This window comes from Salmo salar, chromosome ssa05, assembly GCF_905237065.1.
Source record: "Salmo salar chromosome ssa05, Ssal_v3.1, whole genome shotgun sequence".
In the NCBI taxonomy this organism is placed as follows: Eukaryota; Metazoa; Chordata; class Actinopteri; order Salmoniformes; family Salmonidae; genus Salmo; species Salmo salar.
In genome coordinates this window covers 20,322,334-20,385,831 of record NC_059446.1, presented here as the reverse complement: position 1 = coordinate 20,385,831, position 63,498 = coordinate 20,322,334, and the positions used below count along the sequence as shown (strand labels likewise).

General features: G+C 41.2%; 2 protein-coding genes and 1 long non-coding RNA gene across 4 annotated transcripts; all 3 read right to left on the bottom strand.

Moving 5' to 3' along the window:
- Window positions 1-15,165: 15,165 nt before the first annotated feature.
- LOC106604508 (T-cell surface glycoprotein CD8 beta chain) lies at window positions 15,166-20,783 on the bottom strand. Of its 2 annotated transcripts, none has more exons than XM_045717967.1 (5): window positions 19,787-20,783; window positions 18,714-19,061; window positions 16,833-16,961; window positions 16,454-16,512; window positions 15,166-16,209 (listed from the first exon to the last, which is right to left on the bottom strand). In XM_045717967.1, the coding sequence occupies exons 1-5, from the start codon at window positions 19,827-19,829 to the stop codon at window positions 16,078-16,080; spliced, it is 711 nt and encodes a 236-aa protein (XP_045573923.1). In that variant the 5' UTR covers window positions 19,830-20,783; the 3' UTR covers window positions 15,166-16,077. The 2 variants fall into 2 exon arrangements, with proteins under 2 accessions (XP_045573923.1, XP_014054648.1); XM_014199173.2 differs by having other exon boundaries at window positions 16,454-16,515; window positions 19,787-20,779.
- A 9,451-nt stretch (window positions 20,784-30,234) lies between these two features.
- LOC106604501 (ribonuclease-like 3) lies at window positions 30,235-32,125 on the bottom strand. Its single transcript, XM_014199167.2, has 3 exons — window positions 32,101-32,125; window positions 31,936-32,000; window positions 30,235-30,743 (listed from the first exon to the last, which is right to left on the bottom strand). Exon 3 carries the CDS (start codon window positions 30,733-30,735, stop codon window positions 30,292-30,294), a length of 444 nt encoding a protein of 147 aa, XP_014054642.1. The 5' UTR covers window positions 30,736-30,743; window positions 31,936-32,000; window positions 32,101-32,125; the 3' UTR covers window positions 30,235-30,291.
- Window positions 32,126-41,347: 9,222 nt separating this feature from the next.
- Window positions 41,348-60,211, bottom strand: LOC106604509 (uncharacterized). Its single transcript, XR_001328683.2, has 3 exons — window positions 59,936-60,211; window positions 42,108-42,185; window positions 41,348-41,804 (listed from the first exon to the last, which is right to left on the bottom strand). It is a non-coding gene; the product is annotated as an uncharacterized lncRNA (long non-coding RNA).
- Window positions 60,212-63,498: the final 3,287 nt, after the last annotated feature.

Here is a 63,498-nt window from a genome sequence, read left to right as displayed (position 1 = left end):
ATAAAGACAAAACCAAACGAACAGTGAAACATTCATCGGTGGAAATTGTAAGCCGGTGACGTCGACCGCCGAACGCCGCCCGAACAAGGAGAGGGGCCGACTTTGGCGGGAGTCGTGACAGTACCCCCCCGACGCGCGGTTCCAGCAGCGCGCCGACACCGGCCTCGGGGACGACCCGGAGGACGGGGAGCAGGGCGATCCGGACGGAAGCGGTGAAAATCCTGGATTAACGATGGGTCCAGGATGTTCTCCGCCGGTACCCAGCTTCGCTCCTCCGGGCCGTATCCCTCCCACTCCACGAGGTACTGAAGGCCCCTCGCCCGACGTCTGGAGTCCATAATGGCTCGTACTGTATACGCCGGGGCCCCCTCGATGTCCAGAGGGGGCGGAGGAACCTCCCGTACCTCAGACTGCTGGAGCGGACCAGCCACCACCGGCCTGAGGAGAGACACATGAAACGAGGGGTTAATATGATAATCAGGGGGAAGTTGTAACCTATAACAAACCTCGTTCAATCTCCTCAGGACTTTAAATGGCCCCACAAACCGCGGACCCAGATTCCGGCAGGGCAGGTGAAGGGGCAGGTTTCGGGTCGAGAGCCAGACCCGATCCCCCGGTGCATAGACCGGGGCCTCACTGCGGTGGCTGTCGGCACTCGCCTTTTGCCGCCTGATGGCTCGTTGAAGACGTACATGGGCAGCGTTCCATGTCTCCTCCGAGTGCCGAAACCATTCATCCACCGCAGGAGCCTCGATCTGGCTCAGATGCCATGGTGCCAGGACCGACTGATACCCTAGCACACACTGAAAAGGGGTCAGGTTAGTAGAAGAGTGGCGTAGGGAATTTTGGGCCATCTCTGCCCAGGGGATAAATGATGCCCACTCTCCTGGCCGGTCCTGGCAATAGGACCGCAGAAACCTACCCACCTCTTGGTTGACTCTTTCCACCTGCCCGTTACTTTCGGGGTGGAACCCTGAGGTAAGGCTGACCGAGACCCCCAGGCGTTCCATAAACGCCCTCCAGACTCTAGACGTAAATTGGGGACCCTGATCAGACACTATATCCTCAGGCACCCCGTAGTGCAGGAATACATGTGTGAACAGGGCCTCCGCAGTCTGTAGAGCCGTAGGGAGACTGGGCAAAGGAAGAAGACGGCAGGACTTAGAAAACCAATCCACAACGACCAGGATCGTAGTGTTACCCCGTGACGGGGAAAGATCCGTCACGAAATCCACCGATAGGTGTGACCACGGTCGATGCGGAACGGGAAGGGGTTGTAATTTCCCTCTGGGCAGATGTCTAGGTGCCTTGCACTGTGCGCATACCGAACAGGAGGAGACATAAACCCTCACGTCCTTGGCTAACGTGGGCCACCAGTACTTCCCCGTAAGGCAGCGCACCGTCCGACCGATACCAGGATGACCAGAGGAGGGTGATGTGTGGGCCCAACAGATCAAACAATCGCGAACATCAAACGGCACATACACGCGCCCAACGGGACACTGGGAGGGAGTGGGTTCTGCACGTGACGCCCGTTCGATGTCCGCGTCCACCTCCCATACCACCGGTGCCACCAGGCATGAGGCTGGAATTATGGGAGTGGGCTCTGTGGACCGCTCCTCTGTATCATACAGCCGGGACAGTGCGTCTGCCTTGATGTTCTGGGAAACTGGTTTGTAGTAAAGAGTGAAAGAAAAGCATGAGAAAAACATAGCCCACCAAGCCTGGCGAGGGTTCAGTCTCCTCGCTGCCCGAATATACTCCAGATTTCGGTGGTCAGTCCAAATGAGGAAAGGGTGTCTAGCCCCCTCAAGCCAATGTCTCCACGCTTTCAGAGCCCCGACAACAGCTAACAACTCCCTATCCCCCACATCATAGTTTCGCTCCAACGGGCTGAGCTTCTTCGAACAGAAAGCACAGGGGCGGAGTTTTGGTGGCTTACCCAAGCGCTGAGATAGCACAGCCCCTATTCCAGCCTCGGATGCGTCCACCTCAACTATGAACGCTAAGGAGGGATCAGGATGCGCCAGCACTGGAGCCGTGGTAAACAGAGCCTTCAGGTTACCAAAAGCTCTGTCCGCCTCAGCCGACCACCGCAATCGCACCGGTCCCCCCTTCAGTAAGGAGGTAATGGGAGCCGCCACCTGGCCAAAACCCCGGATAAACCTCCGGTAGTAGTTGGCAAACCCTAAAAACCGCCGCACCTCCTTTACTGTGGTTGGAGTCGGCCAATTACGCATGGCTGAAATGCGGTCAGTCTCCATCTCCAACCCTGACGCGGACAAACGGTAGCCAAGGAAGGAGACGGACTGTTGAAAGAACAGACATTTCTCCGCCTTGACGTAAAGGTCATGTACCAACAGTCGATTGAGCACCATTCGTACACGGGACACATGCTCAGCGCGGGTAGTGGAGTATATTAGAATATCATCTATATACACCACTACACCCCGCCCGTGCAGGTCCCTGAAGATCTCATCCACAAATGATTGGAAGACGGATGGAGCATTCATTAACCCATACGGCATGACGAGGTACTCATAGTGCCCAGAAGTAGTGCTAAATGCCGTCTTCCACTCATCCCCTCCCTTGATACGCACCAGGTTGTACGTGCTCCTGAGGTCCAATTTTGTGAAGAAGCGCGCCCTGAGCAATGACTCTGTCATACTGGTGATCAGAGGCAGCGGGTAACTGTATTTAACCTCTCTAGGGTCGGCGGGACGAAATAGTCCCACCTACTCAACAGCCAGTTGAATCCCGTGGCGCGTTATTCAAATACCTTAGAAATGCTATTACTTCAATTTCTCAAACATATGACTATTTTACACCATTTTAAAGACAAGACTCTCGTAACTTCTTGGGGCTATGTGGGACGCTAGCGTGCCACCCGTGGTGCACCCTATCAACAGCAGGTGCATTTCAAGAGCGGCAAATTTGAAACCAAATAAATGTCAAAATTCAAATTTTTCAAACATACAACTATCTTACACCCTTTGAAAGATAAACATCTCCTTAATCTAACCACGTTGTCCGATTTCAAAAAGGTTTTACGGCGAAAGCATAAAGTTAGATTATGTTAGGAGAGTACATTGACAATAGCTGTGTGTAATGTTTTGTCAATTCAAAGACAGGGTCACCAAAACCATAAAACCAGCTAAAATGATGCACTAACCTTTTACAATCTCCATCAGATGACACTCCTAGGACATTATGTTAGACAATGCATGCATTTTTAGTTCTATCAAGTTCATATTTATATCCAAAAACAGCGTTTTACTATGGAATTGATGTTGAGGAAATCGTTTCCCTCCAATAACCGGCAGTCAAGTCAGCACCACAAATTAAATAATTAAAATTAGAAAACATTGGTAAAATATTATATTGTCATTTAAAGAATTATAGATTTACATCTCTTGAACGCAATCAACTTGCCAGATTTAAAAATAACCTTACTGGGAAATCACACTTTGCAATAATCTGAGCACTGCGCCCAGAAAAATATGCTTTGCTATACAGACAAACGGCCATGTTGGAGAGATCTAAAATCGAAAATACTATGTAAATAATCCATTACCTTTGATTCTCTTCATCAGATGTCACTTCCAGGAATCCCAGGTCCATAACGAATGTAGTTTTGTTCAAAAAACTCATCATTTATATCCAAAAAGATCCGTGTTGTTAGCACATGATCTAAGCCAGCCGGACTTCTCGTCATGAACGAGGGGAAAAAATATATTTACGTTCGTTCAAACATGTCAAACGTTGTATAGCATAAATCATTAGTGCCTTTTTTAACCAGAACATGAATAATATTCAAGGTGGACGAATGCATTCTCTTTTATAGCGTATTGGAACGAGGGTACCCAACATGAACTCGCGCGCCAGAGTCTAATCGGCCATCACCGTTCCATGGCTCTTGTTCGGTCAGATCTCACAGTAAAAGACTCAAAACACTTTGTAAAGGCTGGTGACATCTAGTGGAAGCAATAGGAAGTGCCAAAACATTAATCAACCCCTGTGTGTTTCAATGGCATAGGCTTAAAGGTAATTCAACACATCAGGTATCCACTTCCTGTCAGAAAATGTCTCAGGGTTTTGCCTGCCAAATGAGTTCTGTTATACTCACAGACACCATTCAAACAGTTTTAGAAACTTTAGGGTGTTTTCTATCCATATATAATAAGTATATGCATATTCTAGTTACTGGGTAGGATTAGTAACCAGATTAAATCGGGTACGTTTTTTATCCAGCCGTGAAAATACTGCCCCCTAGCCCCAATAGGTTAATCTAACGAGACTGTCCGATTTCAAAAAGGCTTTACAACGAAAGCATAACATTCGATTATGTCAGCAGAGTATCCAGCCAGAAATAATCAGACACCCATTTTTCAAGCTAGCATATAATGTCACATAAACCCAAACCACAGCTAAATGCAGCACTAACCTTTGATGATCTGCATCAGATGACAACCCTAGGACATTATGTTATACAATACATGCATGTTTTGTTCAATCAAGTTCATATTTATATCAAAAACCAGCTTTTTACATTAGCATGTAACGTTCAGAACTAGCATACCCCCCGCAAACTTCCGGTGAATTTACTAAATTACTCACGATAAACGTTCACAAAATACATAACAATTATTTTAGCCTGTTAGGGCTAGGGGGCAGTATTGACACGGCTGGATAAAAAACGTACCCGATTTAATCTGGTTACTACTCCTGCCCAGTAACTAGAATATGCATATAATTATTGGCTTTGGATAGAAAACACCCTAAAGTTTCTAAAACTGTTTGAATGGTGTCTGTGAGTATAACAGAACTCATATGGCAGGCAAAAACCTGAGAAGATTTCATGCAGGAAGTGGCCAGTCTGACAAGGTGTCGTTCTTCTTGTCTCTGTTTATTGAAGATTGAGGATCTTAGCTGTCCCGTGACACTTCCTACGGCTGCCATAGGCTCTCAGAAGGCGGCAAAACGCTGAATTGTGGCTTTGCAGGCTCTGGCTGAAACAAAGTAGCGCGTTTGGGTAGTGGCTGGTTACAGTACTGTGAGACTCAGGCTCGTGCCCGCGTCGACCGAAAGCTTTGTTTTCTTTCCTCTGTTTAGCTAAATGGACATTCCCGGTCGGAATATTATCGCTTTTTTACTAGAAAAATGGCATAAAAATTGATTTTAAACAGCGGTTGACATGCTTCGAAGTACAGTAATGGAATATTTAGATTTTTTTTGTCACGAATTGCACCATGCGCACGACCCTGATTTACCATTTCGGATAGTGTCTGGGACGCACGAACAAAACACCGCTATTCGGATATAACGATGGATTATTTTGGACCAAACCAACATTTGTTATTGAAGTAGCAGTCCTGGGAGTGCATTCTGACGAAGACAACAAAAGGTAATGAAACTTTTGTAATAGTAAATCTGATATTGGTGAGTGCTAAACTTGCCGGGTGTCAAAATAGCTAGCCCGTGATGGCTGGGCTATGTACGTAGAATATTGCAAAATGTGCTTTCACCAAAAAGCTATTTTAAAATCGGACATATCGAGTGCATAGAGGAGTTCTGTATCTATAATGTGTTTAGGTTCAAAGACGAAAGAAAATAAAAACATGGGGTCGACTCGTGCACGCGCCTCAGCCCATTGTCCTCTGATAGAGCACTTGCCAAAAGCGCTAATGTTTTTCAGCCAGTGGCTGGAATTACATCATTCAGCTTTTTCCCGCCTTCTGAGAGCCTATGGGAGCCGTAGGATGTGTCACGTTACAGCAAAGATCCTCAGTCTTCAATAAACAGAGTCAAGAAGCTCAAGGAATGGTCAGAGAGGGCACTTCCTGTACAGAATCTTCTCAGGTTTTTGCCTGCCATATGAGTTCTGTTATACTCACAGACACTATTCAAACAGTTTTAGAAATTTTAGGGTGTTTTCTATCCAAAGCCAATAATTATATGCATATTCTAGTTTCTGAACCTCCATCCTTCTTCACAAAAAAGAAACTCGAGGAGACAGGTGAAATGGAGGGCCGAATGTATCCCTGTCCCAGAGATTCAGCGACATATGTTTCCATCGCCGCCGTCTCCTCCTGTGACAGAGGATACACGTGACTCCTGGGAAGTGCAGCACCCTCCAGGAGATTTATCGCACAATCCCCCGGTCGATGGGGTTGTAATTGAGTCGCCTTCCTTTTACAGAAGGCGATTGCCAAATCGGCATATTCAGGAGGAATGTGCATGGTGGAAACCTGGTTTGGACTTTCCACCGTAGTGGCACCTAAGGAAACACCTAAACACCTCCCTGAACACTGACAGGACCATCCCTTGAGAACCCTCTCTTGCCACGAAATAATAGGATCATGAGAAGCCAACCAGGGAAGACCCAACACAAAGGGAAACGCAGGAGCGTCAATCAGAAAGACACTAATACTCTCTTCATGACTCCCCTGCGTTACCATAGCAATGGGAGCTGTGACCTCCCTAATCAGCCCTGACCCCAACGTACGACTATCTAGGGCATGTACAGGGAAGGGAACATCAACGGGAACAAGAGGAATCCCTAATCTATGGGCTAAGGACCGATCAATAAAGTTCCCAGCTGCGCCTGAATCTACTAGCGCCTTATGCTGGGAATGCGGGGAAAACCCCGGAAATCCTATAGATACCCACATGTGAGCAACAGGGGGGTCTGGGTGAGTCGTGTGCCTACTCACCTGAGATGAACCACCAGTGTTCCGCCTACCACCTCGACTACCTGGAAAACCTCCCCAGCACCGACCAGCAGTGTGCCCTCTGCGGTCACCTCTAGTGCCTGGAATAGTCTCCCCTCCGGTCTCCCTAGTACCAGCCCCTCCCAACTCCATAGGAGTTGGATCTAAGGGACTGGGGGATGGAACCAACGGACCCCGATCCGGACGTCCGCGGGAGGCCAGCAGGTTATCCAGCTGGATCGATAAGTCCACCAGCTGGTCCAGGTGGAGGGTGGTGTCCCTGCAGGCTAGCTCTCTACGAATGTCCTCTCTCAAACCACACCTGTAGTGATCGATAAGGGCCCGCTGATTCCATCCTGCACCAGCCGCCAGAGTTCTAAAGTCCAGTGCAAACTCCTGAGCGCTCCTCATCTCCTGTCTTAAATGTAACAAGCGCTCTCCCGCCGCTCTCCCTTCTGGTGGATGATCAAAAACTGCCCGAAAGCGGCGGGAGAAGTCCTCGTAGTCTTCCAGAGTCGGGCCTTCCTCTTCCCAGATGGCGTTGGCCCACTCCAGGGCTTTACCAGTCAGACAAGAGATGAGGGCGCTCACTCTCTCGCGTCCCGAGGGTGCCGGCTGGACAGCCGCCAGGTAGCGCTCCAGCTGGAGTAGGAACCCCTGGCACCCGGCAGCTGTTCCGTCATACGCTCCTGGGAGCGAGAGCCGAATCCCACCGGATACTGACAACGGATGGGTAGAAATGGGTGTATCGGGAGGTGCGACTGGCGGTGGTGTGGCTGGGTTGAAGGGAAATCTTGATCTCTCCACTCTCTCCATGGTCTGCAGCACGCAATCCATAGCTGTCATGAGACTCTGTATATTACTCGCTTGCTGCTGGACGCGCTCCTCTACAGTAAAAGGAAAGCTGGCTGCTCCTGCTGACTCCATAGTCGTGGTCCGTGATTCTGTAATGGTTTCTATTGAGAAGTAGAGGAGTCAGGCGCAGGACACAGGAATAAGTGTAAACCAAAATGTTTTTACTCAAATTTATCAATAAACTTCTCACAGAAAATAACATGGTTTAAAAAAAAACACCAACAACCACAAAACAGGAAACAATCACGGACAAGACAAACAGGAAAGGCAGAGGGTTAAATAATGAACATAATTAGGGAAATCAAAAACAGGTGTACACAATAAAGACAAAACCAAACGAACAGTGAAACATCGATCGGTGGTAACTAGTAAGCCGGTGACGTCGACCGCCGAACGTCGCCCGAACAAGGAGAGGGGCCGACTTCGGCGGGAGTCGTGACAAAATTAGATTTAACCTGTTGGGGCTAGGGGGCAGCATTTGCACGTCTGGATAAAAAAAATGTACCCGATTTAATCTGGTTACTAATCCTACCCAGTAACTAGAATATGCATATACTTATTATATATGGATAGAAAACACTCTAAAGTTTCCAAAACTGTTTGAATGGTGTCTGTGAGTATAACAGAACTCATTTGGCAGGCAAAACCCTGAGACATTTTCTGACAGGAAGTGGATACCTGATGTGTTGTATTGACTTTAAACCTATCCCATTGAAAAACACAGGGGTTTAGGAATATTTTGGCACTTCCTATTGCTTCCACTAGATGTCACCAGCCTTTACAAAGTGTTTTGAGTCTTCTGGAGGGAGATCTGACCGAACAAGAGCCATGGAACGGTGATGTCCCATTAGACACCTGGCGCGCTAGTTCATGTTGGGTACCCTCGTTCCAATACGTTATAAAAGAGTATGCATTCGTCCACCTTGAATATTATTCATGTTCTGGTTAAAAAAGGCCCTAATGATTTATGCTATACAACGTTTGACATGTTTGAACAAACGGAAATATTTTTTTCCCCTCGTTCATGACGAGAAGTCCGGCTGGCTTACATCATGTGCTAACGAGACGGAGATTTTTGGACATAAATGATGAGCTTTTTTGAACAAAACTACATTCGTTATGGACCTGTGATACCTGGAAGTGACATCTGATGAAGAGAATCAAAGGTAATGGATTATTTACATAGTATTTTCGATTTTAGATCTCCCCAACATGACGTCTAGTCTGTATCGCAACGCCGTATTTTTCTGGGCGCAGTGCTCAGATTATTGCAAAGTGTGATTTTCCAGTAAGGTTATTTTTAAATCTGGCAAGTTGATTGCGTTCAAGAGATGTAAATCTATAATTCTTTAAATGACAATATAATATTTTACCAATGTTTTCTAATTTTAATTATTTAATTTCTGACGCTGACTTGACTGCCGGTTATTGGAGGGAAACGATTTCCTCAACATCAATGCCATAGTAAAACGCTGTTTTTGGATATAAATATGAACTTGATAGAACTAAAAATGCATGCATTGTCTAACATAATGTCCTAGGAGTGTCATCTGATGGAGATTGTAAAAGGTTAGTGCATCATTTTAGCTGGTTTTATGGTTTTGGTGACCCTGTCTTTGACTTGACAAAACATTACACACAACTCTTGTAAATGTACTGTCCTAACATACTCTAAATTTATGCTTTCGCCGTAAAACCTTTTTGAAATCGTAAAACGTGGTTAGATTAAGGCGATGTTTATCTTTCAAATGGTGTAACATAGTTGTATTTTTGAAAAATTTGAATTTTGACATTTATTTGGATTCAAATTTGCCGCTCTTGAAATGCACCTGCTGTTGATGGAGTGCACCACGGGTGGCACGCTAGCGTCCCACCTAGCCCCAAGAGGTTAAAGCTGCACAAATCCCTCTCCACCCCATGGCAAAATGGATAGAATTAAGAAAATAGCAACATGAGTAGAATTTCATCAAAAGTATTATAAAATAGGGGGGCGGCGGGCAACCAAATCTTGAACAGGGCCCCTAAAGTGTTGGAGCCGGCCCCGAGAACACTACAGAGATCGTCCTTGAAGCTGAGAGCAATTGATGGAAGAACATTTTTCTGATCTCTTAGAACCTCATTTGTTTGAACTTGATGCAGATTTTAGATCCCCTGACAAAGGAGCCCCTCACACAGAATATACCAAGTGGGGTGTTTCACTGCGGCGTCACAAAGCATAGCAAATAGCACATAATTTGCTTTGGCTAAGAGCCCTCGTCACTCTTTTTGGAGAAATGCCTACCACACATCTCAGCTGGTTTTGCTGGATTGCATAAATTCAGAGTTCAGGTCAAAAATGATGTAAAATGTAGGCCTAAGCCAATGAAGACATTGCGGCGCCGACAGAGATGGCCGCCTCACTTCGCGTTCTTAGGAAACTATGCAGTATTTCGTTTTTTTATGTATTATTTCTTACATTGTTACCCCAGGAAATCTTAAGTTTTATTACATACAGCTGGGAGGAACTAATGGATATAAGAGCAACGTCAACTTACCAACATTACGACCAGGAATACGACTTTCCAGAAGCGGATCCTCTGTTTGGTCCACCACCCAGGACAATGGATCGGATCCCAGCCGGCGACCCAAAACAACGGCGCCGCAGTAGGGGCAGACGGAGCGGTCTTCTGGTCAGGCTCCGCAGACGGGCGCATCGCGCACCGCTCCCAAGCATACTACTCGCCAATGTCCAGTCTCTTGACAACAAGGTAGACGAAATCTGAGCAAGGGTTGCCTTCCAGAGAGACATCAGTGATTGTAACGTTCTTTGTTTCACGGAAACATGGCTCACTCGGACACGTTATCAGAGCCGGTACAGCCACCTGGTTTCTTCATGGATCACGTTGACAGAAACAAACATCTCTGTGGTAAGAAGAAGGACAGGGGTGTATGCCTTATGATTAACGAGACGCGGTGTGATTATAACAACATACAGGAACTCAAGTCCTTTTGTTCACCTGACCTACAATTCCTTACAATCAAATGCCGACCGCATTATCTACCAATAGAATTCTCTTCGATTATAATCACAGTCATGTATATCACACTCCAGTCTCCTTTTCACCTCATTTACCACCTGATTTACTTAACCTGTTGGGTCTAGGGGGCAGCATTTGCACGTCTGGATAAAAAAAATGTACCCGATTTAATCTGGTTACTAATCCTACCCAGTAACTAGAATATGCATATACTTATTATATATGGATAGAAAACACTCTAAAGTTTCCTAAACTGTTTGAATGGTGTCTGTGAGTATAACAGAACTCATTTGGCAGGCAAAACCCTGAGACATTTTCTGACAGGAAGTGGATACCTGATGTGTTGTATTGACTTTAAACCTATCCCATTGAAAAACACAGGGGTTTAGGAATATTTTGGCACTTCCTATTGCTTCCACTAGATGTCACCATCCTTTACAAAGTGTTTTGAGTCTTCTGGAGGGAGATCTGACCGAACAAGAGCCATGGAACGATGATGGCCCATTAGACACCTTGCGCGCGAGTTCATGTTGGGTACCCTCGTTCCAATACGTTATAAAAGAGTATGCATTCGTCCACCTTGAATATTATTCATGTTCTGGTTAAAAAAGGCCCTAATGATTTATGCTATACAACGTTTGACATGTTTGAACGAACGGAAATATATTTTTTCCCCTCGTTCATGACGAGAAGTCCGGCTGGCTTACATCATGTGCTAACGAGACGGAGATTTTTGGACATAAATGATGAGCTTTTTTGAACAAAACTACATTTGTTATGGACCTGTGATACCTGGAAGTGACATCTGATGAAGAGAATCAAAGGTAATGGATTATTTACATAGTATTTTCGATTTTAGATCTCCCCAACATGACGTCTAGTCTGTATCGCAACGCGTATTTTTCTGGGCGCAGTGCTCAGATTATTGCAAAGTGTGATTTCCCAGTAAGGTTATTTTTAAATCTGGCAAGTTGATTGCGTTCAAGAGATGTAAATCTATAATTCTTTAAATGACAATATAATATTTTACCAATGTTTTCTAATTTTAATTATTTAATTTGTTACGCTGACTTGACTGCCGGTTATTGGAGGGAAACGATTTCCTCAACATCAATGCCGTAGTAAAACGCTGTTTTTGGATATAAATATGAACTTGATAGAACTAAAAATGCATGCATTGTCTAACATAATGTCCTAGGAGTGTCATCTGATGGAGATTGTAAAAGGTTAGTGCATCATTTTAGCTGGTTTTATGGTTTTGGTGACCCTGTCTTTGACTTGACAAAACATTACACACAACTCTTGTAAATGTACTGTCCTAACATACTCTAAATTTATGCTTTCGCCGTAAAACCTTTTTGAAATCGTAAAACGTGGTTAGATTAAGGAGATGTTTATCTTTCAAATGGTGTAAAATAGTTGTATTTTTGAAAAATTTGAATTTTGACATTTATTTGGATTCAAATTTGCCGCTCTTGAAATGCACCTGCTGTTGTTGGAGTGCACCACGGGTGGCACGCTAGCGTCCCACCTAGCCCCAAGAGGTTAACAAAATGCACATCTCAATAGATAGTCCAGCTGTCCTCATGACATGGAACAAGTTGGGGGGTGGGCCTTTCCTCTTTTGTTCTCTATTGCTCCTCTACTGTTCCTCAAGCAAGGGAGGAGGCTGATGACATCAGAGGGCACCATCAGACCAACTCCTTGAATGCCCTACTCCAGCTTGCATTTGTGTCTAAAAAACAATATTTTGCTCAAAATATTGTTTTTTTTTACCCTTAAGTGTGTGTTCATTACTGTATTTATAAATGGGATATTGTAAAAAAAAAAAGAAAAGAAAAGGAAACCAATTATTGGATATTGTAAGAAATAAGAAACGCTAACAAATAGTTGGAGGGCGTCTTTAAGGGACTCAGACTCCTGTCTTTACTCCACCATCCAAGCACATCCTCCTCATAGTCCATGGCTCGTCCAGGGCCGGATTAAGAAAATCGAAGGTCCCGTGGCTTTTTATAAACCCTTTATAATAAAGCCATAATAACATTTGCAATGTGATATAGGCTACAGTTGAGCAGACACGTTTTTGCGATTTCCATACATGGGGAACATTTGGTAACAGGTTCTTTAAAAACAAATTACATGCAATTCTAAATAATTTACATGATAGAAGACATTAGCTGAATCGTTTTAATAGCACACTAATGACCGTAATGAGTGGCTACTCTGACACTGACACACTGAGATCAATCTGGTCTTGAATTCAAACAAACAATAGCCCAGGCCAATGAAGCGACACACAAATTGTATATATATATATATGTAATAGCCTACAGTAGGTTACTAAATACCATTGACAGGGGCACACTGACTCACGCACTCACCTAATGATGAGGATGAAGCCATAGGCTACTACTCAAGGTGATGGCCGATGCGCGCGTCGTGGGCATAGCCTATCTAAAGATGGGCTACTTTGAAAAACAGTGATGTTGTTCACTATAAATTGGGAGTTGTTGAGATTTTTTTCCTTCTATTCTAAAGACAGATTAGTGTTCTCTTTTCAGCAGTAGAATTTTGCTTTCCAAACTGTATATTTTTCCCACAATTGTATATTGAAATTTGCAAAAAGCAAACACAACCACAACCAACCATAGAAATATAATCCATAGAAGGTAGTTCCGAATTCAAGTCAGGACTGGCAGCCAGTGCTAGTGTACCCATCAGTTTCATAGTGAAATTGCCAGTGTAAGAGGTTCCAAAACCCTTCTATGGATTATATGTCTATGGCCACAACACAACATTGCCTCTTGGGTCCCATGTGGGCTTTGGCCCAGCCCCTGACTCACATTATTGACCAGTCAAATGTATTTATTATGCAGTTCATTTTATTTTAATAAACAGTTACCCAATCAATGGGGACAAGTCAGGACACCCCTTGCCAGCCTATCTGTAGGTTCTGTGCTAAACTGCTCCACAAACACATAGTGTGATGCCGCAGCTAGGGACTATGACATGTATACACACTCGTAGCTGCTCATATATATATTTTTTTAAAGGCATGGAACTATATTTAACTATCAATTATGCTATAGTCCTTTCAAATACACTACATGATCAAAACTACACCTGCTAGTCGATGTTAATATGGAGTTGGTCACCACTTTGCTGCTATAACAGCCTCCACTCTTCTGGGAAGGAGTTACACTAGATGTTGGAACATTGCTGCTCGGACTTGCTTCCATTCAGCCATAAGAGCATTGGTGAGGTCGGGCACTGATGTTGGGGGATTAGGCATGGCACGCAGTCGGCATTGCAATTCAACCCAAAGGTGTTCGATGAGCATGAGGTCAGGGCTACTTGCAGGCCAATCAAGTTCTTCAACACTGATCTCGACAAAACGTTTTGTATGGACCTCGCTTTGTGCAAGAGGCATTGTCATGCTGAAACAGCAAAAGGCCTTCCCCAAACTGTTGCCACAAAGTTGGAAAAACAGAATTGCCCAGACTGTCATTGTATGCTGTAACGTTAATATTTCCCTTCAATGGAACTAAGGGGCCTAGCCATAACCAGGAAAACAGCCCCAGACCATTATTCCTCCTCTACCAAAATGTTTCACTTTGAACACTGCATTGGGGCAGTTAGCGTTCTCCTGGCATCCGCCAAACCCAGATTCGTCCGTCGGACTGCCAGATGGTGAAGTGTGATTCATCACTCCAGAGAACGTGTTTCCACAGTTCCAGAATCCAATGGCGGTGAGCTTTACACCCCTCCAGCCTACGCTTGGCATTGCATATGGTGATCTTAGGCTTGTGTGCGGCTGCTTGGCCATTGTGCTGATGTTGCTTCCAGAGGCAGTTTGGAACTCGGTAGTGAGTGTTGCAATCGTGGACAGCCAATTTTTACCTGCTACGCACTTCAGCACTCGACAGTCCCGTTCTGTGGGCTTGTTTGGCCTACCACTTCACGGCTGAGACGTTGTTGCTCTTAGATGTTTCCACTTCACAATAACAGCACTGACAGTTTACCGAGGCAGCACTAACAGGGCAGAAATTTGACGAACTGACTTGTTGGAAAGGTGGCATCCTAAGACGGTGCCACGCAGGCTCTTTAGTAAGGCCATTCTACTGCCAATGTTTAGCTATGGAGATTGCATGGCTGTGTGCTCAATTTTATACACCTGTCAGCAACGTGTGTGGCTGAACTAGCCAAATTCACTCATTTCAATTGGGGTATTACTTCTAATACAGAAATAAATTCACTACTCCACTTGTTCAAACTTGTCATTACTACAAATTTGCACTGATGGATCAACATTGCAAGATTCTTTTCAGTGTTCCCAAAATTCCTCAAGAACCCATCCACGTGTAAAATATAGCCAGGGTTGTGCAGGGGAGTCCTCAGCAAATAAATAAATGTATCTGTACACACAGGAAATGTAATTGACTTAGCGCAGTTTAGCTGTTTTTATGTAAAACCATCCTCCCATCACCTTAGAATAGAACGGGTAATGTCTATGAAATATATCTGTAGTAGTCAGCAAAGTACATTTTGTAAGTAAAAACACTTGAACTTTATTTGAAGCGGCAATTTATTTTTAGATACATTTAGCATATGAAAATGTTGTGTATTATATAGCAATAAGGACCGAGGCGGCCAGAGTACCTTAGTGCTATTATAAATTTGTTACCAACATAAATAGAACATGAAACAAGTTTTTTGCGTCATACCTGTGGTATATTGTCTGATATACACATGACTGAAATGCTGTTTCACCCATCAGCATCCAGGACCCAAACTACACAGTTTATAATGTTGTATAATCACCTTTCGGTTTAAAAAACATGGAAATTAATTAAACACAAAGACTGAGTCTGAAAATAGAAGGAAATTCACAAGAAACAACATATAGACAGGTTCAAACCTTCTCAAACAGCCTAAGACAGAGATGTTCCACCATTTACGTGATTTATACTGTATATTAAGAATTGGGAGGAAAGGCAACACTTTATATTAAGAACTGGGAGTGAATGCAACACTGCTGAACTGGGAAGGAAGGCAACACTGTATATTAAGAACTTGGAGAGAAGTCAACACTAACTCTGACTGCTATGATTCTGAATCTCAATTCTCAATCACTACTGCCATCTCTTGGTAATAGGAGGCATGACATATGGAAGAGGAAATTGTTAATTGATCATATTCAGACCGTAACAGAAAGAACGTAACAAGAGTTTGATGATGATATCAACACTATATGATAATGAGTACATGACCAATTTGTTTGAGAAAACAACATTCAAATCTATTTCAGCATAATCCTAATGAAACAACACTTTTACCACTAGTTATTACCTATTGTAACAAGCAACAGCAATGAGCTTCAGCAAAGACCTATGTCACACATAAATCACACTATTCTGACAGAAACATAATTGTAGAAACAATGGCAAAAAATGTAAGATCTATTTGCTGGATGATTAGCATTGAATTAGTCAATTTCAGTCACATCCAAAGCTTTTCACATCAGAGTAGACACTCTCTCCCCCCATCGCGTCACTCTTGGCCTTGGTTGGAGTTGTGTTTTGAGGGAAAGACAGAGCAGAGTATTGCAGCATGTCCTCACCGTTTCCCTGAGAAGAAAAATATATAATAACACATTACTGAGACAAACAATTAGAACATCTACACATTAAATCTAAGATTTCTCTGAATTATACTTCATCCTGCACATGATTGATTATTGAATAGATCTGATTAATGCTCCATACTTATGCCTTGGTCTTAGCTACTGCCAAAACATAATACTGTCTGTGAATAGTTGTGATGATTGCATGGCCAGTAGTTAATTATAATTCAGATAAAATCATTTCATACCTGATCGCTTTGCTGACTGGAATTGGGAACTTCACTACCGGATTGAAGTGGAATGGTTCCTGCTTCAGTAAGAATACATCAAATTACTAGCTTTGATCAGTTAATTACCATTCCAGATCAAACAAGCAAGTATTTTTCTCAATTAAGGCCGGGTGAAAAAAACATACAGAAAAAAACTACAGAAGTATGCAGTGTAATCATATGCCAAATTACAGGAAACACATTCATATTATGTGATTTAATAAATTTTACCCATGGGATGTCCAAATACTTACAACCATGAACCTGATTATTTAATACCAAACGTAAAAACAAAAACATATATACAAATCAACCAAATGCTTATAAGAAAAAAACATTATAATGACAATTGACTTACCATTACAACAGTCACAGATCTTCTTATTCTTCCTTGTGTACATGAGGTAGATTATCAGAACGATACACATTAACAGTGCTTCCCCGAGGATGAATGTTACTGGAATCAGCACATTCCTTCTGGGGTTTTCTGTTAACAAGGAAGACAAGAAAGCAGTCAGTGTCAAGTCCTGACCAGTAAAAGGGGTTATTTGTTATTGTAGTTTGGTCAGGATGTGGCAGGGGGTGTTTGTTTTGTCTGTTTCAGGGGTTTTGGTTTATGTTCTATGTTGTCTATTTCTATGTTTGAATATCTATTTAGTCTATTTCTATGTTCTTTGGTTAGGCCTTCAATTGGAAGCAGCTGTTCTTCGTTGCTTCTAATTGGAGGCCATATTTAAGTAGGGTTTTTTTTGTCACTGTGTTGGTGGGTATGTTCCATGTTTGTTATTTTTGTTAAGTGTTCACGTTTATCCAAATAAAAAGGAAGATGAGCATGATACCCGCTGCGCCTTGATCCGCTTTTTACGACGTACATGACAGAACCACCCACCATAAGAGGACCAAGCAGCGGAGGAAGGAGCAGCAGGAGGAGTATAAGGAGTCATGGACCTGGGAGGAGATACTAGCTGGAGAAGGACCATGGAGGAAGGCTGGAGAGGACCGGGAACGTTATGCGGGAACACGACTGGCAAGGAAGCCTGAGAGGCAGACCCCACATATTTTTTTGGGGGGGGCACACGGGAAGATTGGCTAGGTCAGGTGATAGACCTGTGCAAACTCCCCGTGCTTATTATGGGGAGCGTTTGGCGGTGAGAGCACCGTTCTATGCGGAAGTGCGCAAGGTCTCGCCCATCCGCACGCACAGTCCGGTGCGAGCGATACCAGCCCCCCGCAGGTGCCGTGCTAGAGTGGGCATCCAGCCAGGGAGAAGTATGCCTGCACAATACATCTGGCCACCAGTGCGTCTCCTGGGCCCAGGCTACCCTGTTCCTGCTCTACGCACGGCAGCCACCTTGCCTCAGCACAGCCCAGTTCGCCCTGTGCCAGTACTCCGCCCGTGCCGGGCTACAGAAAAAATCCAGCTAGGACAGGTTGTGCAGGCTGTGCGCTCCAGTGCGTAGTCAAGGCCCCGTGTATCCAGGTCCTGCTCCTCGCACTAGCCCTGTGGTGCACGTCCCTAGTCTGGCACCTCCAAAGCCAGCCCCACGCACCAGGCCTTTGGTGCACCTACCCAGTCCAGTACATCCTGTTCCTGCTCCTCGCACTAGCCCTGTGGTGCGTGTCACTAGTCTGGCGCCTCCAAAGCCAGTCCCACGCATCAGGCCTTCAGTGCACAGTCTCCGTCTAGAGCTTCCGGTGACAGTGCCCCGTCTAGAGCTTCACGTCCTGACCAGTAAAAGGGGTTATTTGTTATTGTAGTTTGGTCAGGACGTGGCAGGGGGTGTTTGTTTTGTGTGTTTCAGGGTTTTTGGTATATGTTCTATGTTTTCTATTTCTATGTAGGTTTTCTAGTTTTTCTATTTCTGTTAGTTTTGGGAACGACCTCCAATTAGAAGCAGCTGGTTGTCGTTGCTTCTAATTGGAGGCCATATTTAAGTGGGTTTATTTTCTCTTGTGTTTGTGGGTGGTTTTTCGTCGTTCTTTTGTTCAGTGTTCATTTCTTTAATAAATCAAGATGATTCACATCCCCGCTGCAGTTTGGTCCGATCATTACGATGCACATGACTATCAGAAGTTAATCCCATCATCATATGGAATGCATAATCAGAAATACTGAAAATCTAGTGTTCTTCACAATAGTTTCATTATGTACTGTATATCAAGATAGTGAATGACTGTTCAACAGGGCCAAACACGTTAGCTGATATTAAATAAGTATCAGTTACCCTTCATCACCTACCAATATCCAATTTTGTTCCATTGCCAAACAGGATCTCCCCACATGTGGCCACAGCACAGTAGTAAGTCCCAGCATCAGAGAGGCTGAGGTTGTTCTTGGAGAGGCTGTAGACACAGCTCTGCGTAGGAGAGGGAGTCTCAGGGCTCTTCTTACACTCATCACTCCTGTTCCCATGGGTGTAAATGACTCCTGGATGGGATTCCCCTGATCCAGCTCTGGACCAGTACACACTGTGTTCTCCTGTGCAGGTCTCAGAGAGTACTGTACACTGCAGAGTCACAGAGTCTCCTGGATGGACTGGGTCAGACTTTGCCTGTTGCTCCATGGTCTTGGAGTTGGACTGTGAGCCTACCAAATACATTTGTTTTTAATTTATTCCAAATGTAACAGTATTTCAACCCAATTTCTTCCTATCAACAATGTTTTTTGTGAAGTGGGGAAAAAAGCAACAAAGATACTTTTCAAAAGGACAAAAGTAAAACAGCATTAGTTTGAATTATTGTTATTATAGACAGGACTCAATAGTCTTACTATGTGCTTAAGAAAACTTAAAGAACACAAGTTGAAGTCATATAATCAAATGAGTTAACTAGCGGTTCTTAACTTGTGAAAAGAGAAATCATAATTTCTGTGGACAATTTCACAAATTTGACTTTATCTGTGTACATGGCTGCTCAATAGTATATAGCTGAATAAATGAGCTTTTCCTCTGAGATGAGCACATTAAATCATTTTTGCTCATGTATTACATTGATATGCTGAGGAGTTGTAAACCGTTCCTTGTATGTCACATCACTTGAACTTGTATTGTACATTGCAATGACTTCAGTGTAATTTCTAATAACATGTTTAAACCAGAAGATCGATAGCAACTTTTCAGTTAGTTGGACACATTCAAGGATCAAACACTCCCCAAGCTTAATGGTCACTGTATGGAGATGGTCAGTGACAGAATCTGTTAGAGAAATATAAAATACTACACTTGTTGAACTTAACTGAAAATGAGTTAATTATTTATGAGCACACCAATAATGAAAATTATGAATGATAATGAAGCATTGGGTCATACTTACAGACTGTGTTGACCAAAAGGATAAATACACAGGGTTGGATCATCTTTGCAGCTTCAGACTACTAAAAAAACCAATACACAGGGCTGGATCACTTCTGCAGCTAGTAAAGAAACCCCCATTTGAATTTTTTTGCTGTACTAAGGAGAGGTTGGTATTAGCCATTTTGATTGGTTGTCTCAGGTTAGATGGTCTGTGAAAGGCCAACGTCATCCACAAGACATATTGCTATATTGGGCTTAGAAATGTTATGCAAGTTGGTTGATATGAAGCACATTTTTGTCATATGTTTGGACCTTTTATAGGCCCAGTTTATGGCTAGTGAAGAGAACAATCCATGAAAAACGTAAAACATGACAGAGATGGAGCCATGCAGAGCTACCAATGATGCTAGGTACAGAACATTTTAGTCTGTCTTATTTTATGAGCAAACCTCTAAGCCAGCTATTTAATTTAATTATCAACTACAGTGTGTCACATTCTCATAGTCATTGTTGTCACTAACATCTATAGGACAGTCACAAGGCTAACATTTATAGTTGTAGGGTTCACGGCAGGTTCAATATTTTCTATTTAGATTCAGGAGACTTTTTGTCATCTTGTCCGAGATGTTGTTTTTAGAGTATAAATATACAATGTGGTTGTGTGTTCAGAGATGGACAGATATGTGCAGGGCAGGTTTACCAGACCACAGACAGCAGCTAAAAAGTGAGACACTCTAACTTCAATGTTCAGATAAATGTGTGCAAAGTTCACACAACCATTGTTGTTGACATTTTGCAGTTAAAACCTTGTTTTGCTTGTCAAAAGAAACTGAAACTATTTTGCGAACTGGGTAACCTTTGGTATAACAAATATTGGAGAAATAAGATTTTTGATTTAACTGAAGAGCCTGTGTGAAATAAATGTTTTATACAGCAAAATACATGTCTTACAATAGCTGCATTGTCTTTTTGTATTTTTTTATTTCACCTTTATTTAACCAGGTTGTCACGCCCTGACCAGTATAAGGGTTATTTGTTATTGTAGTTTGGTCAGGACGTGGCAGAGGGTATTTGTTTTATGTGGTTCGGGGTGGTGGTTTATTTAGTAGGGCGTTTGATTTATTATTTCAGGGTTTTTGGGTAATGTTCTATGTTTGTATTTCTATGTGGTCTCTGGTCTTTTGTATTTCTATGTCTGGTTTATTGGGGTTGGACTCTCAATTGGAGGCAGGTGTTTTCTCGTTGCCTCTGATTGGGAGTCCTATATATGGGTATGTGTTTGGTTTACTGTTTGTGGGAGATTGTTTCTTGTTTTGCGTGTGTGAGCCTGACAAGACTGTTTTGTTGTTCGTTCGTTCTTCATTTTGTTATTTTCTTGGTTTAAAAATAAATACAAGATGAGCATCCACATTCCTGCTGCGTTTTGGTCCTCCATTCCCGACAACAACTGTTACACAGGTAGGCTAGTTGAGAACAAGTTCTCATTTGCAACTGCGACTTGGCCAAGATAAAGCATAGCAATTCGACACATATAACAACAGAGTTACACATGGAATAAACAAAACATACAGTCAATAATACAATAGAAAAAAAGTCTATATACAGTGAGTGCAAATGAGGTAAGATAAGGGAGTTAAAGGCAATAAATAGGCCATGGTGGCGAAGTAATTACAATATAGCAATTAAACACTGGAATGGTAGATGTGCAGAAGATTAATGTGCAAATAGAGATACTGGGGTGCAAAGGAGCAAGATAAATAAATAAATACAGTATGGGGATGAGGGTAGTGTCACGGCTGTCGAAAGGATTAGACCAAAGTGCAGCGTGGTTGTAGTTCCACATTTTATTAAATCCGTGAAACTTTGTAAAACATAAACAACTGAATGTACAAAACCAGAAACTGTGACGCAGAGAGAAACAAACACTACTCAAAAGATAATCACCCACAAAACCCAGGAAGAAAAACCCCTACTTAAATATAATCTCCAATCAGAGGTAATGAGGACCAGCTGTGTCACGTCCTGACCAGTAAAGGGGTCATTATGTTATTGTAGTTTGGTCAGGACGTGGCAGGGGTGTGTTTGTTTTGTGTGTTTTCGGGTTTTATGTATGTTCTATATTTCCTATTTCTATGTTCCTATCTATGTTGTGTATTTCTTTGTGTTGGCCTGGTATGGCTCTCAATCAGGGACAGCTGTACATCGTTGTCGCTGATTGGGAGCCATACTTAGGCAACCCTTTTTCCACCTGTCTTTTGTGGGAAGTTGTTTTTGCATTGCTTTGTGTTAGCCTGCAAAACTGTCTCGCTGTCGTTCGGTTTCTTGTTTTTGTTTAAGTGTTCAATAAAAGTTAAAAATGAGCACTCAACCCGCTGCGCCTTGGTCCATTCACTACGACGGCCGTTACAAGCTGCCTCCAATTAGAGATCAACCCAAAAAACAACAACATAGTAATAGAAAAACTAGAACTTAAACATAGAAATAGAAAACATAGAAAAACACAAAACACCCCCTGTCACGCCCTGACCTACTCTACCATAGAAAATCACATCTCACCATGGTCAGGACGTGACAGGTAGATAGATGGGCTGCTAACAGATGGGCTATGTACAGGTGCAGGGATCTATGAGCTGCTATGACAGCTGGTGCTTAAAGCTAGTGAGGGAGGTAAGAGTCTCCAGCTTCAGTGATTTTTGTAGTTCGTTCCAGTCATTGGCAGCAGAGAACTGGAAGGAAAGGCGATTAAAGGAGGAATTGGCATTGGGGGTGACCAGTGAGATATACCTGCTGGAGCGCGTGCTATGGGTGGGTGCTGCAATGGTGACCAGTGAGCTGAGATAAAGCGGGGCTTTACCTAGCAGAGACTTGTAGATAACCTGTAGCCAGTTGGTTTGGCGACGAGTATGAAGCGAGGGCCAACCAACGAGAGCGTACAGGTCGCAGTGGTGGGTAGTGTATGGGCTTTGGTGATAAAAAGGATGGCACTGTAATAGACTGCATCCAATTTGTTGAGTAGAGTGTTGGAGGCTATTTTATAGATGGCATTGCCGAAGTCAAGGATCGGTAGGATGGTCAGTTTTACAAGGGTATGTTTGGCAGCGTGAGTGAAGGATGCTTTGTTGCGATATAGGAAGCCGATTCTAGATTTAATTTTGGATTGGAGATGCTTAATGTGAGTCTGGAAGGAGAGTTTACAGTCTAACCAGACACCTAGGTATTTGCAGTTGTCCACGTATTCTAAGTCAGAGCCGTCCAGAGTAGTGATGCTAGATGGGCAGGCAGGTGAGGGCAGTGATCGATTGAATAGCATGCATTTAGTTTTACTTGCATTTAAGACCAGTTGGAGGCCACGGAAGGAAAGTTGTATGGCATTGAAGCTCGTCTGGAGGTTAGTTAACACAGTGTCCAAAGAGGGGCCAGAAGTATACAGAATGGTGTCGTCTGCGTAGAGGTGGATCAGAGAATCACCTGCAGCAAGAGCAACATCATTGATGTATACAGAGAAGAGAGTCGGCCCGAGAATTGAACCCTGTGGCACCCCCATAGAGACTGCCAGAGGTCCGGACAACCGGCCCTCCGATTTGACACACTGAACTCTATCAGAGAAGTAGTTGGTAAACCAGGCGAGGCAATTATTCGAGAAACCAAGGCTGTTGAGTCTGCCAAAAAGAATGTGGTGATTGACAGAGTCGAAAGCCTTGGCCAGGTCAATGAATATGGCTGCACAGTAATGTGTCTTATCGATGGCGGTTATGATGTCGTTTAGGACCTTGAGCGTGGCTGAGGTGCACCCATGACCAGCTCTGAAACCAGATTGCATAGCGGAGAAGGTACGGTGGGATTCGAAATGGTCGGTAATCTGTTTGTTAACTTGGCTTTCGAAGACCTTAGAAAGACAGGGTAGGATAGATATATGTCTGTAGCAGTTTGGGTCTAGAGTGTCACCCCCTTTAAAGAGGGGATGACCACGGAAGCTTTCCAATCTTTGGGAATCTCAGACGATATGAAAGAGAGGTTGAACAGGCTAGTAATAGGGGTTGCAACAATTTCGGCAGATAATTTTAGAAAGAGAGGGTCCAGATTGTCTAGCCCAGCAATTTGTAGGGGTCCAGATTTTGAAGTTCTTTCAGAACTTCAGCTATCTGGATTTGGGTTTAGGAGAAATGGTGGGGGCTTTGGAAAGTTGCTGTGGAGGGTGCCAGGCAGTTGACCGATTAGGGGTAGCCAGGTGGAAAGCATGGCCAGCCGTAGAGAAATGCTTTTTGAAATTCTCAATTATAGTGGATTTGTCGGTGGTAACAGTGTTTCCTAGCCTCAGGGCAGTGGGCAGCTGGGAGGAGGTGCCCTTATTCTCCATGGACTTCACAGTGTCCCAGAACTTTTTTGAGTTTGTACTTCTGGATGCAAATTTCTGTTTGAAAAAGCTAGCCTTAGCTTTCCTAACTGCCTGTGTATATTTGTTCCTGACTTCCCTGAAAAGTTGCATATCACGGGGGCTATTCGATGCTAATGCAGAACGCCACAGTATGTTTTTGTGCTGGTCAAGGGCAGACAGGTCTGGAGTGAACCAAGGACTATATTTATTCCTAGTTCTTCATTTTTTTGAATGGGGCATGCTTGTCTGTTGTGTTCACAGGTAGATTATAAGGTAATTCTACACAGGATCTAATAGAGTCAAGCTGTATCCAAGCCGTGATTGGGAGTCCCATAGGGCAGCCCACAATTGGCCCAACGATGTCTGGGTTTGGCATTGTAAATAAGAATGTGTTCTTAACTGACTTGCCTAGTTAAATAAAGATTAAATAAAAATAAATAAATAAAAAAGCTGGCATTGCTACACATTGTTGGTAATAAATTGGATAAGAGCGTCTGCTAAATGATGTAAATGTATGATGTGAAACATGACTTGTTCCTCATTAGCAGAACATCACTGCCATCATGTGGCTACAGAATGAACAGAATCTAATCTAAGAACAGGGTTGTCACTAGTTACCACAGCCACAAAGTCAAAATTGACTGCACTGTAAAAATGTATAAAAACAAAACTGTGTTTTTTGGTCTTCATTTAAGGTTAGTGTTAGGTATAAGTTTAGCAGTTTGGTTAGGTTAGGGTTAAGGTTAGGTTTAAAATCAGATTTTAAGAAGAGAAGTTGTAGAAATAGGTGGCAGGGTTTATGACTTTCTGGTTGTGGTAACTACTGACGACCCAGAAAAGGGAATCAAGTATAGCAGAAATTATATTTTCCTGCAATCGAAGCAATCACTATAAGGGAAGAAACATGCAGTAAAAAAAATAATCAATGGAACAAGAGTTTGAGGATGAGATCATGGTAGGGCCACCACACAAAGCCTCTATTAACAACACCACAAATCTACCTGGGATGTATACTTTTATACTTTATGGTTGAAGTGGTTGGTTGAATTGTTTGGATGAAAGCAGTGTTGTCTTATGCTTTTGATTTAAGTTTATAAAAATAAGAAATTGCGAAATATCTCATTTGCAAGAGTTTTTTTTGTTGTTGACCAAACTCATATCAAACTATTCAGGGGATTTGGAGGAAAACCTTTTTCAATCAAGCATAAAGCTAATTGTAACATGTGGAAGTTCAGTTTTCAGTAAGGTAGGCCTAACACAGCTGTACATTTGTTTGGAATTCATCCAAGTTTGTTTACAGTCCAGTTCAAGACAACTTGGAACTCACAAAAAATAGCTCTAACCGGGAAATACACTTTGAATGTTCATCCAACTAGGAATTGCAAGTCGGGAATTCAGGCCTATTTCTAGAGCTCTGACCTGAGGATCACTGACGTCATGATTCGACCTTGTTTTTTTATTTCCCATTTGTCTCGAAAGCACCACAAATCCAGAGAATGCCAGGCCTTGATGACAAAGTTTCATGACAACATTTCCCGACAAGAAGGACCCCTACGCCAACTTCCTGTTCAAGCGAGCACAGGACAGCTATGAGTCCAAAAACATCTTGTATGCTGTTGCATAAATGATGTAATATGCCAGGGAGATATGTATACTGTAGCTAAGAAAGTAATGCTAAGTGTATGTTGTGTAGTAAGCTGTTAGTAGCCCATGTTTCTCACCCCAATATGTTGGTCCATTTCCACCTCTTAACTTAGTCTACAGTTCTGACTTGGTGGTGTACATGTAGCCTATAGCCTGCTCATCAAATATTGTAAGAGCTTTCATTTTCTGCTTATATGCCCCCTTTATTTATCCTACAGTTCCGACTTGGTGTACAGGGAGAATATTGTTAGAACGGCCCATGTTCTGAATTATACCGCTGTACATTTCAAAAGTGCTGAACAAATAGTTATATTGACTACGTCCGTCTTAGCTCGCTGATTAATGTCTTAATCAAAATTATGGATTGCCTCTTCTCCGCTCATCGTTCCCTTATGCCATAGTTTGTACATCTCAATTGCCACATATGTTTAAGCAAGTCAGCCATATAACCTATGTTTTTTAAAAAGGCAGTAAATGAGGCTGAATGAATTTTTTTGCTGACAGACAAAACTCTGAGGATAGCCAGATGTAGCAGTGGTAAGGATTCACTCCATGGTGCTGAAAATAAATCTCTGCTGTTGGGACAGCTTTATGTACACCCTAACAGTTTGTGGACACTGTTTGTCACTGTAACATTTATTTCACCTTTCTTTAAATAGGTAAGTCAGTTAAGAACAAATTCTTATTTACAATGACAGACTACACCAGCTAAAACCAGACAACGCTGGGACTCCCAATCAGAGCCAGGTGTGATACAGCCTGGATTTGAACCAGGGTATCTGTAGAGATACTTCTAGCACTAAAGATGCAGTGCCTTAGACTGCTGCGCCACTTGGGAGCTTGATGTATTATTTAGTGTTTTGTTATGTAGTGGCTTTGCTGGAATGCATCTAAAACAAGTTGGGGGAGTTTGCCCCACCAAGATGGACATTCTAAAATTGCCACTGGCTATTTCTATGTTTCCCAATCTTAAATTAATTTTTTTCATCTTTTACTTTCAATTTTGTACACCAGCTTTAAACAGCTGAAAATACAATATTTTTGGTAATTCAAAACATATTTCACAGCGTTTTAGATGGTACAATGATTCTCTACGCCATATTTGCATGTTTTGTTACATAAACTGAAAATAGGTAAACTATTCGAATTTTAGCAAACAGGATATGGCAGAGTGATTTCATCGTAGTGCATCGTTAAGGATATTTTCTATATCCTCCTTTGAACTTTTGTTTACGGATTGATACAGTTAGATAAAATGTTTTTAATAACGGTTGATTTCATAAGGATCCATTGTAATGCTACGTACCATCTGGGGTTTGAAATCTATGGATGATACGTTTCTCTTTCTTAATTTTCCAAGCAAGCATTTTCCATTCACTTTCACCTTGCTCAACATATTGTTGCTTGGATTTCATGCCAGCAATCCCTGCAGATCGGGTGATTATTGTGTTTTATTCAAGCTTCAAAGTGTTCAACAGTTGAAGGGTGTTAGCATTTTTAAGTCGTGGATTTTCTTTTCTAGTATTTCTATTTATTTATGGGTGTTCTTTTTCTTATGTGAAGAGTAAGACATGATACAACCTCTCATATTTGCATTAGTTGGGCATACTTCTTTATCTACATTTATTTCCAAAAACATGTCTATATTTTTGTTGAAATTTAAGGTAAACTCCTTGTCTTCAAGTAACATTGTGCTGAATCACAATGTTTTTGCTATTGGCATAGCAGGTTTGCGCTTTAATTCGAAGGACAATGGACTACGGTCCGTAATTATTCTATGAAGCTATTTACATTCAGAAACACAGTCAATTAACTTTTTAAGGTATAGGGGGCAGTATTTTTGATTTCGGATGAAAATTGTGCCCAGAGTAAACTGCTTAATACTCGGGCCCAGAGTCAAATATTTGCATATTATTAGTAGATTTGGATAGAAAACACTCTGAAGTTTCTAAAACTGTTTGAATGATGTCTGTGAGTATAACAGAACTCATATGGCAGGCAAAAACCTGAGAAAAATCCAACCAGGAAGTGGGAAATCTGATCCTTGTAGTCTTTTCAAGTCATTGCCTATCTAACACACAGTGACTTTGGGTTCATTTTGCACTTCCTAAGGCTTCCACTAGATGTCAACAGTCTTTAGAACCTTGTTTCAGGCTTTTGCAGTGAACAGAGAGCGAACAAGAAGGCCGGGAATTTGGTGACTCTGAAAATTACATGTTCATTGGTGCGCATTGACGTGATGAGGTAGCTGTGTTCCATAACGTTTTTCAAGACATTGGAATCGTCCGGTTGGAATATTATTGAAGTTTTACGTTAGAAAGGCCCTAAAGATTGATGCTATACAACGTTTGACATGTTTCTACGAACGTAAATATAACTTTTTGACTTTTTGTCGTGAAATTTTTGGCACGCTTCCTACATTTGGAGTAGCTTACTGAACGCGTAAACAACAAGGAGGTATTTGGACATAAATTATGGACTTTATCGAACAAAACAACATTTATTGTGGACCTGGGATTCCTAGAAGTGCCTTCTGATGAAGATCATCAAAGGTAAGTGAATATTTATAATGCTATTTATCATTTTAGATGACTCCAAAATGGCGGGTATCTGTGTTGCCTGATGTATTTTTCTGAGTGCCGTACTCAGATTATTGCAAAGTGTGCTTTCCCCGTGAAGCTTTTTGAAATCTGTCACAGCGGTTGCATTAAGGAGATGTTTATCTATAATTCTTTGAATAACAGTTTAATATTTTATCAACGTTTATGATGAGTATTTTTGTAAATTGTTGTGCTGATCCACCGGCAGTTTTGGAGGCAAAATATTTTCTGAACATCACGCGCCAATATAAAATGGGGTTTTTGGATATAAATATGAACTTTATCGAACACAACATACATGTATTGTGTAACATTGAGTCCTAGGAGTGCCATCTGATGAAGATCGTCAAAGGTTAGTGCTTAATTTTAGCTGTATTGGATGTTTTTATCTCCACAGTTAACATACAACCATCTCTTTGGTGTTGTGGTTTAATACTTTAGACATGTTAGGAAGAGGATATATGCTGAGTATACAAAACATTAAGAACACCTGCTCTTTCCATGACATAGACTGAACAAGTGAATCCAGGTGAAAACTATGATCCCTTATTGATGTAATTTGTTAAATCCACTTCATTCAGTGTAGATGAAGGGAGACAGGTTAAAGAATTATTTTTAATGGGATATGGTAGTATATGGTAGTAGGTGCCAGGCGCACCGGTTTATGTCAAAAACTACAAAGCTGCTGGGTTTTTCACACTCAACAGTTTCCCATGTGTATCAAGAATGAGTGGTCCACCACCAAAAGGACATTCAGCCAACTTGACATGCTCTATCAATTGAGTCATACAGCTTTAGTAGTGGCATTTCATCTAATATTTGAACCAGTTATATGCCCAGTTGATAGGCTATAACGTAACAAAATGGGGAAAATGTCCAGGGGTCATTTCTGAAGAATATTATTTATTTAATGTTATTGGTGATTAATTTTAAGGGGGAAAAAAAGCCTGTCTCTCATTTTAAGATCAACCCTGTTACGTGATCTGAACTGTCTTTTAAGATGGTGGAACTATTCCTTTTTAAATATTGCACTATTCCTTTTTAAATATTGCACATCTAATAGTCAAATTAAAGTGTAAAAGCAGGTGAGCTGGTTCTACTCTTTTTGGACATTTTCTGGTGCTTCGATGTCACCAAGTTAAACTTCTCAAAAGCTGTTTGGTTTTCAGTAGAAACTGGAACCATTTTGCATACAGGGTAAGCTCGTGGTAAGCTTGTGGACTTGTCATATCAAACAAACCCTTGTTTATTATGACAGATTTAAGAGAAATAAGCGTTTTGCTTTAAGTTCATTATAACTCAAGAACCAGTGAAATCAACGTTTTATACAGCAAAAGACAGTATTTTACCACCGTTTAGTTGTTAGTTTTCTGTTGTTTTCCAAGGTATGTTTTCAAGCAATTAACAGCTACACATGATCTTACATACTGTAAATTCAATCTTGAATTGCAACACATTTCGGCTGAAGTCAAGTCAATGACTTACTCCTCACTAGCAGAACTTCACTGCCACCACGTGGTTACAGAATTAACTGAATCTAATCTCATGAGGGCCCTATAACTGAAGCCTTGACAGACATCAAAACAATCATGTTGGCCCCCTTCAAAGACTGATATGACTGAAATTCATTCAAACCCTCACTCTGTGTTTTTCCATCTATTTGAAATCTTATAGTTACTTTGAGCACAGTGAGGGCATGATTAGAGGCTAGATAAATATTTTGTAATTTCTTCTGAGATCAATGGACACTAATCACTAATTAAAATAGTATGATTGGTCCAAAATCCCAAGTAATGTGTGCTCGTCATCTAACTACTTGATGTTGAAAAACAATGCAGGAGACAGTTATTCAGGTGGCAAATTAATTATTTATTTTAAAGAGCCACTTCATATCAATCATCTTAATTAGACAACAATAATATCGCCCCCATAGTGCACTGGCCATTCCTGTTCACAAGCAATGACAACTTTCCTGGTGGACGGTGGAGAACCCCTGTATCTACAGTGGGGATAACGATCCCCACCTATGTGTCTACATATGATTACAGGGAAGCTGTTGGTGCTTTGAACCTGATCCCTGCCCCTAGGTGTGCCACCACCAGTACAAATGGCCCTGACCTGATTTGAATTGGCTTTAATGAAGGTGTTTTTCACTTTGCAGGTTTTGCCATCAGACTCGGTCAACTCCAAGTAGCCCATCACACCCTGACACTTTTGCATTGTCATATCCCCCTTGACGTGCTGTCGGAGGAATTGTTGATAACGAGACTCAATGTTGGCCGGTTGACCGTGTACCACCACTGTGGCACACATCAACACCAGGAACAGGGAAGCCCTCAGGAACCCCATGGCCTCAACTAAATGGAGAAACAGGAGGGATGAGTCAGACTATTACTAGTATATTACTATTACTATACAGTATATTACTATATCTTTCAATAAATGAAACAACAGGAGGGGTAAGTTAGACTATTACTACTAGTATATTACTATTACTGTACAATATAATGATGTAACGACCCTGGGTTTATAAGCGCGTATATCAACTCTGCCGCTCGAGCATGCTTTTGTGGCACAGTCGATAGCGCGCTGGACTTCGGGATAGAAGGTCCACGGTTCGAGACCTGCTCCCTGCCTGTTTCATTACATTGGTGTCAGAAGTGATCGGACCTTGCATCCATGACAGTGTGTGTGCTTGGCCAGTGAGAGCGTTCCTATAAGACGTAGAGCCGCAAGCTAGCATGAGGATGCGCTCTTTGAAAAGAGGGAGTAGTGTAACGACCCTGGGTTTATAAGCACAGATATCGACTCCGCCGCTGGAGCATGCTTTTGCAGCACAGTCGATAGCGTGCTAGACTTCGTGCTAGAAGGTCGTGGGTTCAAGACCTGCTCCCTGCATGTTTCATTACAATAATATAACTTTCACTAAATGTAAAAACAGGAGAAGTAAATCAGACTATTACTAGTATATTACTGTTACTATACAGTATATTACTGTATATTTCACTAAATGGAGAAACAGGCGGGGTAAGCTAGACTATTACTAGTATATTACTGTAACTATAAAGTATATTACTATTACAATACAGTATTTTACTATATATTTTACTAAATGGAGAAACAGGAGGGCTAAATCAGACTGTTATTAGCATATTACTACTGCTCTACAGTATATTACTATATCTTTCACTAATTGGAGAAACAGGAGGGGTAAATCAGACTATTACTAGTATATTACTATTAATGACTGTACAATATAATACTGTAATTACCATCTTTCACTAAATGCAGTATGGGGAAGATAACACTGCTGTGTGTCTCAAATAGTCTATTGATTAATATACCAGAAACATGACAGGATATTAACATCTTTATATGTCAAAGCTTGTCAAATGTCTGAAAAAAAGTTAGAAAGTAAGGTGGAGTAAGTAGAGTCATCATACTCCAAATGATATAGAAGTTCACAAAAATAAACGTCATTACATTATTGAAATCATATTATGGTTATGAAAAATGTGCAATATTTTACTTGAGAGAGAAAGCACTTACCTCTGGCAACTGATTTCAATGGCCTTCGATGTGACTGGTTAGTTGTTTTCTGTCCTCTCAGATATCTACAGATACAATACAGCATTAACCAGAGACAACAATCTTCAGATACAGAACTATTCTTTAATGCTCTAGTACTGTAATGCTGAGGCAATTATGTCTTACCTGTTTGAGTGTCTCCGCTGTGAAGTGAGCAACTCTATCCTGATACTCAACTTACATATATAAATATATACACTTTCATGAACTTTGATTTGGTGACCCCTGGCACCTGTGTTGCAACATTGTAGTGGGATAAAAGGGTTTGAATTAGCTAACTATTAACAGTCAAATCTTTTCAAAATAACGGTCAATCAGGAGAGATCTCACATCAAGTGTGATGCCAACCTTAGCAGTCCTATTGCAAGTTATATTAATGTTATGGCAGTAGTTACGGGACCCAGTGTATTTGATTTGGGTTTTTGTGATTGAGATTGTAAGTGTGAGTTGAATTTAAGGCCAAAATTCATTCATTTTCAGGTATTGGCATTCCAGACAGCACTGTGTTGGATGGAGAGAGTTGACTGTTCATTTATAAAGTGACAGTTCTGTGGTGTGACTCATGACCCATTCAGCTGTGATGGCCAACACACCACCTGATTTAAGACTTCTAAATCAAATGTCAACTCCCTCTGTTGGGGCAGCAGGTTGCCTAGTGGTTAAAGCATTGGGCCAGTAACCGAAAGGTTGCTGGATTGAATCCCTGAGCTGACAAGATACAAATCTGTCGTTCTGCCCCTGAACAAGGCAGTTAACCCACTGTTCCCCAGTAGGCTGTCATTGTAAATAAGAATGTGTTCTTAACTGACTTGCATGTTTAAATAATAATAATTAAAGACAAGCTGCTGTACCAATCAAACTCAGTTATGAAAATGCTATTCAGAAATACTGATATCCATAGTTAATTGTTTTCAAGTATTCTCTTCATAAGCCTGCTCTTTGCTTCGAATTTGCCTTAGACAGAGAACTGTAAAACCAAGTAAACCTGGAGATAAACATTAGTTGATGCCAACAGCTGTTGGGAAGTCCAGGATTTCCAAATACATTTTTGGACTTTGGATTTGTGAAGTATAGAACTTGTTTTTTGGATCCTACAAGCTGATTGGTTGATAGCAGGGAGTTATTCACCACAATCCCCTGAGTAATGCCTGTTAACAGAATTATCAATGCCCTGTCCCACAGCCCAGCCAGGGAATTCATAAATCCCCCCCCCTTGGAAAAAAGCAGCTAGACATTATTTCCCCATAGTTCTAACCAAGCATTTTGTTTGCAACACTTGGTGTTTGTCTAAACTTTGCTGCCTGCCTTTCCGACCTATCCAACAATGTTGATTTTGTTTTGTGATCTCTGCAGTGCCATAGAGAATGAACGTTTCCGGACAAGACTGACAGCTTCTCTGAGCCAGACAAATTCATTTATCAGGATCATTATAATGGATATATCCAAAGAAATGGCAATATAAACATTTTTTAAACATATGAAAATCTTTTCAGCTACATGATGTTATTGTGTGTTAGCTAGCAAAGGGGAAGTAGCTAGCCTCCATAGCAGCCTTTTTTTGCTTAGAACGAACGTTCAGTCCACTTGGATGGCAACCATGCCAATAGAATCTGCAGATGTGCCCTTGAGCAAGGCACATAACCCTAATTTGCTCCAGGGGTGTAGTACTACTATGGCTGATTCTGTAAAACAACACATTTCACTGCACCTATCTGGTGTATGTGACAATAAAACATATTGTTTTGTTAAGCATCCCTAGTTCTGTCGATAATGTTGAGAGTTGTTTATTGTTTTTCAAATCCCAGACTGTACCTTTAATCCTTAACTGTTAATTTAGTGCTGGAAAAATATTGGTCTAGTGATACACATCCTAAACATCCCCTGGCAACAGCCCATTCTGTGCTGCCCTTCTCTGTATTTCCCAGCCATATTGACCAGATAGTTAAAAAACTAAAGATGATCCTCCCATTCAGCCATATTGACCTGAGAGTTAGAATACTATAGAGGATGTTCCTATTCAGCCATATTGACCAGAGAGGTAGAATACTAGAGAGGATCCTCCCATTCAGCCATATTGACAAGAGTGTTAGAATACAAGAGAAGATGTTCCTATTCAGCCATATTGACAAGAGAGGTAGAATACTAGAGAGGATCCTCCCATTCAGCCATATTGACAAGAGAGTTAGAATACTAGAGATGATGTACCCATTCAGCCATATTGACCAGAGAGTTAGAATACTAGACAGGATCCTCCCATTCAGCCATACTGACCTGAGAGTTAGAATACTAGAGAGGATCCACCCATTCAGCCATATTGACCAGAGAGTTAGAATCCTAGAGAATTGTCCCATTCAGCCATATTGACCAGAGAGTTAGAACACTAGAGAGTATGTTTCCATTCAGTCATATTCACCAGAGTTAGAATACTAGAGAGGATGTTCGCATTCAGCCATATTGACCAGAGAGAGAATCCTAGAAGATTGTCCCATTCAGCCATATTGAGTGGACCAGTGAGTGTTCAGTTATATTGCTGTGGTCTATAGGGCTTTGTCCCCTGATAGCAATCTTGCTCACTGGTCAACGATTATACAGCTTTATGTAGCAAGAGAAGTTAGGAAGTTATACTGTCATAAATCCAAATGCTGTCAATATTTATCATTATTTGCAAATAAACAATAAAGAACACATCTGTCCATATGCACATCCTCTGAAGACATGTAGTTGTGTATTTTCAAAGCTAAAATTTGTATGATTTATTTTGACCAGGAAGGAGCTTGCCCATACCACTTCTATTATAATTAGTTGAGTCCGCTTGGAAAAATCTAAATGACCAATATATAGACTACAGTTCAAAAACAGTTTGGACTGCAAGTCCATGCTTTGATTACTAATCAATTATCTTGTTAGATATAGAAGGAAAACACTTCTTATTTGTTTCAATTATCTTGTTACTGTACATATAGAAGGAAAACCGTTTTTGTAATTCCAATAATATATTAGAATACTTACACATGGAAATGTAATATAATATTTCCAGATGGAGACATTGGTTTGTAGTTTCAAGTTGTATTAGTTGCATGGGATACGCATGGTATACATCGTCCAATGAAATGCTTATTTGCAGGTTCCTTCTGGACAATGCAACAACAATAAGAAATAATAAAAGATAAGAACATGAACATAAATTAAATGGCTCAGTAAAATAGAATAAACATTTTAGCATAAGTATAATACAGGGGGCAAGTGTTTCAATTGTGCAGTATTTAGCAATCATAATAAGAGTCTGGTAGCAGCAGATGTTATCTATGTGAAGCATGAATGTGTGTGTGTGTGTGTGCATGACTGAGTGCATGTGTAGTAGAAATTTGTGATGCATTTGGAAATTGGTTATGTATATATGTATGTAAAATTGAAAAGTACATTTTCAGCAGGGGGCATGAAGAGATGTAACCTCAATATGTAATAATATCTAGAATGCACATATGTATCTACTATGGAAAGTGCACTGTAAGCTTTATCGCAAATGAGATATTAGTTCAGCTCACATTTACTGGCTAGATGGCAACCAGGAGGAAATGTCAATGTTTGGTTCCAAATGGTTACAGTTAGTCGCACTGATAAAACAAAGAAATGGATGGGTTCATCAGCACTGATGCAATGTTTGGTTTGCGCCAACCCACAGTATTAATGGCTGGTAAATACCCATGAATCACGCAGTTTTTGTCGACAGTGATTTCTAATACATGAAGAGAAGTAACATCAAAGACAGCACAGACTGGGACTACACTTCCATGCCAATCCATTTTGTTTTGCTCTCCACAGAAGATGTGATTACACACCACTCTGATGTGGTTAATGGATATCCAAGGGTCACATCCAATGGGGTTCATTTCATCCCTGTTCAAAGAACAATTTTTCTTTTTCTTTCACACCCCTGAAGGATTTGTATCTTTTCATGTTTGCGGTTTAGAAATTCTTACACACATAAATCTATAAAAAAGACAAAAAGAAAACAAGACCAATATCTCAGTGTATGGCGGTTAAAAAACAAATTGCATGAATATCTTAAAAGGGGTTTCTATCACGGTGAACTCGAGGTCTCATTAAAACCTTCCTCTATGAAAGGTTTTCAGAGACAGCGAAGGAGAGGGAAAAAAGGAACTCTTTTAAAATGGCATCCATCACCAACCTTGCAGGCCTGCAAAAGTCAGTATTATCCCATAGGAGAATCGTCAAGACAGCTCTGTCCGCCCTAATTGCAGAAACCATTAGCGTTCTTGCATTTCCCCCTGATGACAACGCCACCAGTAATAGCTGCATATATGAATTGTACCTTCTTGTGTTATTGTCTTTGTGGATCTTCTGCCTTGCAGTAGACAGGTAGATAGTGAATTGTAGGCAAAATAACAAAGGCGAAGGACAAAGACAGAGATGCAAAAGGATTGGGAGTGAAAGAAGCATAATAAGATACACAATAATAATGTTTTTTATCATTGTGGGTTTAGGCCTTGCACACCGTCCCCAGAGGGAGACTGTCATTTCAAATTTTAGCTCTAGATGGTGAGCTTCAAAGATTGGATCACATCCTGACATGTTTGCCTTAACTGAATCCATATAATAGTTTCGTTAGGGACTGCCAAGAGAGAGCCAGTCATGGCAACCTGATGTAGGGTACAGTATGGGGAATATATTGGGGCCCTATTCCTTGGGGGCAGTATTTGCACGGCCGGATAAAAAACGTACCCGATTTAATCTGGTTACTACTCCTGCCCAGTAACTAGAATATGCATATAATTATTGGCTTTGGATAGAAAACACACAAAAGTTTCTAAAACTGTTTGAATGGTGTCTGTGAGTAAAACAGAACTCATATGGCAGGCAAAAACCTGAGATGATTCTGTACAGGAAGTGCCCTCTCTGACCATTCCTTGGGCTTCTTGGCTCTGTTTATTGAAAACTTAGGATCTTTGCTGCAACGTGACACTTCCTACGGCTCCCATAGGCTCTCAGAACCCGGGAAAAAGCTGAATGATGTAATTCCAGCCCCAAGTTGAAAAACTTTAGCGCCTTTGGTAAGTGGTCTATCAGAGGACCATCAGACTGAGGCTCGTGCACGAGGGGATCCCATGTTTTTATTTTCTCTCTCTTTGAACGTAAACACGCTTTCCCTGTCGGAATATTATCGCTTTTTTACGAAAAAATGGCATAAAAATGGATTTTAACCTCTATGGGCTAGGTGGGACGCTTGCGTCCCACTGTCTCAACAGCCAGTGTAATCCCGTGGCGCATTATTCAAATTCCTCAAAAATGCAAAAACTTCAATTTTTCAAACATATGACTATTTTACACCATTTTAAAGATAAGACTCTCGTTAATCTAACCACACTGTCCGATTTCAAAAAGGCTTTACAACGAAAGCAAAACATTAGATTATGTCAGCAGAGTACCCAGCCAGAAATAATCAGACACTCATTTTTCAAGCTAGCATATAATGTCACAAAAACCCAGAAGACAGCTAAATGCAGCACTAACCTTTGATGATCTTCATCAGATGACACACCTAGGACATTATGTTATACAATACATGCATGTTTTGTTCAATCAAGTTCATATTTATATCAAAAAACAGCTTTTTACATTAGCATGTGACGTTCAGAACTAGCATACCCCCCGCAAACTTCCGGTGAATTTACTAAATTACTCACGATAAACGTTCACAAAAAGCATACCAAATATTTTAAGAATTATAGATACAGAACTCCTCTATGCACTCGATATGTCCGATTTTAAAATAGCTTTTCGGTGAAAGCACATTTTGCAATATTCTCAGTAGATAGCCCGGCATCACAGGGCTAGCTATTTAGACACCCAGCAAGTTTAGCACTCACCAAAGTCAGATTTACTATAAGAAAAATGTTATTACCTTTGGTGTTCTTCGTCAGAATGCATTCCCAGGACTTCTACTTCAATAACAAATGTTGGTTTGGTGCCAAATAATCCATAGTTATATCCAAATAGCGGCGTTTTGTTCGTGCGTTCAAGACACTATCCGAAAGGGTAAATAAGGGTTACGAGCATGGCGCATTTCGTGACCAAAAAAATCTAAATATTCCATTACCGTACTTCGAAGGATGTCAACCGCTGTTTAAAATCCATTTTTATGCCATTTTTCTCGTAAAAAAGCGATAATATTCCGACCGGGAATCTGTATTTAGGTAAACAGATGAAAGAAAATAAAGCATGGGGTCGACTCGGGCACGCACCTAAGCCCATAGTACTCTGATCGGCCACTTGCCAAAAGCGATAATGTGTTTCAGCCAGAGGCTGCCTCGTTATCGTTCAGCTTTTTCCCGGGCTCTGAGAGCCTATGGGAGCCGTAGGAAGTGTCACGTTAGAGCAAAGATCCTCAGTCTTCAATAAAAAGAGCCCAGATGAACAACAACTTGTCAGACAGTCCAGTTCCTGTTCAGAATCTTCTCAGGTTTTTGCCTGCCATATGAGTTCTGTTATACTCACAGACACCATTCAAACAATTTTAGAAACTTTAGGGTGTTTTCTATCCAAAGCCAATAATTATATGCATATTCTAGTTACTGGGCAGGAGTAGTAACCAGATTAAATCGGGTACGTTTTTTATCCGGCCGTGTCAATACTGCCCCCTACCCCCAACAGGTTATGTCTTTACTGAAGACACATTTCTTCAGTAGGTCCTATGATTAAGTGTAGTCTGGCCCAGGGGTGTGAAGGTGAACGGAAAGGCTGGAGCAACGAACCGCCCTTGCTGTCTCTGCCTGGCCGGTTTCCCCTCTTTCCACTGGGATTCTCTGCCTCTACCCCTATTACGAGGGCTGAGTCACTGGCTTACTGGTGTTCTTCCATGCCGTCCCTGGGAGGGGTGCGTCACTCAAGTGGGTTGAGTCACTGACGTGGTCTTCCTGTCTGGGTTGGTGCACCCCCTTGGGCTGTGCCGTGGCGCAGATCTTTGTGGGCTATACTCGGCCTTGTCCCGGGATGGTATGTTGGTGGTTGGAGATATCCCTCCAGTGGTGTGGAGGCTGTGCTTTGGCAAAGTGGGTGGGGTTATATCCTACCTGTTTGGCCCTGTCCGGGGGTTTCATCGGATGGGGCCACAGTGTCTCCTGACCCCTCCTGTCTCAGCCTCCAGTATTTATGCCGCAGTAGTTTATGTGTCGGGGGGCTAGGGTCATTTGGAGTATTTCTCTTGTCTTTTCCGGTGTCCTGTGTGAATTTAAATATGCTCTCTCTAATTCTCTCTTTCTTTTTTTCTCTCTCTCGGAGGACCTGAGCCCTAGGACCATGCCTCAGGACTACCTGGCTTGATGACTCCTTGCTGTCCCCAGTTCACCTGGCCGTGCTGCTGCTCCAGTTCCAACTGTTCTGCCTGCAGCTATGGAACCCTGACCTGTTCACCGGACGTGCTACCTGTCCCAGACCTGTTGTCCCAGACCTGCTGGAACCCTGACCTATTCACCGGACGTCCTACCTGTCCCAGACCTGCTGTTTTCAACTCTCTAGAGACAGCAGGAGCGGTAGAGATACTCTCAAAGATCGGCTATGAAAAAGCAAACTGACACTTACTCTTGTGTTGCTGACTTGTTGCACCCTCGACAACTACTTTGATTATTATTATTTGACAATGCTGGTCATTTATGAACATTTGAACATCTAGGCCTTGTGCTGTTATAATCTCCACCCGACACAGCCAGAAGAGGACTGGCCACCCCTCATAGCCTGGTTCCTCTCTAGGTTTCTTCCTAGGTTTTGGCCTTTCTAGGGAGTTTTTCCTAGCCACCGTGCTTCTACACCTGCATTGCTTGCTGTTTGGAGGTTTAGGCTGGGTTTCTGTACAGCACTTTGAGATATCAGCTGATGTAAGAAGGGCTATATAAATACATTTGATTTGATTATTGTGGCAATAGACCCCACTATAGTATATGCATTGGTTGAAAATCAATGTTAAATTCCACCATTATTACTAAGGCAATATGAAACCAATGTCCATGAAAATTCGCAAATCAACTTTTTATGTCATCCTATCATCAGTAATAATGTCTCAGACGACAACTGATCTGACATCATATTCGTTAAGTATCAACGGATACCTTCAACTGGTTGGATTACCTAAAGATTGTTCTTTTCCCCAAACTTTTGGTGTTACAATACTCTCCCTATGTTAACAAAAGGGCTTTCCAAGAGTTCAATCTGTAGATTAGAGGGGGGGAAGGTATTTATGGGGGTTATAAACCTCACCAACTGGGCAACGTCATGACAGTGACAATTAGACTTGTTTCCTGAGGGAAGCACACCATACCAAAGTGAACCTTGGTGCCCACTTTGGGACTTGTAAAAGGGGGTCTTTATTATGCAAAACTCTTCCGGCTAGCTAAGCTCCAGCTAATGCTAGTTTCCAGAGAAAGTACTGTTCATTTATTCCTTGAGACAGGGATAATAGGTTGAGAATCACTAACCTGTATTGACAGAACACAGCCCATTCCTCTGTAGAGACTCTAGTGACATTATTGCAGTGCACACACTGACATGAATTATTATTGATTGCCCTTTTCATCCTAAATAAGGTGAGTGCAGCAAAACAAACATAATGTTGGTGGTGACCAGTGAGAAGGGGAGTGAAGATGAGGCTTTAATTAGCTAGCATGAGAACTGGCAGCAGAATCGTCTGTAAGTCACCCCTCTGGAGGGGCTTTTGGTGGATAGGGGGTGAGAAAAAGTAGGTATGGGGAGCAAGGGCCTGTGCCAAGTGTAGGATTGGTGTATGCAGACCCTATCTATTCTCCATCACCCCTTGATTCAGAATATATCATTTTCATCATCCTGGCATGTTCCATTAGAGTTAGTGAAGCTAATTGAGTTTGTGAATATTTATGAGCATTGCTCGGGCTCATTAGCTGAGTTGGCAAATCAGCTGTGTACTTGTCATGGATAATTATGACGTCAGTGTCAAACGCACACCATTGAGTATTTGTCTACAAGAAGCTAGTACTATCATATATGATAAAAGACAACAAATATGATAATCTGTTTTTATCATCATCAATAACAACCTTATTATTGTCATGTCACTGTCATTGTGGTTGTTGAGTTGCAGTAATCTTCTGCATATGGAGGAAAACATGCTTCAAAACATTGTTCTTGGTGCTGTGGGAGAGAATTGAACTTCAGGCACGCACACGCACCCGCATCCCCATCGACACACACACACAATCACAGGCGCACATACATGTTCACGCGCACACACACACACACACACACACACACACACACACACACACACACACACACACACACACACACACACACACACACACACACACACACACACACACACACACACACACACACACACACACACACACACACACACACACACACACACACACACACACACACACACACTTAGAGAGGAATCCCTATGCTGCAGGAGACCAGAGCCTTTGGTTATTCTTAAGGGGTTTAAGCTCTTTAAGAGGCCTATCCTTTAAATATGCTACCTATCAGTGAAGGGGATGATCCTTCCTCGAGCATAGAAATGTTCATGAATTTGTCAAATTAACTGCCAATATGGCAACATTCCATTCAAGCAACACAGTCAACCCAAAGCCATACACTGGCTGACATCAGTAGATAGGAATAAAAACATTAAAGAAATATCTGTTTGATTTGACTAAATACAACACTGCATGGCACGAAAGATGGCAAAAATAATGATAATGATTGAAACTCAGCGTGCAGGAACGAGTACTGGAACAAGTTGCTGACGTCTCCATGGCCAGGAAGAACAATCTCATCTTCTATAAGAGATGAGATAAAAATGACCTTGTCAAAAGAATACAATACTCAAAACACTACAAGACAAGACAATCACACAAAACATAAATATATCTGTAGAGAGGCCAGTAAAATAGCTCAGTACAAGTGTTCAAAAGCCAGTAAAGTGACTGGAGAGTGTCATGTGCTGTTGAAGGCCAGATGGCAGTGGGCAAGAATACTTTTTATTAATATTTATTTTAATTAATTTGACTCTCTGTCTGACAAACAAACACAAATAGATCTATAACACACACGGACACAAACTACTAGGTCATCATTCTTACTTTAACTGAGTGCTCCACCTTGGATCCAGTGCTGGCCACCAGCTCTATGAGCCTGCCCCTTCCCTTCACCATCTTACCCTGAGGGACAAAAGCATGTTTCAGTGCCTTATCAGTCTTATTTATTTGGGTCCACAATAAAGTAAATTGTCATAGAGAAGCAAATGTTTTAAAACACACACACACACACACACACACACACACACACACACACACACACACACACACACACACACACACACACACACACACACACACACACACACACACACACACACACACACACACACACAAAGAAGGGTATCTCTTCCTCTTCAAACCGCTAGGTGTCTCTAATCTCTAGCTCTCAGTCCCTCTCTCTCAATGAATTACCATTAACTTGTCAGCTAGCTAACCTGTTTTGTGGGAAAAAGGGATGAAAAATACCATGGCTGGGGATATAGTCAGTGAAACATTTAGGCTAGCATTTGCTATAGCAGCATGTCTTCAATAGTACTGTCACTCCAACACTGGCTATAGCCTACTGTACCTTGAACAAATACAGAGTTGATGCAGGTAGTGAAGACCTGATCATTTATAAAGTCTAGCTAATGCATTGTGATAGCTAGCTAGCTATCTTAATACACCTTGCTTGCTCCTAATTGAAGATTCTCTCTCATCTCTCCATCCATGGTCAGTTGATAGGTGATCGTTGGGACCGTTTGTGAAATAATCCTTGATTAGCAATAATTCAGAGCATGCTGTCAGCTCAAAGTAATGACAACTAACTAACTAGCTAAATCAAACAACAAGCAACATGTCTATTTATCTGAGAAGCCAGCTGTCAGCTTCAACAATGATTGATGACTGACTAGAAAATGGGAAGAGTGCTTGCATGCACCCCTTCTCGCCTATGCACTCGTTCACACCCCCTCAAAGATTAGACAATTAATCTTCACCTGTCCAATGCTTTTACATCTTTGAGGGGAGTGAAGGCGAGTAGCCAGTGTAATGGGATTCAATAAATAGGATGCGGCTCAAAATTACATACTTTAACGAGTGACTGCAAGATGCCTCTCGCTTCCAACAAGTTTAGGATTGGATACTGATTGCTTTGCTATATAAAATCAAAATAATTCTGAACTGCTGAAATTACTGTTAATATATTTTTATACATATTCATGTAATTCTGGCCAGCTAATAGACCTACCCACTGATCAAGCAGCATTGGAAGACAGTGTGAACCTCTTTTGAACGTTACATATTATCTCCATTGTATGGCTATTTTTAGACAAAATGAAAATCCGACCCACTTGTATTCATAGCTACATTGTCGATTGTAAATTGCAACTTTATACTACTACATTACTAACTAGCTGGGTAATTATTCTGTGTCTATACCAGCCTGATTTAATTAATCTGTACCACATTATCTGGAATGGGTCAAGTCAGCTGCAATACTCTCAGGTCAGGAAAGTTTGAGCTAGCGTTTTCCCATTGGGCATGCTAGCTAACGTAAAAACATGAAAATTATCTATTTTACTTAAGTAATCATACAATATTTTTACATTACAATAAAGCAAAGGGATTGAAGTATCCAAAACAACCAAAAGCTACATTTCCACAAAAACAGATTTTCTTAGCATTTTGCCTTTTTCCCAACAATGAGTCGACGTGACATCCGACAGGTTCTCGTAGGCCGCCTCACATTTAAGGTCTGTTGACATATATTTTAGAGGCTATTTATATAGAACATTTGTATAAAACCTGTATAAACTGTATTTGTGATTGTACGACAATATTTTAGGTTGACAGTAATTATTTTGCACAATTTCTGATACAGTGCATTCGAGAATTATTCAGTTCCCCTTGGCTTTTCTCACATTTTGTTACATTATAGCTTTATTCTAAAATTGTTTAAATTGTTTTCCCCCTCAGCAATCTACACACAATACCCCATAAAGACAAAGCAAAAACAAGTTTTTAGAAATGTTAGCAAAATAAATAATAATTACAACTGAAATATCACATTTACACAAGTGTTCAGACCCTTTGCTCATTACTTTATTGGAGCACCTTTGGCAGCAATTACAGCCTCAAGTTTTCTTGGGTATGACGCTACAAGCTTGGCACACCTGTATTTAGAGAATTTCTCCTACTGTTCTCTGCATATCATCTCAAGCTCTGTCAGGTTGGATGGGGAGCGTCGCTGCACAGCTATTTTGAGGTCTCTACGGAGATGTTCGATCAGGTTCAATTCCAGGCTCTAGCTGGGCCACTCAAGGACATTCAGAGACTTGTCCCGAAGCCACTCCTGCGTTGCCTTGGCTGTGTGCTTGTCTTGGCTGTGAACCTTTGCCCTTAGTCTGAAGTCCTGTGAGCTCTGGAGCAGGTTTTCATCAAGGAGCTCTCTGTACTTTGATCTGTTCACCTTTCTCTCGATCCTGACTAGTCTCCCAGTCCCTCCCGCTGAAAAATATCCCCAAAGCATGATGCTGCCACCAACATGCTTCACTGTAAAGGATAGTTCCAGGTTACCTCCAGACGTGACGCTTCGCATTCAGGCCAAATAGTTCAATCTTGGTTTCATCAGACTATAGAATCTTGTTTCTCATGGTCTGAGAGTCCTTTAGGTGCCTTTTAGCAAACTCCAAGCGGACTATCATGTGCCTTTTACTGAGGAGTGGTTTCCATATGGCCATTCTACCATAAAGGCCTGATTGGTGGAGTGCTGCAGAGATGGTTGTCCTTCTGGAAGGTTCTCTCATCTCCACAGAGGAACTCTAGAGCTCTGTCAGAGTGACCATCGGGTTCTTGGTCACCTCCCTGACCAAGGTCCTTCTCCCACGATTGGTCAGTTTGGCCGGGCGCTCAGCTGTAGGAAGAGTCTTGGTGGTTCCAAACTTACATTTAAGAATGATGGAGGCCACTGTGTTCTTGGGAACCTTCAATTCTGCAAAAAAAATGTACTACCCTTGCCCAGATCTGTGCCTCAACACAATCCTGTTTCAGAGCTCTAAGGACAATTCCTTCAACCTCATGGCTTAGTTTTTGCTCTGACATGTACTGTCAACTGTGGGACCTTCTATAGACAGGTGTGTGCCTTTCCAAATCATGTAAAATCAACTGAATTTACCACAGGTGGACTCCAATAAAGTTGTAGAAACATCTGAAGGATGATCAATAGAAACAGGATGCAACTGAGCTCAATTTCGAGTCTCATAGCAAAGGGCCAGAATACTTACAGTACTGGTCAAAAGATTAGACATACCTACTCATTCAAGGGTTTTTGTTTATTTTTACTATTTTCAACATTGTTGAATAATAGCGAAGACATAAAACATATCAAATAACAGATATGGAATCATGTACCACCCTTTGCCTTGATGACAGCTTTGTAAAGGCTTGGCATTCTCTCAACGAGCTTCATGAGGTAGTCACCTGGAATGCATTTCAATTAACAGGTGTTCCTTGTTAACCTTTTCACATGTGAGATCCAAATATCTCTAACGGTCGCCCCAGCGTGAGTTGTTTTATGAACGTGATGTCAGAATGCACTCACTGTTCCAAAATGTGATTATTACGCAACAGGACAGTTAACACTACTAATTATCTGTAGGCTATGTTTGAACTTGTCAATTTCAAATTATTTTCTAACAAGTTGTATTTTCTAACAACAGTTTGAATTAAGGTTTGTTTCTGCCTCCTCATTAATTCACATAGAAGTAGGCAATTTCAGCGTTGAGGACAATTTACAGTTGAAGTCGAAAGTTTACATACACCTTAGCCAACTACATTTAAACTCAGTTATTTACAATTACTGACATTTAATCCTAGTAAAAATTCCCTGTCAGAGGTCAGTTAGGATCACCACTTTATTTTAAGAATGTGAAATGTCAGAATAATAGTAGAGAGTATTATTTATTTCAGCTTTTATTTCTTTCATCACATTCCCAGTGGGTCAGAAGTTAACATACACTCAATTAGTATTTGGTAGCATTGCCTTTAAATTGTTTAACTTGGTTCAAACGTTTCGTGTAGCCGTCCACAAGCTTCCCACAATAAGTTGGGTGAATTTTGGCCCATTCCTCCTGACAGAGCTGGTGTAACTGAGTCAGGTTTGTAGGCCTCCTAGCTAGCACACGCTTTTTCAGTTCTGCCCTCAAATTGTCTCTAGGATTGAAGTCAGGGCTTTGTGATGGCCACTCCAATACCTTGACTTTGTTGTCCTTAAAAAACCTCTTACATCTAGACGTTCCGCTAGCGGAACACCTGCTCCAATATCCAATGATAGGCGTGGCGCGAATTATAAATTCCTCAAAAATACAAAAACTTCAATTTTTCAAACATATGACTATTTCACAGCATTTTAAAGACAAGACTCTCCTTTATCTAACCACACTGTCCGATTTCAAAAAGGCTTTACAGCGAAAGCAAAACATTAGATTATGTCAGCAGAGTACCCAGCCAGAAATAATCAGACACCCATTTTTCAAGCTAGCATATAATGTCACAAAAACCCAGAAGACAGCTAAATGCAGCACTAACCTTTGATGATCTTCATCAGATGACACACCTAGGACATTATGTTATACAATACATGCATGTTTTGTTCAATCAAGTTCATATTTATATCAAAAAACAGCTTTTTACATTAGCATGTGACGTTCAGAACTAGCATACCCCCCGCAAACTTCCGGGGAATTTACTAACAATTTACTAAATTACTCACGATAAACGTTCACAAAAAGCATAACAATTATTTTAAGAATTATAGATACAGAACTCCTCTATGCACTCGATATGTCCGATTTTAAAATAGCTTTTTGGTGAAAGCACATTTTGCAATATTCTAAGTACATAGCCCAGCCATCACGGGCTAGCTATTTAGACACCCGGCAAGTTTAGCCTTCACCAAAATCAGATTTACTATAACAAAAATGTTATTACCTTTGTTGTCTTCGTCAGAATGCACTCCCAGGACTGCTACTTCAATAACAAATGTTGGTTTGGTCCCAAATAATCCATCGTTATATCCGAATAGCGGCGTTTTGTTCGTGCGTTCCAGAAAGTATCCGAAATGGTAAATCAGGGTCGCGCGCATTGCGCAATTCGTGACAAAAAAATTCTAAATATTCCATTACCGTACTTCGAAGCATGTCAACCGCTGTTTAAAATCAATTTTTATGCAATTTATCTCGTAAAAAAGCGATAATATTCTGACCGGGAATCTCCTTATCGGCAAACAGAGTAAAAATCACAAAGACGGGGGCGGCCAGGGCACGCGCCTAAGCCCACAGTCCCTTGATCGGCCACTTGAGAAAGGCGATAATGTGTTTCAGCCTGGGGCTGGGATGACGACATTCAGGTTTTTCCCGGGCTCTGAGCGCCCATGGAAGACGTAGGAAGTGTCACGTTAGAGCAGAGATCCTTTGTAAAAGATAGAGATGGCAAAGAAGTTCAAGAAATGGTCAGACAGGCCACTTCCTGTAAAGGAATCTCTCAGGTTTTGACCTGCCATTTGAGTTCTGTTATACTCACAGACACCATTCAAACAGTTTTAGAAACTTTGGAGTGTTTTCTATCCAAAGCCAATAATTATATGCATATTCTAGTTACTGGGTAGGAGTAGTAACCAGATTAAATCGGGTATGTTTTTTATCCAGCCGTGAAAATACTGCCCCTTAGCCATAACAGGTTAAGCCATTTTGCCACAACTTTGGAGGTATGCTTGGGGTAATTGTCAATTTGGAAGACCCATTTGCGACCAAACTTTAACTTCCTGACTGATGATACCATCTATTTTGTGAAGTGCACCAGTCCCTCCTGCAGCAAAGCACTCCCACAACATGACTGTGCTTCAAGGTTGGGATGGTGTTCTTTGGCTTGCAAGCCTCCCCCTTTTTCCTCCAAATATAATGATGGTCATTATGGCCAAACAGTTATATTTTTGTTTCATCAGACCAGAGGACATTTCTCCAGAAAGTACGATCTTTGTCCCCATGTGCAGTTGCAAACCGTAGTCTGGCTTTTTTGTGGCGATTCTGGAGCAGTGGCTTCTTCCTTGCTGAGCGGCCTTTCAGGTTATGTCGATATAGGACTCTGGAAGTGAACGAAGGCAAGTTGATGATCGTAGACGACACACCACCTTCAACATGCATACTTTAAACAGACAAAACTCATCTTGTCTCCTATTATCTTTGTTTGATGCGAAAAAAACAAGCATGGTGGCGCGCACAAATTACCCACCGTCTGATTACTTTCGATGTCTAGATGTGATTAATTATAAATAGTAATTACTATTAGCTATTTCATATTGTAGTTTCTGTCAGCCGAGAGTTATAAAAATATGACCGCTTGTGTTATGTCAATCTTTCCTCAGTTAGCGCTAGGACAAATCTAGCCTACATTTTCCCGGTTTGGATGATTGTGTTATGCTGTAGCTACTTCTGTGAATGCTTCTGTGAATACTTCTGTAACTGCTCACATTCTGGGCATAACTTTGTTAGGACTGTGTTTGTGTAAAATGTTTCTGAAAAAACAGTGTGGCCAGATCAAATGTTGATTGTTGCATCATTCGAAACTGGATGTTCTAAATGCGCGTTCTAATCACACCAGTTTGATCGTATGCTACAGGGACCACTGTAGAATGATCACACCCATGTGTTGGTACTTGTGAAAGGGTTAAAAGTTAATTTGTGGAATTTCTTTCCTTCTTAGTGTGTTTGAGGCAATCAGTTGTGTTGTGACAAGGTAGGGGTGGTATACAGAAGATAGCCCTATTTGGTAAAAGACCAAGTCCCTATTATGGCAAGAACAGTTCAAATGTGACTTACCACCTGGATTCGGTCTTATGTAGCAACATTTGAATTTCTGTGTTTTACATTGGATAAGAGTAGAGACTCAGCTACAACATGGTATATGATATATATGACACTGCATTTGAGGAAACAATGGGAAAGTAATTCTGCTTTCAAAGTTGATCAACTTGTAAACTCACTTTTGAGAAAACTGTCTTTCAATGTTTTGGTACTACTATTGGAGAGCCGCTCTTTGTCTACACCCATTCAGCACTGTTCACACCCTCTGAAGCCTTAGCCCCACCCATCTCTTTAAGGGTTGATCCGTGCGTTCTGTACTAACTTGCCAGCTACATCCAGACATCTGAGAGAGAGAACAGCTCACTGAACATTACTCGCCCTACCAGAACTGGTTAGGCTGTTATGTTATCCAGAGCGTTGGTGACTGAAACTGTGCTGTCAGATTGTATTTTCATAAATTCAGAGCGTTTCGTGTTCAGAGTGAACACTGGCCAATAAGTAGGGTTGTTCCGAAAGCTCTGACCTCACAACAACAGTCAAGCACCTAAGCTAACTTGCTAACACTGGCTAACTACTTCCAGACAAATGATGAGAGAACACTCCACTCTGACCATTTTACTCCCCCTAGCAGAGCTGGTTAGGCAGTTTTCATGTTATCCAGAGCGTTGGTGACTGTAACAATGCTGCTGGCAACAATTGAATTACACTTTGTTGCCGATGTTTACTCACACCGGACATATTCAACAGGTGTTGAGCGTTCAAATATGCATCAGTTATTCTGCACTCTGGCACATTAAGACAAGGGTATTTTGTTAAGAAATATAGCTAGATAGCTCATCATTACTTTAAGACATGAAGGTCGGTGAATCTGGAAAATTTGAAGAACTTTGAACTTTTCTTCAAGTGCAGTCACAAAAACCAACAAGCGCTACGATGAAACTGGCTCTCATGAGGACCGCCAAAAGAAAGGAAGACTCAGAGGTATCTCTGCTGCAGAGGATAAAATCATTTGAATTACCAACCTCAGAAATTGCAGCTCAAATAAATGATTCACAGAGTTCAAGGTTCCGAGGAGATTGCATGAATCAGGCCTTCATGGTCGAATTTCTGCAAAGAAACCACTACTAAAGGACACCAATAAAAAGAAGAGACTTGCTTGGGCCAAGAAACATGAGCAATGGACAATAGACTGGTGGAAATCTGTCCTTTGGTCTAATGTGTTCAAATTTGCAGTTTTCCAACCGCAGTGTCTTTGTGAGGCGCAGAGTAGGTGAACGGATGATCTCTGCATGTGTAATTCCCACCGTGAAGCAAGGAGTAGGAGGTGTGATGGTGTGGGGGTGCTTTGCTGGTGACACTGTCAGTGATTTGTTTAGAATTCAAGGCACACTTAACCAGCATGGCTACCACAGTATTCTGCAGCGATGCGCCATCCCATCTGGTTTGCGTTTAGTTGGACTATCATTTGTTTTTCAACAGGACAATGACCCATCACACATCCAGGCTGTATAAGGGCTATATGATCAAGAAGGAGAGTGATGGAGTGCTGCATCAGAAGACCTGGCCTCCACAATCACCTGACATCAACCCAATTGAGATGGTTGGAGATGAGATGAACTGCAGAGTGAAGGAAAAGCAGCCAACAAGTGCTCAGCAAATATGGGAACTCCTTCAAGACTGTTGGAAAAGCCTTCCAGGTGAAATTGGTTGAGAGAATGCCAAGAGTGTTCAAAGCTGTCGTCAAGGCAGAAGGTGGCTACTTTTAGGAATCTAAAATTCAAATATTTTTATTTGTTTAACAGTTTTTTGGGTTACTACATGATGTGTTATTGTGTTATTTCATAGTTTTGATTTCTTCACTATTATTCTACAATGTAGAAAATCGTAAAAAATGTAGAAAAATCATTGAATGAGTACGTGTGTCCAAACTTTTGACTGGTACTGTATGTAAATAATGTATTTCTGTTTTTAATAAAACCCCCAAAAACAGTTTTCGCTTTGTCATTATGGGGTATTGTGTATACATTGATGAGGAATTTTTTTGTATTTTGTCCATTTTAGAATAAGGCTGTGACGTAACAAAATGTGGAAAAAATGTAAGGGGTCTCAATATTTTCTAAATGCACTGTATATCACATTTCTTAGTTTTATTTTCCTGCATAAGTAAAATCTGGATTATGCATTTACTGCCATTCATTCTAATTAGTCTGGTTTGGATTTCTCCCTGGCTGCCATTTTTACCCCATTCTGGAACTTCAGGGATTAATGGCAAAGCCCCTCTAGTAATTTAATAGGATCTCTATCGTCATCAAATGTATAGAATTTTATGAAGATTGCGTTACTCCTCAAAGGTACAACATGAATTTTCGCTATATGAATAACAAATCATTTCACTTTTGTAACACAGAAGTTGTTCCTAATGCTTAGGCTGTAGCTAAACCCTCGCTAATCTGAGATGACTAATTTAACAGTAAATGCACAAATAAAATGTGACCAAGTAGTGAAAAAAGAGGATAAAAACCTAATAAGAACACAAATGTAGCAGAGAACATTGCTGCCCCAACTAGCACTACACATCCACACCTGAGCATATGCATGTGGGGCATTAGTTCTGCTTGTCAAATGCTGGAAGAGATTGGGTGAATCCCATATTTACAGAAATGAGCATATTTGCATGTTCTTGATGGCTGCCTTGAAATATCAAAGTGGGATTGAATACTAAGTAGTGGAAAACTACTAGTGGCTGCAGTTTTATCCCCCTTTTTCCATGTCCTGTTGCCCCCTTGACAAATTAAATTGTGCCACTGTGTTGGGTGAGGTTGCTATTGGTATGTCTCATTTAATCAGTGGCTAAAACTGACAGGATGTTGTAATTTCAACAGTATCCTTTGTTACCCTCTCCTAAATCCCTTCCTCCCAACTATTGTCTGGTGAGACAGATGACCAGAGGTTGATAGTTTGATGCAGCAAAAGCTGGACAACAAGACAGCTGGACAACAAGACAGCTGGACAACAATACAGCTGGATAACAAGACAGCTGGACAACAAGACAGCACAAAGTGAATGATGGTGAATGCAGATGAGGTCTGTCACTCCACGCTATGCTCCATTCCTTTTCCCCATCACCTATGAGTGTCCAGAAAGGGTTAAATGAATTACATTTCCAACGGTGAAATTTTCTGTAAACTAGTTTCTTGGGGGTGGGGACATTACCAATATTTCCTTCCGATGCTTAATGCAGAAATGTACCTATCTAAACATCATCCATTGCCTCCAGATTGTGCTAATACACTGTTGTACTAAGAGAATGCATGTGGGATCTAATTTACAACATAACCAAGAGCTTTCACACCGTTTTGTGTCTTACCAACTGCCACCTTTTCACTTCCCACTTTTTCAAATATTTTAACATCTTTAAGTTATTGCGGTTGAAAGTTTGGTCCCCCGGTAGGATCCGATCAGAGTGAATTGGTCTCGGTCTTGGAGTGGAGGAGAGAAGAGGTTGGCTCCTCTCACTCTTTCTCTTTCTGTCAGCTCACCGTGTGGCGGTAATTAGGATATCGTTTCACCATGCTGTGCCGAGACGGTGACAGGAACGCTCGCCAAGAGTGCACTCTGGATTTGTAAACTACAGGAGGACACGTAAGTTCCTGTCATTTAAGTTGTTTATGAGGATTGTTGTAAATACGCAGGCTTAATCATGGTAAAGGAGGCGGCGGCACATAATGGATGCCATAACATTAGATTCACCATTAAGTATTAGGTGTGCACTCTTTAATAAAAATAGCTATACCCACACTGTCAGGGTTTTGTGCTGGTATTTGTCTATGAAAGATATGAATAAATACATATTTAAAATAATTTGAGAGGTTATATTCCAAACATAATTGTATGGGTCGGTGGGCTACATTCCCGGCATCATCTTTCTGTTTATTTAACTTCACAACCATAAAGAACAACAACATTCCATGAGGACTATTTGCATTAATAAGTACATGTTTTAGTTTGCAGATAGGTGGAGAACTTTCCTTCAAAATAGGTTCCACTGGGCCACTTAAGTTTAAGGTCAGGCCCACTAGCTGTAAAAAGCAACAGGTTTTTTTGTAATATTACGTGAAACCATGGCAACTATTGGGAATGTTGGGCTTGCAGGGCATCTGGCTTTACTGCATAAGGTAGAACACTGAATACGTTTTCAGTACACTCTTAGAAAAAAAGGTACGCTCATAGGAGCAAGGAGGAGGAGGTGTGATGGTGTGGGGGTGCTTTGCTGGTGACACTGTCAGTGATTTATTTAGAATTCAAGGTACACTTAACCAGCATGGCTACCACAGCATTCTGCAGATATACGCCATCCAATCTGGTTTTGGCTTAGTGAGACTGTCATTTGTTTTTCAACTGGACAATGACCCAAAACACCTCCAGGCTGTGTAAGGGCTATTTTACCAAGAAGGAGAGTGATGGAGTGCTGCATCAGATGATCTGGCCTCCACAATCCCTCGACCTCAACCAAATTGCGATGGTTTGGCATGAGTCGGACCTCAGAGTGAAGGAAAAGCAGCCAACAAGTGCTCAGCACATGTGAAAAATCTCAAATATAATTTTTTTTTTTTTACTTGTTTAACTTCTCTAGGGCCAGTGGGACGATTTCGTCCCACCAACGTAACAGCCAGTGGAATCTCGTGGCGCGTTATTCAAATACCTTAGAAATGCTATTACTTCAATTTCTCAAACATATGACTATTTTACACCATTTTAAAGACAAGACTCTCGTTAATCTAACCACACTGTCCGATTTCAAAAAGGCTTTACAACGAAAGCAAAACATTAGATTATGTCAGCAGAGTACCCAGCCAGAAATAATCAGACACCCATTTTTCAAGCTAGCATATAATGTCACATAAACCCAAACCACAGCTAAATGCAGCACTAACCTTTGATGATCTTCATCAGATGACACTCCTAGGACATTCTGTTATACAATACATGCATGTTTTGTTCAATCAAGTTCATATTTATATCAAAAACCAGCGTTTTACATTAGCATGTGACGTTCAGAACTAGCATACCCCCCGCAAACTTCCTGTGAATTTACTAAATTACTCACGATAAACGTTCACAAAAAACATAACAATTATTTTAAGAATTATAGATACAGAACTCCTCTATGCACTTGCTATGTGCGATTTTAAAATAGCTTTTCGGTGAAAGCACATTTTGCAATATTCTAAGTAGATAGCCCGGCATCCCAGGGCTAGCTATTTAGACACCCACCAAGTTTAGCCCTCACCAAAGTCAGATTTACTATAAGAAAAATGTTATTACCTTTGCAGGACTTCTACTTCAATAACAAATGTTGGTTTGGTTCAAAATAATCCATAGTTATATCCAAATAGCGGCATTTTGTTCGTGCGTTCAAGACACTATCCGAAGTGTAAAGAAGGGTGACGCGCACGACGCGTTTCGTGACAAAAAAATTCTAAATATTCCCTTACCGTACTTCGAAGCATGTCAACCTCTGTTTAAAATCAATTTTTATGCCATTTTTCTCATGAAAAAGCGATAATATTCCGACCGGGAATCTGTGTTTTAGTACAAAAGAGAGAAAATAAAAACATGGCATCGCCTCGTGCACGAGCCTCAGTCTGATGGTCCTCTGACCGACCACTATCCAAACGCGCTAATGTTTTTCAGCCAGTGGCTGGAATTACATCATTCAGCTTTTTCCCGGGTTCTGAGAGCCTATGGGAGCCGTAGGAAGTGTCACGTTACAGCAAAGATCCTAAGTTTTCAATAAAAAGAGTCAAGAAGCCCAAGGAATGGTCAGAGAGGGCACTTCCTGTACAGAATATTCTCAGGTTTTTGCCTGCCATATGAGTTCTGTTATACTCACAGACACCATTCAAACAGTTTTAGAAACTTTAGGGTGTTTTCTATCCAAAGCCAATAATTATATGCATATTCTAGTTTCTGGGCAGTAGTAATAACCAGATTAAATCGGGTACGTTTTTTTATCCGGCCGTGTAAATACTGCCCCCTAGCCCTAACAGGTTAACACTTTTTTGGTTACTATATGATTCCATACATGTTATTTCATAGTTTTGATGTCTTCACTATTATTCTATAATGTAGAAAATTGTAAAAAAATTAAGAAAAACCCTTGAATGAGCAGGTGTTCTAAAGCTTTTGACAGGTAAAAAAATTTAAATAATAAAATAAGAATATGCTTCTGGATTGTGTCCTGACCGTGTCAGTTTCAATGTAGTACCTATGAAACTAAATTTAACAATAGACATTAGGAGTTGTTGAATTACTAGACCACCAATATAAACCATGGAAATGTGGACACACCTTTGACACACTCTCTCTACAGTAGGCCTACACCCATATCCTCAGAGAAGTCTAATGGTGATCCTTCTGGAAGAAAAAGTAAGAGATAGGTCTCTGCACTGAGCCCCACTCCCAAGCCTCTCCTATTGCTTTCCCCTTAACCAGAAATTCCCTCAGCTAAGAGCAGTAGAGCTGTGCAGATCGATTTGGACGGCGCACCTGGTTCATTCAGTGGTGTCACTGCCCCCAATTCATCTGCATAAGGAGTTCTGGCTGGGCATCAGCCCGGCTCACTTAGACATGCAGTGGAGCTCTCTCTCCGCCTCTGGTGCCCATGGGCCACCCTGTTGGATAATAGCATAAATCTCATAGGAGGGCACCCCTCTCTCTCTCTCTCTCTCTGACCTGCTTAATAAGGAGACCTCCAATAAAATATGCAATAAAAATGGCATGCTGAAATAAAATGAATAAAAGTATTCTCGGCTCATTTGCACTTTGTCTCATTTGGTAATTGAGGTACATGGTAATGAAGCTGTCGGGAAGATTTTGTACTGTAGCTAACAGAACCAACTTGATATGCATGTTATCGCCTGTGCAAGGAAATCAGATTTTAAGACAAGTGGTCTTACAATCTCGCCTGCGACTTGTTCCACGTTGTGCTAATAATTGCCATAATATTGCTTTAATTTACTTAAACAGATTTATTAACATTTCCTAAATTTCAGCCAAACTTCAGTCGTGTTGAAGTGCGAATGCTTTTGAGTGCTCCATAGTCTCTGTGTTACCGCTGTGCTCGTTACACTGTTGCTGCTGTCTTGTTGTGACAGGCTATTTTAGTAATTGCTTTGTTATTGCATAGTAACAGAGTTGCGTTTTGTTACAAGTGGAATAAGGAACAGAACCTACTCCTTACTGCGACGGTATTTTAGCCTCCACAACTGCAGACTCACTCTGCAGCAATCTCAGTCATATCTACATCTACTCATCTCTGCAATGGAGTATGAGTCATGAACATCTTTAAACCTCTCTAGGGTATTTGGGACGAAATCGTCCCACCTACTCAACAGCCAGTGGAATCCCGTGGCGCGATATTCAAATACCTTAGAAATGCTATTACTTCAATTTCTCAAACATATGACTATTTTACACCATTTTAAAGACAAGACTCTCGTTAATCTAACCACACTGTCCGATTTCAAAAAGGCTTTACAACGAAAGCAAAACATTAGATTATGTCAGCAGAGTACCCAGCCAGAAATAATCAGACACCCATTTTTCAAGCTAGCATATAATGTCACATAACCCAAACCACAGCTAAATGCAGCACTAACCTTTGATGATCTTCATCAGATGACACTCCTAGGACATTATGTTATACAATACATGCATGTTTTGTTCAATGAAGTTCATATTTATATCAAAAACCAGCTTTTTACATTAGCATGTGACGTTCAGAACTAGCATACCCACCGCAAACTTCCGGTGAATTTACTAAATTACTCACGATAAACGTTCACAAAAAACATAACAATTATTTTAAGAATTATAGATACAGAACTCCTTTATGCAATCGCTATGTGCGATTTTAAAATAGCTTTTCGGTAAAAGCACATTTTGCAATATTCTGAGTAGATAGCTCGCCATCACGGGCTAGCTATTTTGACACCCACCAAGTTTGGCCCTCACCAAACTCATATTTACTATAAGAAAAATTTGATTACCTTTGCTGTTCTTTGTCAGAATGCACTCCCAGGACTTCTACTTCAATAACAAATCTTGGTTTAGTTCAAAATAATCCATAGTTATGTTCAAATATCCTCTGTTTTGTTCGTGCGTTCAAGACACTATCCGAAGGGTGACGAAGGGTGATGCGCCCGACGCGTTTCGTGACAAAAAAAATCGAAATATTCCATTACCGTACTTCGAAGCATGTCAACCGCTGTTTAAAATCAATTTTTATGCGATTTTTCTCATAAAAAAGCGATAATATTCCGACCGGGAAACCCTGTTTTCGTTCAAAGACGAAAAAATAAAAACATGGTGTCGGCTCGTGCACGCGCATCCAGTCTCATTGTTCTCTGATCGACCACTATCCAAATGCGCTACTGTTTTTCAGCCATAGCCTGCAAAGTCACCATTCAACATTTTGCCGCCTTCTGAGAGCCTATGGGAGCCGTAGGAAGTGTCACATTACAGCAGAGATCCTCAGTTTTCAATAAAGAGAGTGTAGAAGGCCAAGAAATGGTCAGAGAGGGCACTTCTTGTAAGGAATCTTCTCAGGTTTTTGCCTGCCATATGAGTTCTGTTATACTCACAGACACCATTCAAACAGTTTTAGAAACTTTAGGGTGTTTTCTATCCAAATCAAACAATTATATGCATATTCTAGTTTCTGGGCAGTAGTAATAACCAGATTAAATCGGGTACGTTTTTTAACCGGCCATGCAAATACTTCCCCCTACCCTAGAGAGGTTAAATTAATATGGTTAAAAACAGGCAGAATTCACTCTGCTTAATCCTTTCTAATGGGTATCAGTTGCAACTGTCTCCAGCAGCCAGTGTAAGACACAGACCAATGGCCCAACAGAAAGTGTGGTTTATTGGTTTAATCCCAAACTTTCTATAGTGATACATTATACAGCTCAGTCCTGAAGGGGCAAGGGTTAACATTTCTGTATAGACAACCAATTAGATATTTTGTCATAAAGTGCTGTAAAAATGTTTTACAGCAAAGAGCCCTTGATAAATTTGTTTGAAAGGAGGGCACTGTTTACTACAGGTAGGAGGTTGTGTCTCATGGTTATTGTATTGAAGCATGAAGCTGTAAGTGCATGTGGATTAGAATTCCCGTTTCCCTTTGGCTATTCCCATATCAATTATTTGAAAGTGCACTATGTCACCTAAAATGTCTTGCAGAAGAGGTCAACACTGGTTAGTTGAAATCAGCAAAGACCTGTTCTACTCATCTATCAGATGAAGTAATATAGCATATTTCCTGATGCCCACATCATCCAATGTTTTCAGAGAAATCACATTGAGAGATTGCTAACATGAGTCTTTTAATGCTCCAAAATGTTGCTATCATTTGTATTTTGTGTAAAATGATGAACTGATTGAAACATGGTTTAACACAGTGTAGAGGAGCGTAATTGGGCCTTTTAAGCTTCCACAACAGTCCACGGCAGGTACATTTCAGAGGCTCTGAGTGACTTGGCAGAAACATAAAAACAAATAATTCACAAGCTAATGTGCTGCATCCCTTCAACAGAGAAGTTCAACAACATCACAACAGGAAATGACAGTGAGAAACCAGAGACCATGTGGTGTAGTGGACAACTCTCACCTCTCTTTCAATACTACTGTAGGTGATTTACTGGCACAAGCGATCATAGCGATGAACAAAGGAAAGACATGTTTGACCATGATCAAACAGATTTGAAAAAGTCCTGCCATATAGAGTATATGCACCCCTGCATATAGGTGTGCCTGAGTGAAAATATTAGCACGTGAAAAAGATAATACCCCTTGAAGATGACTTATATTCACGCTGCATTAATATGCACAGCATTAATGTAACGGTTGTCGTCGGGAATGGAGGACCAAAACAAAGCAGGAATGTGGATGCTCATCTTGTATTTATTTTAAATAATGAGAACACCAAAATAACAAACGAAGACCGCACGAACAACAAACCAGTCTTGTCAGGCTCACACATGCAAAACAAGAAACAATCTCCCACAACACCAAACCAAACAATTACCCATATATAGGACTCTCAATCAGAGGCAACGAGAAAGCACCTGCCTCCAATTGAGAGTCCAACCCCCCCATCAACCTAAACATAGACATACAACAAACCAGAAAGAACATAGAATACAAACCTAGAACATAACCCCAAAAACACGGAAATAATAAATCAAACACCCTACTACATAAAACACCACCCCGAAACACATAAACAAAATACCCTCTGCCACGTCCTGACCAAACTACAATAACAAATAACCCTTATACTGGTCAGGACGTGACAATCAATACTTTAGCTATAGACATAAAAAATACCACAGCTCTTCAGTTAAAATTAAAGTTGTCTGATGATGGTGGGTGGGTAGTGGGAAAAATACTACTTTGAAAGAATCATAATATGTTGATCTGTTACCAAGCTTCAATGTTGCTCATGAAAGATAATATTTTTGCAATGTTTAATGTAGTTGATCATTTAGTTTCAAGTTGATAAAAACAAGCTTTTTAAGACTTACGAGACATGGAATTCTAAAAGAGCAATTCATAAAGAGTATATAAATCACTGACACAATATTCTCACCCTTTCCCCATTAAAATTATCGTTCACAGAGGATCTTCTGTACTGTTCGTGTATTTGCACAGCCCACACATACTAGGGAAACATGATTCATTATGCTTGTGGTGTACTGGTTAGCTTTTACACTCAATGTAAAACTTGAGTATGTCTTAATCGGAGTGGTTCCAAAAATCTATGTCTCTTAAAACACATTAATTTCTCCATAAACTACAATATGTAAGTCAGATCATGTCTGATGTATGTTTTTATCATAATTATCAAGACAATTGGTCACCCCTCGATCGGATATAACATGAGTTTTGTAAATTATGATGTGTTTAGTAAACTGGGTAAAACAAAGGTAAAGTATTATATTAACACATTGAATATTGTCCCCTTACCAGTCGGCAGCAGTAGTGTGCTACAGGAAATGTCCCATCCTCCCATTTTTGTTGTGATGCCAATTGAACCCCGTTTCTTGGATTCACATGAGTAAATTACATGTGTTGTCTATAGCTGCAGCCACAGTTGCACATTTTAATGTACCTCCTACTCTCAGGGACAGTCTACCCAGTCCATGATGCCTTGACATGGGCCTGGCCTTCTGTTCTACAAGCCTTGAGATGGCTGTGGAGGGTATAAGGGCAAGCTCAGGACTGTTAACACCAAGCGCTGCAGTGTCCCGGCCATTCTAACTCGTTGGTTAATAAATACCTCTAGAGATCACTTGCCAAACTGGCTGTCTCTCTGAGCGCATGGATAACCTTTAAAGGGCACATCAGATCTGTGCCTTTAAGGTAAGAATGCCCAGGGAGAAGACTTGGAGTGAATATGCCAAGCATGAACTACTGTAAGGCCCACTGAGCTGGTCTGTATTCTTGGCACGCCTCTCAAGCTCTCTCTCTCTCAGCTCACCTTATTCCCATTCATTTAATGCTGGATGAGGACAAGGACACTGTGTTTCTAGCAGTAACTGATACATTTCAAATGCCTGTCAGTCAAACTACATATGGTAAATGATGATAATTCAGTTCAGGACTGAGTGTTTTTAAATCTCCTCCGTACTGGAAGTTTGGAAGTGCTCTCTTAGGGATTTTTTTTTCTAAAAGAGTGGGCACCATCCCACTTCTTGCATTTTTAATTTTTTTTATTGAACATGTAGGACAGTGGAGGAAATATAGGAGAAGTTTGAATACAGAGGGCAGTGGGCCGAATTCCAACCCATGCAGCATGTGTGCACGGCATGTGTGTGGCATGGTCAACAGCACTAACCACTGGATGACACAGGTCACTGCTCTTTTGAGGATTCTAATAGATATACTAGTTCAGCTCAACACTCAGAAAAACAGAGCAACCGACTTGTTTTGGTTACCTTACTAACATTCTGATGTTAGGAATCACTTTGACTGTAGCATACTCACCTGTGTCACATGCTAGATTAGAGATACTACCTCATTGCTTTTTGTTAAACAGTAAGCAATAATATGGTGCCCATTTTAGGACATTCCTCAGAGCCCTCTGCCCCCTACTATACGTATATCCTGGTTCTCAGACAACGTGTCAAAGTGGGCACCTCACAGCAAATGGCAGAGAGTCTATTATAACTGTAGAGGACAAAACAAAACAAATATCTGTTTTCTTACCCATTCTAATCCTTCCATTATAACTGTAGAGGAGAAAACAAAACAAATATCTGTTTTCTTACCCGTTATAATCCTTCCATTACACCTTGCCATAATTGTTGAGCTGAGAAAATACACATTTTCGCTCTTTATCTTCTACCCCAGACCTCACATTTGATTTTCCTTGTTCACTTAAAAGCGTTTGTGAATGTAACCCTGTGGTCTGCCAGTTATGTCACCCTGATGAGTCCTGTTTGATCCCAGCTCGGTGCTGTGATGAGGAGTGGCAGCGGTGGGATTTGGGCCCGGTGAAACGGTAACGCAGATGGATTGAGACCCATAACACCGAATCCACAGAGACACACTCAGAGGGGCAGAGATGGAATTCAATCCCGCCTGCTTTCCTTGTTGCCAGCTTGTCCTTCACATTGAATGACATACAGTATGTACATTCAGGGAAAAGACACACTTTGCTTTTCGCTCGTGCACCTCAAAATTTCAGAGTTCCTTGATGTGAGAGAAACATCTGTTCCTGCAGATCAACAAAGAAAGAGATTATTTTAGCCCTCATTAATTGACTCTAAAGGGACAAACAGGGTATAAAGACCATCCGTTAGCCGTGTTTTACTCACAATATACCACAGCTTCTCATACCTTACTGCACGACATATTTAAAACCTGTTATGGCTAGGGGGCAGTATTTTCACGGCCGGATAAAAAACGTACCCGATTTAATCTGATTATTACTCCTGCCCAGAAACTAGAATATGCATATAATTATTAGCTTTGTATAGAAAACACTCCAAAGTTTCTAAAACTGTTTGAATGGTGTCTGTGAGTATAACAGAACTCATTTGGCAGGCCAAAACCTGAGAAGATTCTGTACAGGAAGTACCCTGTCTGACAATTTCTTGGCCTTCTTGATTATCTCTATCCAATACAGGGGATCTCTGCTGTTACGTGACACTTCCTACGGCTCCCATGGGCTCTCAGAAGGCGGCAAAAAGTTGAATGATATCGAGGCAGGCCCTGGCTGAAACACATTAGCGCGTTTGGATAGTGGCCGGTCACAGTACTATGAGACTCAGGCTCGTGCACGAGGGGATCCCATGCTTTTATTTTTTCTATCTTTGTATGTAAACACGCTTTCCCGGTCGGAATATTATCGCTTTTTTACGAGAAAAATGGCATAAAAATTGATTTTAAACAGAGGTTGACATGCTTCGAAGTACGGTAATGGAATATTTCGAATTTTTTGGTCACGAAATGCGTCGTGCTCGTCACCCTTCTTTACCATTCGGATAGTGTCTTGAACGCACAAACAAAACGCCGCTATTTGGATATAACTATGGATTATTTTGAACCAAACCAACAGTTGTTATTGAAGTAGCAGTCCTGGGAGTGCATTCTGACGAAGAACACCAAAGGTAATCAAACTTTTGTAATAGTAAATCGGAGTTTGGTCAGGGCTAAACTTGGTGGGTGTCTAAATAGCTAGCTGTGATGGCTGGGCTATCTACTCAGAATATTGCAAAATGTGCTTTCACCGAAAAGCTATTTTAAAATCGGACACCTCGATTGCACAAAGGAGTTCTGTATCTATAATTCTTAAAATAATTGTTATGTTTTTTGTGAACGTTTATCGTGAGTAATTTAGTAAATTCACCGGAAGTGTTCGGTGGGAATGCTAGTTCTGAACGTCACATGCTAATGTAAAAAGCTGGTTTTTGATATAAATATGAACTTGATTGAACAAAACATGCATGTATTGTATAACATAATGTCCTAGGCGTGTCATCTGATGACGATCATCAAAGGTTAGTGCTGCATTTAGCTGTGGTTTTGTTTTTTGTGACATTATATGTTAGCTTGAAAAATGGGTGTCTGATTATTTCTGGCTGGGTACTCTGCTGACATAATCTAATGTTTTGCTTTCGCTGTAAAGTCTTTTTGAAATCGGACAGTGTGGTTAGATAAAGGAGAGTCTTTTCTTTAAAATTCTGTAAAATAGTCATATGTTTGAAAAATTGAAGTTTTTGTATTTTTGAGGAATTTGTAATTCGCGCCACGCCTATCATTGGATATTGGAGCAGGTGTTCCGCTAGCGGAACGTCTAGATGTAAGAGGTTTTAACATACACCTTTTGTATCTGCCCTCATGGCTCATATTTAGGCTTTACCCCGGGTGTGGTCCAGAGAGACGAAATGTAAAATGGGTATATTGCCTTGACATCCATATCAGAGTTATATATTTTTTTCAAGACAACTGCAGGCGAAATTAGACAACTATTTCACAACAAATGCTCACATTGTCCGAATTCCAACAGGCTTAGCAACTCTCAT

Coding starts and splice junctions, on each gene's coding strand:
- LOC106604508 (XM_014199173.2), bottom strand. CDS start 19,829: ATGATCCAACCCTGTGTATTTATCCTTTTGGTCAACACAGTCT. Junction 19,062..19,786: donor CCTTTTGGTCAACACAGTCT/GTAAGTATGACC, acceptor TGTATTTGGTAG/GCTCACAGTCCAACTCCAAG. Junction 16,516..16,832: donor GATCTGTGACTGTTGTAATG/GTAAGTCAATTG, acceptor TTCTTACTGAAG/CAGGAACCATTCCACTTCAA.
- LOC106604501 (XM_014199167.2), bottom strand. CDS start 30,735: ATGGGGTTCCTGAGGGCTTCCCTGTTCCTGGTGTTGATGTGTGCCACA.